General features: G+C 36.4%; 1 long non-coding RNA gene, 4 other non-coding genes and 1 pseudogene across 5 annotated transcripts; 3 read left to right on the forward strand and 3 right to left on the reverse strand.

The window, feature by feature from the left end:
- Positions 1–12,521: 12,521 nt before the first annotated feature.
- On the reverse strand, positions 12,522–12,603 carry trnas-gcu (transfer RNA serine (anticodon GCU)). The gene has a single exon. It is a non-coding gene; the product is annotated as a tRNA-Ser (tRNA).
- Positions 12,604–13,211: 608 nt separating this feature from the next.
- trnal-uag (transfer RNA leucine (anticodon UAG)) lies at positions 13,212–13,293 on the reverse strand. The gene has a single exon. It is a non-coding gene; the product is annotated as a tRNA-Leu (tRNA).
- A 3,474-nt stretch (positions 13,294–16,767) lies between these two features.
- Positions 16,768–16,849, reverse strand: trnal-uag (transfer RNA leucine (anticodon UAG)). Its single transcript has one exon. It is a non-coding gene; the product is annotated as a tRNA-Leu (tRNA).
- Positions 16,850–27,914: 11,065 nt separating this feature from the next.
- LOC131349631 (uncharacterized) lies at positions 27,915–34,677 on the forward strand. The gene is made up of 2 exons (XR_009204094.1): positions 27,915–28,053; positions 32,769–34,677. It is a non-coding gene; the product is annotated as an uncharacterized LOC131349631 (long non-coding RNA).
- A 31,180-nt stretch (positions 34,678–65,857) lies between these two features.
- Positions 65,858–65,929, forward strand: trnap-agg (transfer RNA proline (anticodon AGG)). Its single transcript has one exon. It is a non-coding gene; the product is annotated as a tRNA-Pro (tRNA).
- A 3,406-nt stretch (positions 65,930–69,335) lies between these two features.
- On the forward strand, positions 69,336–69,808 carry LOC131349634 (T cell receptor alpha variable 18-like; annotated as a pseudogene).
- The last annotated feature ends 2,281 nt before the right edge of the window (positions 69,809–72,089 follow it).

Raw genomic sequence — 72,089 nt, forward strand, 5'->3', positions numbered from 1 at the left:
CACACGCTTAACTTATTGTATGTTATGAACAATAATTAAATAATTTTGGTCTTTTATTTCTTACTATCAGCACCTTCAAAGTAGAATAGATATTTACTTCTCCTCCTAAACTGTGAACACACAGGTATATAAAGGGATTGTTTTGGATTTTTAGCAACTATGTCAATTTTGAGTACCAATATTTTATTACTTACCTTTGAAGAAAGGCTATATAAATTTAAAGATTAATTAATGATAGTAATTGTGAAAAAGCAATGACATGAAATTATTATTTAGATATAATTACACTAATCAGCTTTCCTATACTTACCTATTGGGCAAATGTATGTGTAAAGAGAGATTTTGTACGAATCTGGTTCTGTTGTTCTATGATCATTATTATAAAAAGTTTGCATTTACTTTTCATACAAATATCTTGATGTAGTGGCCAATGAGCCTATTTATCACATTTACAGATTAACAGCAAAATATCATAATTGTTTATAGTTTTCAAATAATGTAAACACCACAAAAACAAGTAAAGGCTTATAGTATTGTATAGATGATAAATCTTAAAATACAACACAGCTACATTAATGACTCTAGTTTTCTGTCACTGAAACTGTGTGAAGTGATGATCTGTACAAAGTTACACTACAACTGCATCACTTCCTGGGTGTGTCCTTCTAGAGACGTGTAAAGTTCAGCACATACAGCACTATTATACAGAATCCTCACAGAGCTGTGTTCAGAAATGGATCAACTATACAACTTACTGTACATAGTGAGATACATACCACTGATTCTCACTCTAGTTACAGGTCATTTATTTTTATCTGTTTATTCATTTTTGATGATATTATGATATTTAATCAGCTTTGTTAATGGTTTGCTTAACCTATTGCTGGCTATATATCGTCATATTGTGTAACTTGAGTGTGTATCTTGTTTTGTTTGTTTGTAATTGAAGAATTAAAAATATAATAATAATAATAATAATAATAATAATAATAATAATAATAATAATAATAATAATAATAATAATAATAATTGCTTTTCTCTCTAAACAACAGTTTGTTGATTTGGGAAAAATATTGTTGTTTTAAAAGATACTGTATTTCCCTAGTTTACTCAGTTACATGAGATAGAAAGTTTTTCAGAAAAGTCCACAGAGCCAATTCTGAATTTAATGAAAGCAGCTGAGGCTCTGGACAGAAGTTCAGAAATTACTATTTGTTGTTCTAATTTGTGAATTTAAAGAAAAAAATACTTGTTTGTTAAAGTTTTTCTCTTTTCTCCAGAAGATGGCGTAGTGAGTTATCTTATTGTGGCCCAAATACAAGGACCCTGCTCACATCCCCAAGAATGTAGACTTCTGTGATTATAAATACTTCTTTGCAAAATAATATCGACTCTATCTGTTGTTTAATCCTACATACACAGTACTAGGCCTATAGGTAGAGTAGGCCTATATGTACAATTTCATTACAAATGTGTGACCTACACTGATCAGGCATAACATTATGACCACCTGCATAATATTGTGTTGGTCCTCCTTTTTCTGCCAGAAAAGCCCATCATGCACTGTGTATTCTGACACCTTTCTATCAGAATCAGTATTAACTTCTTCAGCAACTTGAGTAACAGTAGCTCATCTGTTGGATCGGATCACACGGGCCAGCCTTCGCTCCCCACGTGCATCAATAAGCCTTGGCCACCTATGACACTGTTTACCACTCTTCCTTGCTTGGACCACTTTTGATAGATACTGACCACTGCAGACCGGGAACACCCCACAAGAGCTGCAGTTTTGGAAATGCTCTAATCCAGTCGTCCAGCCATCAAAATTTTCCTTGTTCAAAATGTTCACTTGGGGCCTAATATATGCAACCCACTAACAGGTGCCATGATGAGGAGATCATCAGTGTCATTCTTTTCACCGGTCATAATGTTATGACTGATTGGTGTAAATTGGTATTATATTTTTATTATTATTATTATATCATATTACAGCTGCATAGAATAAAATGGGATCTGGACAGATCCTCTTATCATAGGATAAGGTAAATACTCCACCCTTCCTTTATAAACACAGTTTCATGTTTAAATGACCAATCAGCAGATATGAGATCAAGTCAACTACTTTTACACAGCGGTTTTATTAAGAGTTTTTTAATGAGTTAAATGTCAATAAAGAATAATAGATAAGAGAAAGAAAAGAGCCTGGTTTGTTCCACACCTCATGAAATACCACCTCATGAAATGTAATTCTATTCAATAAACATGCTTTATCACAACAATCAAGTACCCTAATATCCAAATACCACTTATAAAATATATATATATTTAAAAAACAAAAATATTTACTCATTTTAATTATTACAACATTTTTATTAAGTAGAATTTTTTTCCTGCTGTCAGTTTTTGTTTGTTTACAATGTAAAGAGTTTCAGCACAGTTTCCCAAACAAGACTTAATGTAAAGCCAGGATGTTTCACTGTCATCAACACTGGAGACACTGTCATGTGATGCTGGGGGGTGGAGCTTCCTGAACATTTATCATGGTAATATATTAGAGTACAGAAAGAGCTTTTTCATTCAGCTAAAACCAGTCATCATGTTCACTGTTATATTCATGTGTCTGTGGCTTTCACTAGGTGAGTTAACACCTTTTGTTAGTTTAGATATTATGTATTGTTTATTAATTCTCTGGTGTTACAGAAAGCATGATTTCTGTGTGTAATTCTGGCTTGATTGTGTAAAACTTTAAGTTCTCTTCTCTATGACAGGTGACTCCATGGCAGATTCAATAAAGCCACTTTCCACTCAGAATGTTGTAGATGAAGGTGATGATGTTACTCTGTCCTGTGAATATGTAACAAGTTCTACAGGATTCTCCCTGCACTGGTACAGACAATATCCAAAATCTAAACCTGAGTTCCTTCTTTATATTTTCAAAACTGGAGATCTAAGTGAAAACCGTCCCCCAAGAATGAATGCTACACTTAAAGATAAGAAAGTGGATCTGATCATCTCCTCTGCTGCTGTATCAGACTCTGCACTATATTACTGTGCTCTGGCGCCCACAGTGACAGGAAATCCAGCTGCACTGTACAAAAACTCTGACACAGTTTTGTTATACTCAAGGCAGTTCTGCTGGTGACACTCCTTTATTCTTGAGTGCAATTTATAATTAAATTAGAAGTGCATTAAAGACAAGGCATGGCTCCACATTTATCACCTTGAACTGTATATATCATCTAACACCAATCACACAGACCAGCAACGAGGTAATGAGAAAATGAGACAGGAGGAGCCAGAAAGTCACGTGACACTTCCGCATGTCCTAATTAGCATATCACAACAATGACGGATTCTTATAGAAGAAAAAAGTCAGTGAAAAAGAGTCTTTGTTACATGACAGTTGTCTTCAAGCTACTTTGTTTCTGCTCACTCCCAATTTAAACTCACATGACACTGCATAATTGTTCATTTACTGAAAGCTTAATGCAGGCTAATTTATTCCAAATCAGAGTAACTGGTATGCATTGCATGCTCTGGTGTCTGCAAACACGGGTAGCTGCAAACGAGACCATATCACACCAATGTTACGCTCCCTGCACTGGCTGCCAGTCTGATATCGAATTGATTACAAAATTCTGTTATTTGTCTATAAAGCTCTTAACAACTTAGCTCCAAGATATCTCTCCGATTTACTCACCACTTACAATCCTGCTCGGTCACTTAGATCCCAAGATGGTCATCTTTTGTGAATACCATGGTCTCGCCTGTAACGCAGGGGAGACAGAGCCTTCGCAGTAGCTGGTCCTAAGCTGTGGAACAGCCTGCCATCACCCATTAGAACTGCTTCCACGTTAGCTGAATTCAAATCGATGTTAAAAACGCATCTCTTTTCTTCTGCTGTTAATTGTTTGTAATGTGTATGTGTTTTCCTGCTTTCATCCTTTTTATTTTTATTCCCTTTATTTTTGTACAGCACTTTGGCAAACTAAGGTTGAATTGAAATGTGCTTTAGAAATAAAATTGAATTGAAAATTGAATTAAATTGATGTATACAGATGTCGGCGCTTTGGTATTTAAATGCATGTGTTGTACTTCACAGAATGTCCACCAGGTGGCACATGGTACACCTCTGGCCTGAGCACATTATACAGTATAATCACTCAAAGTTTGCTATGTAGTCTTCATACTCTTGTTAAATACGCTTGTAATTTATCACGTTACATTAAAAAGTGTCCAGTAAATTTGTTAACTGCACATGTAATGTAGTGATTGTGAGAAAACATCCACAATAAATTCTGAAAGACATAAACACAGTTTCTAAAGAATATATTTTAATACTTTAATACATATATAATAATATTTACATTTTAAATGAATATGTATAAATTTACCCGTGACTGTGTGAGTGTAAAGCTGCGAAGTATTTTATGTGCTTTGTAAATACTTAATTGCGCTGGTGTTGTCCTGCCATTTGCACATAACTTGTTTTTGTTCAACTTTAAAGATGCCTGTGCAAAGATAAAAATTAAAATGGAAAACCTCTTCAGATTAAAGTCATTATAATGCAAAATTTAACTGGTAGTTATTCCAGAAAAAAAGTCAAACTAAATAAAATTGTGACAAAGTAGTAATATTTCGCAAATAAAGTTAACACTATGAGAATAACGTAAAAATCACGAGATTCGTAGCAATACGGGATTAAATTCGTGATATTTTGAGAATAATGGCCTATTTGTGTGTAGTGAAATTAAGGTATGAATAAAACGACTTATGCATATGCATAAAAGTGCATAAAAATGAAACTTGACTCATTGCATGCACATCCATCTGTTTTAATAATAAGGTAGGTATAACTTATCTGCTTCGAACATTACTCCAAACACGTTGATGTATATGGCCTTATAAATAAAACATTACAACTTAATCCCTACAGTATATTGCATGAGTTTAATACTGTTGCATGAAGTCAAACACATTAAATGACGTGCTTGGAAACGGAATTTCTCTCAGAAGCAGATTAAAACAAGCAACAAAGAAAGTAAACGTGTGGAATTCATATTTAACATTTTCAGCTGTGAGTTTTCAATGTCATAACTTCATGGTTAAAAAGTTTAAAAAGTTAGTATGAAAGGTTAAAGTATTGTAAGTTATTGTGTCTTTTGAGACACAGCCCTGACCTCTAACTCCAAAAGATATGTTTAAGAGGTGAAGTCAGATGCACTGATTCTCACTCTAGTTACAGGTAATTCATTTTAATCAGTTTACCAAAAGTTTTAATTCTTACAATCATATTTAATGAGTTAATTAGTTGCATTAATTAATAACCATGTTTTTTATTATTCATCCAGTCATTTCTTTATTTCTTAAGTCAATATTAATAAAACGTATAAACCAGTATAAATGAAGATTCTAAAACCACATCAAAGATCCTTCCTTTACCAACCTGTTATCAGAAAACCACAGACACAAACAATGTTTGTGGTAATTCTGTGGTATAAATCAATAAATAAAAAAGTAGTAAAGTATATATATATATATATATAATTACTTAAATGGTTTGAGGAAATCGATGGTCTTAAATGGTTTGAGTTGACAGAACACAAACTGATAAAGTTAGTCTTGATTAATTTGAGTTCAGTCAACTCAAACCATTTAAGGCAATCGGTTTCCTCAAACCATTTGTGTAGCTAAAAAGTTATTTGGACTTAATTACATCTGTTACCTGAACACAAACAGATTTAAAGACTAAGCAAAATCTAACTTTCCTTGGTTGCAGGAACCAAAAAAAAAAAAGTCAGCTTCTTGGGGTAGCTGATATGAAGGGCATAAAGCAGCCCAAAAAGCAGCATCAGAGCACTGACCCAGGATTTTGAAGACATCACCTTGTCATCTTCAAGGACAATCAAGACATACAAACAAAAAAACAAAGAGGCAAAACAAAATTAATACCAGTGGTTCCCATTAGAATGAACTAAACCTTATAATTACAACATAACAAGCCTCTGCAAATAGTGCAGATCATGTTCATGACTTTGGAGTATGAGCTTTACATATGACAATGATATAAACATACAGGAAACAATGCACATCAAATTTAGATATTATATTTAGATAATGTGTTTAATGTGTGTGTTGAACCATGTTAATATTTTAGTAAAGTCTAAATCAAAGTAATTTTTGAAGCTTGAAAATACAGATTGCCTTTAATTGGACAGACAAAAGGAGAGAAAAAGATTTAAACGTACCTTTAACAAAAATCTAATGGAATTACACGAGGATGAGTAAATGAATTATATAATCATCATTTGAGTAAACCTTTCCTTTAAGATTACTGAAATGATCAACTGTACAGCTACTCTAGCTGTATTTTTTTCGATGTCGACAAAAAGATCAAAATGTTTCAGAAAGTAGTCCTGATGAGCCTTACCGTGTGTGTCTTGAAAACATCTGACGAGTCTTCCTTCAAGTAAAGCGGCAGTCCAGCCAGGACAAGAGTTCCAATGACACTGATGTCATCCTGATCCTTAAAGACAAAACAAAAAATGACCATACTTTTAATTCCCAACTAAGCAACATTTTGAATTTATTAACATGATTAATGATGAGACAACATTCTAACACTGCAAACCTAGCTACAACATGTAACAGCACTAGTTATTACCTGGCACTTTCTTACTAATCCACATAACAGGCAAATTCCTTTAGGCAGTTTAATAACAGCACAAGCACATTTTAAGGATTAGTTCATCCACACACAAAAATTGTCATCATTCACTTACTTGCATGTTATTCTACACTACTTTGTGTAATTTATTTATTTTGTTTGTATAGACTACTGTTTTAGAATGCCTTCATGTTTTTGTCTTTTCTGGCAACTGAAAACATAATGTGACAATTTTTTTAACCTGTAGAGCCCTTGAGTATGTTCAATGGGAATTCCACTTACTTGTTCATGATAGTCTTTTAATATTTTAGCCATCTGGTTGCCAATGGTACCATCCTTCGATGCCTTAGCTCTAAAAAGTGTCAGGAGTTGTGGAGTGTGCTTGTCCAGGGAAATGTAAAAGGTTTGCTGCAAATTACAGGACTTGGTTACAGATGTATGTTATCTAGCTAGCGAACCTCGCTAATCATTTCATTTACACAATATCATATAGAGTGTAAAGCTTGCTGAACTCGGGTGAAGGTTTTAATAATTATTCCGTATAATATTTAGATAGATTTCGGATGATGGACTGGGACAGGAGGTTTTTGAGACTTTAATCAGTCACCATGTACGGTGAATTTACACAAGCTAATGCTAATGCTAGATAATGCAAACTAATGCTAATATTTGTCTGTTTATTCTCAGCTTAACTAGTTTACAAACTCACAGGTTCATTAACGTTTCGGCGTTAAAAAGGAAATTTTTGTATTTTTACGTCTCCCTTTTTAAAAAAAAAAAAAGAAATCAAAATCCTCTATTTCTGGGTGTGGGTGAAAAAAACACTGGTTTATCTACACTGTTAGCAAGCCTGGATAATTAACTTGGTAGCATCATTAAGATAAATATCGTAATGAGTAATGCAAACCTTTTAACCGGTAAACAAACCTTTCCTTTATTTTACTCAAGCTGTTTTTACTGTAAGGAACGTGACAGAATGTTAGATGTGTTATTATGAAACTGTGATGAGAAGAAGCACTTATGATGGGGCGGCGGGAGGAAATGTACAGTACATCATCTTTTTTGGAGAACAGGACATGTTTAGGCTTACATCCTGCTTCGTGTTAAGGTGTAAATTAAGTAGCCATCTAGAACACCATAAGTGAATTACAGAGATTTTTTTGTTTTTTACGTTTTTAACAGGATGCAGTTGGCGTACAGCTGGCCTCCGTGGCTCCGATTCGGTTCCTGAGGACTCCTTCTCATCGGGACTCCATCAAAGCAGAGCTCTCTGGGTCCTGTGTAAGCTTATGAATGCCTGTGTAACATGACAGCTGTTTAAATCTGAAAGACTTTGATAATAGAGAACTCCATTAGGACTCCATTATGTAAAGTTAATTTCTTTTTGTAACTTTTCTGCTCTCTGCAGGCCTACCACTACAAAAGAGTTATTGATCCAATAGAAATATATGTATATAACCATATATGAATACTTTATTTGAATTGAATAGACAAAACATTCTAAGTGAATCCAAATACAGATAGAAAAGTTAGGTGTGTGTTTGAAGAAGCCACATGTTCACTCACTCTGCAGTATTAAGTGCAGTTCTCATAAACAATAGTGGCAGGTTTGATGGTTTATTTACTTAATGACAGTGTAAAGATCACATGCTGGAAAATTTGGATATTGTAAACTCTTTTGACAAGCAGCTGATTTGTTTTATTTTTATTTATTTATTTGTTTGTTTGTTTGCTTGTTTGTTTGTTTATTTTACTGAGCATGAGATTTAATGTGTTCATCATGTGTGTCTTTGCAGGATCTTTAATATATTTTTGAGAATTACAGGATACCTGAAAGTATGTATAACTAAGAATAAGAACTCTGGAAAATAAAAACACAGTTTCCATCACACAATCAGGAAATAAATAAGCTCTACTGAAATAGTGCTCCATAATCAATTCTTGAGGTAGATGAGCTCCAACAGCTAAAGACCACATGGGGTTTCATTCCTGTTCACCAAGAACAGAAATCTAAGACTACAGTAACAACCCTGTAAATGACATAAATCATACTAAAATATTTTTTTAAAATCCATAGCAACCACATGGGACTCCATTACAGCTTCCTAGTGTCACCCTATCGAACAGATGAGACCTTGAAACAGCTACCAAACCATACCCCACCAGCCACCTGAGTTTCTTTAGCAACCAGCTAATTCAATTTTATTACCAACTGGAATCATTTTTAAACTTACTGCAAATATCACAGAAACTACTTGAAGCCTCATAATATTCACCAAGCTATACTGGAGCAACAGTACAGTTTCCAGCAAAGAAGCTACAATCCTGTAAACTTGACCTATACTGAAACCTCCACCTGATACTAAAGCAAGCTTGTTCTACAAGAATTGATTTTGATCTTCATGTCCACCGAGATTAATGATATATTTGGCCCAATGGCAAGAGCTGCTTGCTTGGTTCACACTTAACGTCTGCATTCCAAAAAGGTTCAAATCCCACAGGAGCCCTCGCTTTATTGTTAACTTGACTTTGTGTAACCCAGTTCCTTTTACTCGGACCCCAGTCCATATGAACTGGAAGGTCACAGAGAGTTACAGAGTACAGTGACCCTCCATTGGCACACAGCAAGCTGACCAGGATGACCTGGCTCGTTGGTCTAGGGGTATGATTCTTGCTTCGGGGGTGAGAGGTCCCGGGTTCAAATCCTGGTTTTACATGGAATAGAGTGGGTGGGACAAAACTAATGGAAACTTGCACTGCCGGCTTGGTTCTCGCTTGGAAGCTTGTTTCTCCAGAGGTCCAAGGAGGTTCAAATCCCACTGTAATTACCTCTGAAAATTAAAGCTCGAACCTGGAGCCTATCTCTGGAATACAGGGAGCGGGATGGAGAATGTCACGCTTTGTGGAGACATGAACCTCTGAAATATTAATATAATAGAGTACAGTAAGACCTCAGAATATTGTCATTTTACTAACACCATTCATCATGTTCACTGTTATATTCATGTGTCAAGTTGTAGATGAAGGTGATGATGTTACTCTGTCCTTCAGCAACAAAGACACTGGTTCAGTAAACAGCCTACAACGGTACAAACAACATCCAAAATCTAAACCTGAGTTCCTTTTTTTCATCACTCCATGTGGAGGTAAATCCCTATGCCACCACGTCTGTCTGCTAAAGTTGATGATAAAACTAAACAAGTGGATCTGATCATCTCCTCTGCTGCTTTTAATGTTTGATAATATACAATTAGAAGGTAATTTATTCATAATCACACTCTCTGGTATCACCCAGATGAGGATGGGTTCACATTTGAGTCTTCCTCATATCGTCTCACAGAGATTTTTCTTGCCGCTGTTGCCTCAGAGTTGCTCATTAGGGGTAAAGTTAATTTTCAACTTTGTAATTTCTATTCTGAATTTCTGTATTTCTGTAAAGCTGCTTTGAGACAATGTCCATTGTTAAAAGTGCTGTACAAATAAAAATGAAGTGAACTGAATTGAATTGAACTGAATTTAATTACCTTTTGGTTATAGACACAGCAAATTTACTTATGAGAGATTTTGTTTAAATCTGGATCAGTTTCCTATGATTTTCCACAGCAAATTATCATAATTATTTATAAATGTACAAATAATTTAAAAACCACACAAACAGATAAAGGCTTATAGTATTGTATAGATGATGAATCTTGAAATACAACACCAGCCATAATGACTCTAGATTTCTGTCACTGACACTGTGTGAAGTGATCTGTACAAAATAAGACTAAAACTGCATCACTTCCTGGGTGTGGCCTTCTAGAGACGTGTAAAGTTCAGCACATACAGCACTATTATACAGAATCCTCACAGAGCTGTGTTCAGAAATGGATCAACTATACAACTTACTGTACATAGTGAGATACATACCACTGATTCTCACTCTAGTTACAGGTCATTCATTTTCATCAGTTTATCAATAGATTTAACTATCACAATCATATTTAATCAGTTAATTAATTACATTAATTAATAACCATGTTTTTTTTGGCGACGCTACCCATGCACTTGGAGGGTTGTGGGGCTGTGGTCAAGGGAGGCCTGCCAGGTCTGGAAAGAGAGGCACTCTGGCAGGCGGTCGCAATGGTTGTACCACGCATGCTTCCATTACCAGACGTGAATCAAAATCCAAACCCAGGAAAGGTTTGAAAGGCTTAGGCTCTTGTTGACAAGGTTTGCTGATATGAACTTGCATCCCAGTCTGTTGCAATCAATTCAATTCAATTCAATTTTATTTGTATAGCGCTTTTAACAAAGAACATTGTCTCAAAGCAGCTTTACATGAGAAACCACATAAGAAAACAACAAACATATGAACAGACAAACAGACAAACAGTCCTAGATGTTATCCCAAGTGAGCAAGCCTGAGGTGACTGAGGCGACTGTGGCAAGGAAAACTCCCTTAGATGGTATGAGGAAGAAACCTTGAGAGGAACCAGACTCAAAAGGGAACCCATCCTCATTTGGGTGACAATTGTGTGATGCAGATACAGCATGTGTATAGTGTTATGTGAATCAATAAGGAGGTTGTTGTCCATGGCGCTGCTTGAATATCCCAATCCTCACAAGCAGAACCCGGCTGGAGCTGGTCCATCTCCGGATGCCACTGGAGCCGGCACAGTCTCTGTATGCCTCGGGATGGGTAGAAGAAAGGAAACAATGGAACAGCATTAGCGTAGCTGCTATTCATAATATTAGCAGTACTAGCTGAATGTGCATTTAATCAGATGTACTGGAGTGCAAGGTTATGGGAAGTGTTAGATGTATGCCTGGCTAAAGAGATAAGTCTTTAGTGTACATTTAAACTGGGAGACTGTGTCTGAGCCCCGAACACAGTCAGGAAGACTATTCCAGAGTTTTGGAGCTAAATACGAAAACGCTCTACCTCCTTTTGTGGACTTTGATATTCTGGGAACTATTAGAAGTCCAGAATTTTGTGATCTTAAAGAGCGTGGTGGATTGTAACGTGTTAGGAGACTGGATAGATAGGTGGGAGCTAAACCATTTAGAGCCTTGTATGTGAGTAGAGCTAGTTTATAGTCAATTCTAAACTTAACAGGTAGCCAGTGCAGGGATGATAATATTGGGGTTATATGATCATATTTTCTTGATCTGTTAAGAACTCTGGCGGCTGCATTCTGGACTAACTGTAGCTTGTTTATTGAAGATGCAGGACAACCACCTAGTAATGCATTACAGTAGTCCAGTCTGGAGGTCATGAATGCATGATCTAGCTTTTCTGCATCAGATACAGATAAAATGTTCCTAAGCTTGGCAATATTTCTAAGATGGAAGAAGGCTGTTTTTGTGATATTGTAAATATGGTTTTCAAAGGATAAGTTGCTGTCTAATATTACACCCAGGTCTTTCACTGTTGAGCTAGTAGTAACAGTGCATCCTTCTAGGTGCAAGCTGAATTGTGAGAGCTTCTGTGTACTAGTTTTTGGGCCAATAAGTAATATCTCCGTTTTGTCAGAGTTTAATAATAGGAAATTATCGGTCATCCAATCTCTAATATCTTTAACACACTCAGTTAATCTAGACCAATTAGATATTTCATCTGGTTTTGATGAGATATATAAAGGTGCACGATCCGGGCCGCTGTCTTCGGGACTGTGCACTGCATTGATCTGCATGGATCTCCAGTGGCAACCCGTCAGCCTTACAGCATCTGTGTCCAACCAACATGGAAATATAGCCCACGGTTGCGAAACACCTAGACCCAGGGCTAGCTTTTCTCGATCCCCTCTAGCACTCCGACGCATTGCGCATGCAAGAGTTGTGGTAAAGAGGAGGTTAAAGGGCACACAAGCGACGAGGATGGGATTCGAACCCACGCGTGCAGAGCACAATGGATTAGCAGTCCATCGCCTTAACCTCTCGGCCACCTCGTCAGGCGCAGTTGTGGCACCCACCACCAAATGTCCACAGAGACCGCAACAATTCCATAGAGGAGCGCCATAACCCAACACGTTTAAACAAGCCTGTTCCCAAAGCAACTGGAGCCCATCCCACGTACATTAGCAGTCTGTTTCCTTAACCTCTTGGCATCCTAGGTCACCCACATGACCTTACACCTCAGTGCACCTGGCACTTGCACTCCATTGCCCAAACCTCTTGGCCACCACTTCTTATGTCGATTTTTTATTCTTGGTAGAATTTGGTTGAAGTTTTGTTGGTAGCTCGTAACCATGGTAAGGGCACGACTGATGCGGCTCACACGCGGAAACCGTGTTTTGCGTTCCGTTCTGTGGTTGTTTGGACTTGCTGTTTGAAAAAGCAAGGTGTGAAACGGAGCAGCCGGCGTTGACACCAGTTGCCAAACCCTGGGAGCTATTTCAGCACCTGGGTCTGGGGGCTCCGGTACCGTGTGAGCTCATTTTTTTTTTGCAGCCAGCTAATGGCAACTCTTAAGCACATTTGCAGAAGGCACAGGAGCTACAACCCTTGTAAAGCCTTTGTGGTGCCAGAGCCCACAACCACTGCCTTGAATAGGCTCAGCTGGCAGCAGTGGGATTTGAACCCACACCTCCGAAGAGACTGGAGCCTAAATCCAGTGCCTTAGACCACTCGGCCACGCTACCCAATGGCTCAATACTTATAGACCTCTGTGGAGAGCACACTGACATACTGTCTGGGTGTGTGGTACACAGGCTGCACAGATGAGGACAGACAAACTGTGCAGAGGGTGAAAAACAGCTCAAAAAATCATCAGCTGCCCTCTGCCCTCCCTGGATGACATGTCCAGGTCCTGCTGCCTCAGCAAAATCAAGGCCATCACAGGAGACTCCTCACATCCTGCTCATCACTTGTTTGACCTGTTGCCATCTGGGTGGCACTTCAGGTCAACAAAGTCTCACACCACCAGACTTACAAACAGCTTCTTCCCCTGGGCCATTCAGACTGCAAACAATCACTGAACACACACACACACACACATTCCACCTAATAAAATGTGCAATTCTACTGTGCACTTTAATCTGTCTGTGAATTGAGTACAAGTTATAACTTAATATTGGCTTTGCACAAATTAGATTTCAAGCAAATATATAACTGAGAACATTTTTTTGCAGCTTTATGAATGTTCTGCTTATATTGCAGTAGCCCTTTAAAAAAGGGTACAAGTATGCATATGTATGAAAGGAGAGTCCATAACCTGAGGTACTGAGATATTGAGAAGGGTTCAGTATTTATATTAACATATTTTTACATATGTTTCTTTATTGACATGCACAGCCAATTATTACAACATTATTACAACAATACTAATTCTAACAAAGTCCTGAATATGTACAATATGGCTATATTTGTGGACACCTAACCATCACACCAGTATGTGGGCATTCTCCAAACTGCTGCACAATTGTATAGGATGTTTTTATATTCTTACAAAAACATGTTCCAGCTCAGTGAAGATGTTTATTACAAGTTTGGTGTGGAATAAAATGAGTTACCTGCACACAGCCCTGAACTCAAACCCACTCAACACTTTTGGGATGAATTAGAATTCTGACTGCACCCCAAGCCACACATGCCTGATGTTTTAGGGCTGTATGGACACATGGACATACAGTATCTCACAAAAGTGAGTACACCCCTCACAGTTTTGTAAATATTTTATTATATCTTTTCATGTGACAACACTGAAGAAACGACACTCTGCTACAATGTAAAGTAGTGAGTGTACAGCCTGTATAACAGTGTAAATTTGCTGTCCCCTCAAAATAACTCAACACACAGCCATTAATGTCTAAACCGTTGGCAACAAAAGTGAATACACCCGTAAGTGGAAATGTCCAAATTGGGCCCAAAGTGTCAATATTTTGTGTGGCCACCATTATTTTCCAGCATTGCCTTAACCCTCTTGGGCATGGAGTTCACCAGAGCTACAGGTTGCCATATATTTACAAAAATGTGAGGGGTGTACTCACTTTTGTGAGATACTGTATATTGCCACTTACTGAACAATCATCTAATTTTTAATATTATTAGTGTATATTTTGCAACAAGTTTGAAGTAATATCTAAATAAAGCTAGTCTAAGTAGATTGATTGATAATGTTAAATTGCCGCTAGGTGTGAATGGGTGAGCAAATGGCTGTGTGTGTGTGTGTGTGTGTGTGTGTGTGTGAAAGAGAGAGAGAGAGAGAAACAATTTTTTTTTTTCAATTATATTTCTGCACATATTTGGTAAGTTAAAAAACAATTTTTTTGGTGTTAAGGTTTTTCTCTTCAGTGAACACAAGATGGCGCAGTCACTTATCTTAATGTTGGCCTAGAACCAGAGCACCACACAACCTGCTCACATTCTCTGAGACATAGAGTATACTTGTTCTTCTATCATACATACTGCTGATATAATATCCTAACCCCTGCCCTGGTTACTCTTAGTGCCTAAGCTAATTTCAGAGATACCATTCTGATTAAACAACACAACTGTCCACTTAACACTAAACTGTCATAAGAATAAATAATCATCTAATGTCATTTCTTTGACACCTGCTGTGTCAGAAACATTAAAAAGTAGAAACTTATATGTGAATGTGCCTTTATTCTTCTTTCTCTTCTTCTGATGCTACTGTGAGTACAGGAAAGTTTTATTTTTCAGATTTAACTGTTAGAGCTGAGAAATAAGGGATTAATTCAACCTTAATTACCAAGGGAAAATACTCATTTCTTCCTCATTCTAAAATAAATCATATTCTCTTCCACTTAGTGTTTCTAACATTTATCTGCTGCTGGTGTTTACACAAACTTTCTCTAAATTACAGATATCACTGACATATGTAAAATAACATAAATACATTAATTTCCTACTTTCAGTATGAGTTTACTTAAATGTCCTCTGGACAGGTTCCCCATATGAGGCTGAATGTAAAGCCAGGATGTTTCAGTAAGAATCAACAATCTGACAACAACATTGGTGACACTGTCATGTGATGCTGTGGGGTGGAGCAATTTTGAAGCTTTATGGTGTTAACATATTAGATTACAGAAAGATCTCCACTATTTTCACTGAGCTAAGACCAGTCATCATGTTCACTGTTATATTCATGTATCTGTGGATTTCACTAGGTGAGTTAACATTGACTTTTTGTTATTACAGAAATATTAACTATATTATATTAAATATTAGTCTGTGTGGTGATGCAGTGTGAAAATGCAGAGTGTGGGTCTGACTTAAGTATTTCCTGTTGATTATTTAAAGTTTAAAAACATTATGTTCTCTTCTCTATGACAGGTGACTCCATGGCAGATTCAATAGAGCCAGATTTCCCTCATAAAGCTGTAGATGAAGGTGATGATGTTACTCTGTCCTGCAGCTACAAAAAAAGTAGTACTTCAGACGATCTGCACTGGTACAGACAATATCCAAAATCTACACCTGAGTTCCTTCTTATTGTTGACCAAAAAGGAAATCTAATTTCCAACAATGACCCAAGAATGTCTGCTAAAGTTGATGATAAAACTAAACAAGTGGATCTGATCATCTCCTCTGCTGCTGTATCAGACTCTGCTCTATACTACTGTGCTCTGAGGCCCACAGTGACAGGAAATCCAGCTGCACTGTACAAAGACTTTCACACAGTTTTGTTATATTGAAAGAAGTTTTGCCAATGATTTAGAGAAAGTTACATGTCCTTTTGGGGGATTCTCTCTTTCTCTCTACTGATCAGGATCATGGTTGATGTGGAGTCCGTCCCACACATGAGGTAGGAAACACACTGAATGGGATGTCAGTCCTTTGCAGAGCTCCATACACAAACCCTTTCACATACTTATTTACACATAGTGAATTTATTAGTAAATTTATTACTCTCATGTTTTTTGGAGGTGATGCAAAACTGCACACAAACTGACACTAACCTGAACTCATCATCAAACTGGAGATCCTGAAGCACCTGGGTCTGGGGGCTCCGGTACCGTGTGAGCTCATTTTTTTTTTGCAGCCAGCTAATGGCAACTCTTAAGCACATTTGCAGAAGGCACAGGAGCTACAACCCTTGTAAAGCCTTTGTGGTGCCAGAGCCCACAACCACTGCCTTGAATAGGCTCAGCTGGCAGCAGTGGGATTTGAACCCACACCTCCGAAGAGACTGGAGCCTAAATCCAGTGCCTTAGACCACTCGGCCACGCTACCCAATGGCTCAATACTTATAGACCTCTGTGGAGAGCACACTGACATACTGTCTGGGTGTGTGGTACACAGGCTGCACAGATGAGGACAGACAAACTGTGCAGAGGGTGAAAAACAGCTCAAAAAATCATCAGCTGCCCTCTGCCCTCCCTGGATGACATGTCCAGGTCCTGCTGCCTCAGCAAAATCAAGGCCATCACAGGAGACTCCTCACATCCTGCTCATCACTTGTTTGACCTGTTGCCATCTGGGTGGCACTTCAGGTCAACAAAGTCTCACACCACCAGACTTACAAACAGCTTCTTCCCCTGGGCCATTCAGACTGCAAACAATCACTGAACACACACACACACACACATTCCACCTAATAAAATGTGCAATTCTACTGTGCACTTTAATCTGTCTGTGAATTGAGTACAAGTTATAACTTAATATTGGCTTTGCACAAATTAGATTTCAAGCAAATATATAACTGAGAACATTTTTTTGCAGCTTTATGAATGTTCTGCTTATATTGCAGTAGCCCTTTAAAAAAGGGTACAAGTATGCATATGTATGAAAGGAGAGTCCATAACCTGAGGTACTGAGATATTGAGAAGGGTTCAGTATTTATATTAACATATTTTTACATATGTTTCTTTATTGACATGCACAGCCAATTATTACAACATTATTACAACAATACTAATTCTAACAAAGTCCTGAATATGTACAATATGGCTATATTTGTGGACACCTAACCATCACACCAGTATGTGGGCATTCTCCAAACTGCTGCACAATTGTATAGGATGTTTTTATATTCTTACAAAAACATGTTCCAGCTCAGTGAAGATGTTTATTACAAGTTTGGTGTGGAATAAAATGAGTTACCTGCACACAGCCCTGAACTCAAACCCACTCAACACTTTTGGGATGAATTAGAATTCTGACTGCACCCCAAGCCACACATGCCTGATGTTTTAGGGGCTGTATGGACACATGGACATACAGTATCTCACAAAAGTGAGTACACAATCACCTATTTTGTAAATATTTTATTATATCTTTTCATGTGACAACACTGAAGAAACGACACTCTGCTACAATGTAAAGTAGTGAGTGTACAGCCTGTATAACAGTGTAAATTTGCTGTCCCCTCAAAATAACTCAACACACAGCCATTAATGTCTAAACCGTTGGCAACAAAAGTGAATACACCCGTAAGTGGAAATGTCCAAATTGGGCCCAAAGTGTCAATATTTTGTGTGGCCACCATTATTTTCCAGCATTGCCTTAACCCTCTTGGGCATGGAGTTCACCAGAGCTACAGGTTGCCATATATTTACAAAAATGTGAGGGGTGTACTCACTTTTGTGAGATACTGTATATTGCCACTTACTGAACAATCATCTAATTTTTAATATTATTAGTGTATATTTTGCAACAAGTTTGAAGTAATATCTAAATAAAGCTAGTCTAAGTAGATTGATTGATAATGTTAAATTGCCGCTAGGTGTGAATGGGTGAGCAAATGGCTGTGTGTGTGTGTGTGTGTGTGTGTGTGTGTGTGAAAGAGAGAGAGAGAGAGAAACAATTTTTTTTTTTCAATTATATTTCTGCACATATTTGGTAAGTTAAAAAACAATTTTTTTGGTGTTAAGGTTTTTCTCTTCAGTGAACACAAGATGGCGCAGTCACTTATCTTAATGTTGGCCTAGAACCAGAGCACCACACAACCTGCTCACATTCTCTGAGACATAGAGTATACTTGTTCTTCTATCATACATACTGCTGATATAATATCCTAACCCCTGCCCTGGTTACTCTTAGTGCCTAAGCTAATTTCAGAGATACCATTCTGATTAAACAACACAACTGTCCACTTAACACTAAACTGTCATAAGAATAAATAATCATCTAATGTCATTTCTTTGACACCTGCTGTGTCAGAAACATTAAAAAGTAGAAACTTATATGTGAATGTGCCTTTATTCTTCTTTCTCTTCTTCTGATGCTACTGTGAGTACAGGAAAGTTTTATTTTTCAGATTTAACTGTTAGAGCTGAGAAATAAGGGATTAATTCAACCTTAATTACCAAGGGAAAATACTCATTTCTTCCTCATTCTAAAATAAATCATATTCTCTTCCACTTAGTGTTTCTAACATTTATCTGCTGCTGGTGTTTACACAAACTTTCTCTAAATTACAGATATCACTGACATATGTAAAATAACATAAATACATTAATTTCCTACTTTCAGTATGAGTTTACTTAAATGTCCTCTGGACAGGTTCCCCATATGAGGCTGAATGTAAAGCCAGGATGTTTCAGTAAGAATCAACAATCTGACAACAACATTGGTGACACTGTCATGTGATGCTGTGGGGTGGAGCAATTTTGAAGCTTTATGGTGTTAACATATTAGATTACAGAAAGATCTCCACTATTTTCACTGAGCTAAGACCAGTCATCATGTTCACTGTTATATTCATGTATCTGTGGATTTCACTAGGTGAGTTAACATTGACTTTTTGTTATTACAGAAATATTAACTATATTATATTAAATATTAGTCTGTGTGGTGATGCAGTGTGAAAATGCAGAGTGTGGGTCTGACTTAAGTATTTCCTGTTGATTATTTAAAGTTTAAAAACATTATGTTCTCTTCTCTATGACAGGTGACTCCATGGCAGATTCAATAGAGCCAGATTTCCCTCATAAAGCTGTAGATGAAGGTGATGATGTTACTCTGTCCTGCAGCTACAAAAAAAGTAGTACTTCAGACGATCTGCACTGGTACAGACAATATCCAAAATCTACACCTGAGTTCCTTCTTATTGTTGACCAAAAAGGAAATCTAATTTCCAACAATGACCCAAGAATGTCTGCTAAAGTTGATGATAAAACTAAACAAGTGGATCTGATCATCTCCTCTGCTGCTGTATCAGACTCTGCTCTATACTACTGTGCTCTGAGGCCCACAGTGACAGGAAATCCAGCTGCACTGTACAAAGACTTTCACACAGTTTTGTTATATTGAAAGAAGTTTTGCCAATGATTTAGAGAAAGTTACATGTCCTTTTGGGGGATTCTCTCTTTCTCTCTACTGATCAGGATCATGGTTGATGTGGAGTCCGTCCCACACATGAGGTAGGAAACACACTGAATGGGATGTCAGTCCTTTGCAGAGCTCCATACACAAACCCTTTCACATACTTATTTACACATAGTGAATTTATTAGTAAATTTATTACTCTCATGTTTTTTGGAGGTGATGCAAAACTGCACACAAACTGACACTAACCTGAACTCATCATCAAACTGGAGATCCTGAAGCTGTGATGCAGCAACACGACCTGCTGTGTCACTGTGCTATCACACTGTTAAAATCCTTCTGCTTAAAGTGTTTTCTTGTAGTGTGGTGTTGTGTCATTGTTATAATAAAGAAAGATTTCTATCCTCATGGTACAATTCCATATTGACTGATAACAAGTGCACTAAAGACAAGGCTCAGGTCAATCCTCATAGCAGAATTCCACAATGCCAGTGGACTCATGATCCTCTCTGTTCTGTCTGGAGTAATTACACTGCAGATGTCTTGTAAATGAAATTTAAATATAAGGTATATTTATATATTTATATATAATTTTATATTATATATTAAATTATTAATCCAGAGCATATGTGTGGCTCTCAGGGAAAACATGACAGATATCCCTTTGGCTTAATTCTGGGGTTTATTTTAAGTATTTTGACAGCCCAACTTTAACAAGCCATAAACATATTTCACCAAGCAATGTTTAAATCTTTTATTTACTTTATAATCTTGCATAGGCTGTTGTCACTGAACCTTTCATACTACAGAATTGTAATTGCATGTGATAAGTTTATTGGTGTAATAGGGGTGTGTTCACTACATGCTCATTCACAGATAATGTTCACACACTACACTATCTTTTACCTGCTGAAGTGTGTCTGACCTTTAAATCCCTTTTTTTCATGAAAATGTGTGTGTGTGTGTGTGTGTGACAGAGAGAGAGAGAGAGAGAGAGAGAGAGAGAGAGAGATTTTAAATTGCTAAATTAAAAAACTATTTATTAGTGTGTTAAGGTTTTTCTCTTCAGTGAACACAAGATGGCACAGTCACTTATCTTATTGTGGGTCTAGAACTAGAGCACCACACAACCTGCTCACATTCTTTGAGATGATGGAAGCTACTTTTCACAGTAAAACCTTTGTGACATAGAGTTTACTTGTTCTTCTATCATACATACTGCTGATATAATATCCTAACCCCTGCCCTGGTTACTCTTAGTGCCTAAGATAATTTCAGAGAAGAAATACTAAACTGTTATAAGAACAAATACAGTAAAAAGTTTTATTTGTCATATTTAACTATTGCAGCTGAGCATTAACTTAAGCTTCATTAAGCCTTAATAATCAACAATCAGTCATGTGATGCTGTGGGGTGGAGCAATTTTAAAGCTTTATGGTGATAACATATTAATCTAGCCATGGGGGTCACAGTCCAGTGACTTCTGTGCCGGTCCCAGATAAATAAAAAGGGTTGCATCAGGAAGGGCATCCGGCGTAAAACATTGCCAAATTTAATCATGAGAATCGTCAGATGTAATAAATGAGGATATGAAGCTAGTGGGTGCAATTGTTGAAGATGCAAAAGATAGGGATAGGTGGACAGAGATGATTCGCTGTGGCGACCCCTGAAGGGAAAGTTTCTAATCTTTACAAGTTTTTGGTTTCCACGGTTCTTGGGTATGAATTGTAAACTGATCAATCTGTCTGAATATCATAAAAACTTTGCTGAAGCACAAATCTTCTTTAAAACACAGCATGAATCATATCTTCAAGTATGCTGATGACAATACAGTGTTGAGTCTCATCAGCAAAATATTGAGTTTACATACAGAGAGAAGGTGGAGGAGTGCGAGGACAAGTGTAGAAGGATTAATCCATAGGGGAACTCTTAATTTCCTGCAGACATATATGAGAGAAAACATAAAAAAGAAATAAAAAGCATCCTGTGCAGCTGTACCATTGTTTAATATGAAAAGAGTATTCTGTCTCAGAGCACAAGACACTACAACAGATGAAACAGATGAGGTGAAAAACACAAAAAACTTCATCACCGGCTCTTTTACTTCAATCAAGGATCCTTACCAGAAAGTGTACAATAAATACAGTTTAAAATAATAAATAGTGCATCGAGCCACTAGCTTTGTTTGTTTATTGATTTAATGTTTTCAACTATCTAACTGAGTATTAAACTTTTACTCACCGTGTTTGTGCTTTCTTGGGAAATGTCCGTCATGTTCGGACACGTGCTTTTACGGTCATGTGACCTGAATATATTTGCATACATAATGGTGGTTGGGCGGGGTATTCAAATAAATGAGCTTGTTTCATGTTTGTGTTATTGTTTTATATTGAAATGTCTCAAAAAGACTTTTTATGTCCTGACACTTACATCTGACTATAAAAAATCAACAATTAACATATCATTTTTTTCAGTGGGAGTACATATATTACTTTAAAGGTCCTGCTCATGGCTTGAACCCCATTCTGCCATTCAACAAACCAGCAACCCTTAACTACTTGAACCACCACAGCTGACAGAGTCCTTTCAACATACAACAGACTTCTGTACAGGATCACAACACAAAGGAAAGAAACCAGTGTCAGAAGTGGGATTTGAACCCACACCTCCAGGGGAGACTGCAACCTAAATGGAGTTCAGTTCTGAGTGAATGAGCATTTATTAGGCTGCAGCTACAGGTCAGGGTTGAGTGTGTTTCTATGTGATCATATACTGTCTGATAGATTTAAATTTACGCTTCCAGCAGTATCCATAACCACAGGTAATGAGGTAATAAATAAAATAAGCTACAAATATAACAAAAATACAAAATACCTGAATTTAAGGGTACAAAATATAACAAAAAATATAACAAATATATAACAAAATATAAAAAAAACCTATAATAAAATAAATATAACAAAAAATACTAAACACAGAGATTTAAAGGTATATGAGATAAGTATTGTGGAAAAACATGATTCTGAAAGTACAGACATAATGAGGTGATGTACAAAAACTGGGTATGTGCAAAAACAGCATGTTTATGAGTCCTGTGCAAATTTATCTATCTATCTATCTATCTGTCTATCTATCTATCTATCTATCTATCTATCTATCTATCTATCTATCTATCTATCTATCTATCTATCTATCTATCTATCTATCTATCTATCTATCTATCTATCTATCTATCTATCTATCTATCTGCAGATGTTAAAGGACGCCAGCCTTCTAAGGAAGTCCAGGCGGCTCTGTCCTCTCCTGCACAGAGTGTCTGTGTTGGCAGTCCAGTTCATTTGATCATCCAGCTGTACTCCAAGGTATTTGTAGGTCTTGACAAACTCCACACAGTCACTGTTGATGGTCACAGGTTCCAGTTGAGGACTGGGCCTCCTGAAGTCCACCACCATCTCCATGGTCTTTGTTGTGTTGAGGTGCAGATGGTTACAGTCACACCATGCAACGAAGTCCTGTATCAGTTTTCTGTCCTCCTCCACCTCATAGCAAGGTTGGGGATTTTTCAGGGTGGATCTGGGGCTTGGTTCCACAAGGTTTAAAGCTGTAGTTTTTTTTTCATTCTAGGCTGTGCTAATGGTGTAGTAGATGAGTGAAATATTACATTGCAGAATGTAATAAATATGAATAAATATGAGTGGGCAGAGCTACATTTGGAGACATCTGAGACAGAAAATCAAATATTATTATGGTTAATGTAACTGTATGCTGTGAAATATTGGAGCTGAAATTAATGAATGGATTAAAGTGCAGATATTCAGTTTACTCTCACTTTACTAAACACACTCTAAGTTAAAACCAATGCACTAGAGATGTTAGAAGATGGTGTAGTGAGTTATCTTATTGTGGGCCAAATACTAGAACCCTGCTCACATGCCCAAATATGTAGACTTCTGTGATTATACATAATTCTTTGCAAAATAATATAGACTCTATCTGTTGTTCAATCCTACATACATAGTGCTAGACCTATATGTAGAATTTGCAGTTATTACATACAATTTCATTAAAAATGTTTGTCTTATATTTGTAATATATTTGTCTCCAGCAAGGACAAGCACATTACAGCTGCATTGAATAAAATGGGCTCTGGACAGATTCTCTCATCATAGGATAAGAAACTTTACCCTTTCTTTATAAACACAGTTTCATGTTTAAATGACCAATCAGCAGATATGAGATCAAGTCAACTAGTTTTACACAGCGGTTTTATTAAGCAATGAGTTAAATGACAATAAAGAATAATAGATAACAGAATGAAAAGAGCCTGGTTTGTTCCTCACATAATAAAATACCACCCCATGAAAATGTAATCCTATTTAATAAACATGCTTTCAAATACCTTATTGTCCAGACACCACTTATAAAATATAAACAATAATAAAATCAAATATTTACTCATTTTAATTATTAGTATTATTTTTTCCTGCTGTCAGTTTTTGATTGTTTATTATGTAAAGAGTTTCAGCACAGTTTCCCAAACAAGGCTTAATGTAAAGCCAGGATGTTTCTCTGTCATCAACACTGGAGACACTGTCATGTGATGCTGGGGGGTGGAGCTTCCTGAACATTTATCATGTTAATATATTAGAGTACAGAAAGAGCTTTTTCATTCAGCTAAAACCAGTCATCATGTTCACTGTTATATTCATGTGTCTGTGGCTTTCACTAGGTGAGTTAACACCTTTTGTTAGTTTAGATATTATGTATTGTTTATTAATTGTCTGGTGTTACAGAAAGCATGATTTCTGTGTGTAATTCTGGCTTGATTGTGTTAAACTTTATGTTCTCTTCTCTATGACAGGTGACTCCATGGCAGATTCAATAAAGCCACTTTTCACCCATGAAGTTGTAGATGAAGGTGATGATGTTACTCTGTCCTGTGAATATGAAACAAGTGCTACAGGATTCTCTCTGCACTGGTACAGACAATATCCAAAATCTAAACCTGAGTTCCTTCTTTATATTCACCAATATGGAGCTCTAAGTGATAACCGTCCCCCAAGAATGAATGCTACACTTAAAGATAAGAAAGTGGATCTGATCATCTCCTCTGCTGCTGTATCAGACTCTGCTCTATATTACTGTGCTCTGGCGCCCACAGTGACAGGAAATCCAGCTGCACTGTACAAAAACATTGACACTGTTTTCTTTCTCTCTCAAAATGTATATTTTTAATTTAGTTTATATTACTGGTAAATGTTGTATTATTTAGAGACAGCTCCTTTCTTGATGGGATGCCAGTCTTTCACAGTGCATCATGCACACACATTCACACTCTCCTTCACTCTTAGGGGCAATTTCTAATTAAATTAGAAGTGCACTAAAGACAAGCTATGGCTCCAGATATATAACATTGAACTATATATAGCATCTAGCATAATTCACTCAGACCAGTGATGAGGTAATGAGGAAATCTCCAGAACTAAGGAATGAGTTTGAGGCTTTGCAGGATATAAGAATTAGACCTCTCATGCTTTGTTGCTTCTATTGGGATGGAGTATATCTGTGTAATTTAACACTGCAGTGTTTTGTCAATTCATTTTATATTTTGTGTGTACTTTAATCTGTTTGTGTTAAAGCATTACACAGGAAACCTGCACTTCACATAGAATTATCTCTTCAGATGGTATAACCACTACAGACCAATTCCTGGTATTTTTACACAAGTGACTAGAACTGCCTTTATATATTAGTCCATCAGTTTTTTTTTTGTCTTGTGCACAGTGTTCAGTTTGAGTTAGAGAGACTCTAGCAAAAGTTTGGAAAAAGAAGAAAGTGTGAAGCAAAGACAGAATTATCTCTTAAATCTTCTGAATGGTTTAAAATATCCTGCTGTGATTTATGATCAGGCGTTTAAGCGAATTCATCTAAAGGGAATTTTGTGTGTTTAATCCCCTGATTGGACAGAAAGTATATCATGTGAATTGATAGATTTCTGAAACAACCAATACAGTTTAGTTATTGAGGTTTATCACTGTTTTCAACAACTCTTTAAAACAATAACATGCCCAAATACAAACTCAGCAACATTTCAGATAGAAATACATTTGGAATTATAAATCCATCACACTACCCAGTGCTGTAAATGCAATTTTATATGATCTAATATAAAATGATTAATACAGAACATCTGGATGACGTGGATGACCAGAAAAAAATAAACCATGTCAAGCATGTCATATAAACATACATACATACACTATATTGCCAAAAGTATTCACTCACCTGCCTTGACTCGCATATGAACTTAAGTGACATCCCTTTCCTAATCCATAGGGTTCAATATGACGTCGGTCCACCCTTTGCAGCTATAACAGCTTCAACTCTTCTGGGAAGGGTGTCCACAAGGTTTAGGAGTGTGTTTATGGGAATTTTTGACCATTCTTCCAGAAGCGCATTTGTGAGGTCACACACTGATGTTGGACGAGAAGGCCTGGCTCTCAGTCTCCGCTCTAATTCATCCCAAAGGTGTTCTATCGGGTTGAGGTCAGGACTCTGTGCAGGCCAGTCAAGTTCATCCACACCAGACTCTGTCATCCATGTCTTTATGGACCTTGCTTTGTGCACTGGTGCACAGTCATGTTGGAAGAGGAAGGGGCCAGCTCCAAACTGTTCCCACAAAGTTGGGAGCATGGAATTGTCCAAAATGTCTTGGTATGCTGAAGCATTCAGAGTTCCTTTCACTGGAACTAAGGGGCCAAGCCCAGCTCCTGAAAAACAACCCCACACCATAATCCCCATAATCCACCAAACGTTACACTTGGCACAATGCAGTCAGACAAGTACCGTTCTCCTGGCAACCGCCAAACCCAGACTCGTCCATCAGATTGCCAGATGGAGAAGCGCGATTCGTCACTCCAGAGAACGCGTCTCCACTGCTCTAGAGTCCAGTGGCGGTGTGCTTTACACCACTGCATCCGACGCTTTGCATTGCACTTGGTGATGTATGGCTTGGATGCAGCTGCTCGGCCATGGAAACCCATTCCATGAAGCTCTCTGCGCACTGTTCTTGAGCTAATCTGAAGGCCACATGAAGTTTGGAGGTCTGTAACGATTGACTCTGCAGAAAGTTGGCGACCTTTTCGCACTATGTGCCTCAGCATCTGCTGACCCCGCTCCGTCAGTTTACGTGGCCTACCACTTCGTGGCTGAGTTGCTGTCGTTCCCAAACACTTCCACGTTCTTATAATACAGCTGACAGTTGACTGTGGAATATTTAGGAGCGAGGAAATTTCACGACTGGATTTGTTGCACAGGTGGCATCCAGTTCCAGATCCATCACAGTTCCACACTGGAATTCACTGAGCTCCTGAGAGCGACCCATTCTTTCACAAATGTTTGTAAAACAGTCTGCATGCCTAGGTGCTTGATTTTATACACCTGTGGCCATGGAAGTGATTGGAACACCTGATTCTGATTATTTGGATGGGTGAGCGAATACTTTTGGCAATATAGTGTATCATATAACTGTTTTATGCAAAGTGCGATGACTCTGCAAGTAAGACAGACGCGTTAGGAACATCAACTTTTTCCACAGATGTGGTAGTCATTTACTAGGAAAAGTCTCGCTACACTCAGAGTTGCTAATGTTATCATCAAGCGCTAACCAAATTCTGTGTGTAGTTAAATGCTAACCTGGAAAATAGCATAATGTTAAAACACCTGGCTCAAATGCCACTGAATGTTGATTTATTCATTATAAAGGATTTTTTTTTGCTAGCACTTGATGCTAAGTCTAGCTACAGTTTAACTCTGGTTGTATGGAGCGACATGTTGACGTTCCTGATAGTTCTGTCTCATTTCCACCTTCACTGCACTTCTCTCTCGTACTAAACTGTTATGTGATAGCTAGCCAAATATCCACAGCCTTTAAATTATTCCTGGTGTGCAAATTTTTACAGAGATATTCGGTTATCTTGTCTAACCATAAGCATCTTGTGTGTGTGTGTGTGTGTGTGTGTGTGTGTGTGTGTGAAGGTGTTCGTATGGGTGGCAGGGGGAGTACTGCAATCAGTGTATCCCATACCCCGGCTGTGTGCATGGTACCTGTGAGGAACCGTGGCAGTGTCTCTGCGACACCAACTGGGGAGGACTGCTCTGTGACAAAGGTAGTCCAGTTTCCATGGAAACGTGCACGATATTACCATATACTTTAAAGTTATTAGCATATAACTAACGCTCACATGTTAACTGATATTAATATCAGTGGATCGTTGGAGCGGGGTGTGGATCGAGATGTGATCGTGTGTGTGTGCGTGTGTGTGTGTGTATGTGTGCGTGTGTGTGTGTGCGTGTGTGTGTGGTTTAGACCTAAACACGTGTGGCACCCGGCAGCTGTGTCTGAATGTAGTAACACAGGACCCAACAAGTATCTTTCTAGTACAGCTAGATCAGCATATCTCTCTGCCCTAATCGACGATAACAAAAACAATCCTAAATTTCTATTTAGTACTGTAGCAAAACTAACTAGGAGTAAAACCACTGTAAAAAAGCACACACCATCTATATGCAGCAGAACCTTGTGCAACACTAACGTCCTCCTGCTCAACTCTGACAAGACAGAGGTGCTTGTACTTGGAGCACATGCAGCTACAGATGTGGCATTTAAAAATGCGCGCTTTTTCTCACGGTATGCCGCGATTCCGCCCGCAGTGTGCCGCGAGATCCTGCGAGTCGGCGCTTTGGTATTTAAATGCATGTGTTGTACTTCACCGAATTTCCACCAGGTGGCACATGGTACAACTCTGGCCTGAGCACATTATACAGTATAATGCAGTTCTTATATATATATATTTTAATACTTTAATACATATATAATAATATTTACATTTTAAATGAATATGTATAAATTTACCCGTGACTGTGTGAGTGTAAAGCTGCGAAGTATTTTATGTGCTTTGTAAATACTTAATTGCGCTGGTGTTGTCCTGCCATTTGCACATAACTTGTTTTTGTTCAACTTGCCTGTGCAAAGATAAAAATTAAAATGGAAAACCTCTTCAGATTAAAGTCATTATATTGCAAAATTTAACTGGTAGTTATTCCAGAAAAAAAGTCAAACTAAATATAATTGTGACAAAGTAGTAATATTTCGCAAAGAAAGTTAACACTATGAGAATAACGTAAAAATCACGAGATTCGTAGCAATACGGGATTAAATTCGTGATATTTTGAGAATAATGTCATTATTTACATTAACGTGTTTAGAGTGATGAATAATATATTAGGCCTATTTGTGTATAGTGAAATTAAGGTATTAATAAAACGACTTAATGCATATGAGAATACGCATAAAAGTGAAACTTTACTCGTTACAGTTACTCTCATTGGTTGGTGATTATTGTTTCGCGCGCAGAGAGCAGCGGAAAAAAGAATGGTTTATTGATCTACCTAAATAAATATGATATTTTAAAAATGTCAAAGAGACCGTCAAACATATTTTTTAATTTTTTAAAATCCATGAGAAAAGCTGATGGTGTGCCTGATCAAAAGAGATCCTGAGAAGATGGAACTGCACACCTTTTATCAAGATAGTGGGAGACAGAAGCAAAGCGAGTTACACCGGTCAGTAACGGAGACAGAAACCTCCACTGATCAGATAAATGATACTGAGCACAGTCCTACTATATCGCATATGGTAGCAGCATGGACAACGCCAGGCCATTTTAAGGTGGCCTTTAGCCCCCCTAACATTTCTACTCAGCCCTCCTAAAATTCTGCCATTCTCCATAAACTCTACACCAGGAACGATTCTAGGATTTTCATTTAAGGGGGCTCAACCCCCAATGTGGGTATAATAGTAAAAATATAATAATTAATTAATTAAAATAAAGGTTTGACTAACAGGGTAGGATGGTGATCTCCCCAATCCCCTTTAAATTTTACATAAAAACAGACTTTGGCTCCTCCCCGTCTTTCAGCGCGTTCTTCAATCCTCAGACCACGGCGTCACAGAGCGAGGATCAGAGGACGTGTGTGTGTGGGTGTGGGTGTGTGTGGGTGTGTGTGTGATCAGGAAGACTCGTATTTGGCTTGTTCAGTACTCAAATGTTTACCATCCTACCCTGTTAGTCAAACCTTTATTTTAATTAATTAATTAATTTATTTTTACTATTTACCCTCATTGGGGGCTGAGACCCCCTTAAATGAAAATCCTAGAATCGCCCCTGGCAAAGAGTTAAATGGCTTCAACTTGGGGCATATATACATTCTAATGTAGCGGGCGTCAGAATTTAGGAACACATATCATCTGAAATATATGATCAATATGGAACAGAATAATACACGAGACCATTCAGCAACGGATTAATGTTTATAATTGCGCTACCCACCGGTTAGTGACGTCATGTTCCAGGAAAACTGAAGTTGTGTGGTTGGTGTCGGTCACAGCGGCGAGACACTGCTGGTTTTGTTCCGGAAATTATTCATTTACAAATTAAGCACTGTTTGGGGGGCGATATCCAGACTTGGACCAGGAGCGATTGCAATATTTGAAGGGATAATGGACCGGTCTTTCTTCGAGGAAGCTATCATAAAAGAAACCGCCGCCCAATGTAATCACTCAATAAAAACCTTAAAATAATAAAAATGTGGTCTGATTGCATTAAATAAAAAATAAACATTATGCAGACTCTTCAGCTTGCTCATCATTTTGGTTAGAAAGTATTAAACCGATTAAACTAACTAAAGACTAGATTGTGACATACAAAGGTGAGTTATTGTACAGTTTTATCCCCGAATTCGGCACCGTGTTCTGACAATCTAACTCATAAGAGTAAACCCTCCCCAACCCTAAAAGTCAGTGTGGGGGAGGATCTCTCAGATCGTCTGAACACCGCTCGAACCGGTTTTTACATGTAAATTACATTTAGCACCTCTTTGGGGAAGAAAGGCGAAGAGATCGCCTCAAAAACATCCTAAAACCTCCCCTAATTTAATCCACTAACAAACATCCTGCTGTCTATGTATATTAATGTATATTTAAGCTGTGAAACAATAAACAAACAATATTAAATCAGATAGTATATCAGAACTACTGTAGTAGGCGGAGGCTCCTGTAAAGCTTTTTTATATGCCATTTAATGTCAAAGAACTGCGCTACATAAACTCAGATGAATGTGGGAAGTAAGATTCAGAGCGCATGAGTTTACAGTACTGTACATAGCAGCGGGCTGCGGGAGGGAGATGCTGCAGTGATTATTAAACAGAGACCATGTTCAGATAGATAGATATATTTCATATTTAGAAGTGTTTTAGAGAATATATAAACGTGACATAAGATAATATATAAGTGCTACAGTAACGATCAAACGCGTATGATGTAAAAACTATTAATAACTGAGCCATAAAAATGTTAGAGCCATTTGACCAATCCATAAACAATTTTTTACATATTGCTATAATATTATAACAATGGCTTGAAATAGCTTTTAGGCACAATATGTTTTATCCATTACACTCAAAACGAGTGCGTAAGTAGAAGAAGGGCGCATTTGTAGAATCTTAAGATTTTTTTTAAACGTATCCTGATGGAGGCTCGCGCTCCGTGTTCAGCTGCCTGCAGGGCAACGCGCTCTTCACGCTTCCATCACACGCAATAAAACCTCACACCAAGTTAAATATGAATTCCACACGTTTACTTTCTTTGTTGCTTGTTTTAATCTGCTTCTGAGAGAAATTCCGTGGCCAAGCACATCATTTAATGTGTTTGACTTCATGCAACAGTATTAAACTCATGCAATATAGGGATTAAGTTGTAATGTTTTATTTATTTCACTTCATGATGCAGAAAAACTAGTTGCTATTTAGTGCTTTTGTTACCTCTAGGTTGGTGTAACAGCATGCCCAGATCCAGAACACCAGAGGGAGCCCTCACCCGAGTATTAACACACACAAACTCAATTCCGGGTCTGCTTGGGCATTTAAGCAGCACACACCCTTTATTACACGCAAAGTATCATTCCCTCGAGATGTACCAAGCCTTTGTTGAATTACTACCTTGATATTGCTATGAACCTTGCCTGTTATTATCTGACTACGAGTTTCTGTTTTGGTTTCTAGTGTTTGCTTTCCGGTTTTTGACTTGTGCCTCGCTTTATGGTTTCCGATTTCTGCATGTGGATTTATCAGTAAAGATCTGCACATGGATTCGAACATTCCGGTCTCAGACGAGTCCTTACAATAGGATTATTGTAATGTCTTACTGTCTGGATGTACCAGTAGGAGCATAAATTAGCTCCAGTTAGTCCAGAACGCAGCAGCTAGAGTCCTAACTAGAACCAGAAGATATGAACACATCACTCCTATCTTAGCCACACTACATTGGCACCCAGTCAGATTTCGCATTGATTATAAAATACTGTCACTGACCTATAAAGCACTAAATGTTCTCCCGCCACAGTACCTGAGCGATCTTTAGTCTTTTATGATCCGACACGCCTACTCTGTTCAAAGGGTGCAGGTTATTTGGTAGTACCTCAAGTAGAAACCACACAGTTATGGAACAGCCTTCCAATTAGTGTTCAGGATTCAGACACAGTCTCAATGTTTAAGTCTAGGCTGAAGATGCATTTGTTTAGTCAAGCTTTTAATGTATAGTTTTCTTAAGTTAAGGAGCAGATCTGGAAGGTCAGTCACTCAGGTTTGCTGACTGTGAAGTGGTTGGATGCTTTATGTCCCGGGAAGCCTTCATGTCTGTCACCTTCAGGCTCTCCCTTTTAGTTATGCTGTCATAGCTAGTCTTGCCGGAGTCTTTAAACATCACATGATCAGAAGCATACTTAATATCTTATTAATCTTAATATCTTAATATCCTATTTTCCAGCTTCCGGTGTGACCACTGCCTCTACCCCTGGTCAGAGTCTTGTCGCTTGGTGGTGCTCACTGATGCTGTGGATGGATCTGTGTGGACAGCCTGACCCAGGAGACAGCCATGGACAGAGCCACTTGGGGACTTTCACACCATCACAGATCTGCCATTACATCTGTCAGCTTGAGACAGCAAGGAATTAGTGTCTTTAATGACCTCAGAAACTACAGTGACCTAATAGTTCCCCATGAGCCATTTATTGCTGTTGTAAAAAGGACATTAATCAGCTACAGTTACATTATTTACTGTCCAGTGTCACCCAAATGAGGATGGGTTCCCTTCTGAGCCTAGTTCTTCTCAAGGTTTCTTCCTTATATCATCTCAGGGAGTTTTTTCCTTGCCACCGTCACCACAGGCTTGCTCATTTGGCATAAAATAAAATAGGGATAAAATAGTTTAATAATTTAATTTAATAATTTTTTATTTTTTAATTATATAAAAAATATATCTATCATTCAGTGGTGTGCTGTCAGGGCCAGCAAGGCCTTCTCTGCTGGCCTAAACAGCAGTGATCCGAATCACTGACTTGCATTTTAATATAATTAAAATATTTTTCCATGAATGTGTATTAAATTATTCTCCATAGTCTATTCTCTACATTTCATAGCTTTGCTCTTGGTTGCGCTGCTTCCAGTAGTGTATATTTATGATAAGAGTATTTATCCAATTATATTTCAGCCAGTAGCTGATATCATGTGTTGCCAGGGTGAAAGAAATCTGCCTTAAGGCCTTCAGAATCAATAGTGCAGGCGCCCGTAGCTTAAAATAAGTGGCAATGAAACTGTTACATCACTGGGGCCATCTAGCAGGCATACGATTACGTCAGCAATTTCCCGTCCTTTGATTGGATAATTGGAGTAGTCAGAGAGGCAGCGAACTGCACATAAACATTGTTTCTATATTCGCTGTGTCCCATTTCGGATGCTGCGTCCTCAGGAGATTGCTCTTTGCTGCATATGTCATCAAGAATGTCTTTTTTGAGAAATGTAACCGTAAAAAAATTGACTATTCCTTGTGAGGTGTGAAATACTGTAGCCTAATTTCTTTATTACTTTGCTATTTAACGGTTGATTATTATCTATTGCCATAGCATCCAGGGACGATTCTAGAATTTTCATTTAAGGGGGGCTCAGCCCCCAGTGAGGGTATAATAGAAATAAAATAAAATAAAAAAATAAAATAAAATAAAGGTTTGACTAACAGGTTAAGATGGTAAACTTATTGCAGCATTCCACTGTATTGCATAGATATGTATAACACAGTACTGAACAAGCCAAATACGAGTCTTCCTGATCACACACACACACTTGTCCTCTGATCCTTGCTTTGCGACGCAGCAGTCTGTGGATTGAAGAACGCGCTGAAAGACGGGGAGGAGCCGAAGTCTGCTGCCGTTTTCATATGAAATTTTGAGGGGACCGAGGCGATCACCAATTTGTGTACAATTTATAGAGAATTGTAGAGGGCTGAGTAGAAAATGGCCTAGCAACGCCCATGGTGGCGTCATAATGATGGTATAGAGGTGGATTAATTCAGGAAGGTCACCAGTGAAGGCCTAGGTCTGAAATGCACAGTCCACCACTGGTATCATTACATAACTTAATTCCACAATGGGTTCATTCATTAATCTTCAGTAAAGTCTTTATCCTGATCAGGGTCACGGTGGCTCCCTATCATGGACACACTAGGCACAAAGAGGGAACACACCATAGCAACGGAATCAAGCACATGGACACTAACACAAATCATGTGTAAGCATTTTTTTATGTTGGCTACTGGAACCAGTGCTACTTGATGAAAAGAAACCAACTTGTACTTAGTTAATGTTGACTATTTACATGAAATAAACGTAAAGTTAAATAAAGTTCCTGCAACTTAATACCTTTCATTTTTTTGTGTTCTTTGGGCACATACCCAAGAACACTACTTGATGATGTCTCCTTTCCAGCATTTTGGACTTGCAATAGTAGTCAACTGAAAAGTTTTGCACAGGCCCATAGAACAGGAAGACGTGCATTTGCATGGTACAGTACAATAGCATCAGTGCTTGACAACCCAGTAAAAAGCATTCTGGCTTGTTGGTTTGATGGAATGATTCATCCTTTTTGTGCAAGACGTCCTGGGTTCAAATCCTGTATGAGCCTATGCTTTCCCATTAACTCTTTGTTCTGCAAGACTTGGATTTTGCTTATCATGTTAACCAAGATTCATGATGTATTTGGCCCAATGCCAAGAGCTGCTTACTTGGTTCACACTTGGCTGCTGGGTTCTTGAGGGTTGCAGAAAGGTTAAAATCCTACAAGAGCCCTTGCTTTATTGTTAACTTGACTTTGTGTAACCTTTTGATCAGACCCAAGTCCATACAAACAGGATGGCCGTACAGTTGCAGAGTACAGTGAACATCCGTCTGCATACAGCAAGCGAGAGAAGGATGTCGTGGCTTGTTACTTAGGGTGTGAGAGGTCCTGGGTTCAAAACCCTGATTTTAAGTGGAATAGACTGGGGGGGGGGGAACTAATGAAAACTTATAGGGCTGGCTGCTTGTTTCTCAAGAGGTTCAAGATCCATGCTTTATTCAACCAAATAACCTCTGATATTAATTTGAATATATGATTGAATGCAGTTATTATACTACAGACACAAAATGCAAACAATTAGTAAAGAAGCTGTCATGCTAGCAAACAGCTAAATATTATCACTAAACATATCTAAATTTAGCCTCAACAAATTTAAACAAGCAATAAAATATATTATGAACATTCACTGCTTGTTGTTTAAACAAAGAATTTAGCATATATGATACCAGCGCTGACATGACTATGAGTAAGTAAAAGTGGGTGGAGCTAGATGTGGTAAGATACAGTTTAGAAAGTTTCACAGAGATCCTGCCATTTATACCTACTGCAAGAGAGACACAACAGTCATGTTACTCTTCTTTATTTTCATAGTTGTTAAAAACATTGGTAAGTCATTTATATTATACACAAACTTTTGATAAATGCTTTTATAAATATATATATATATATATATATATATATATATATATATATATATATATATATATATATATATATAAACATATAAACAATATATGTATTAACAATATGTATTAAATAATTTAAGATACTGAGTTTTAATGTAACACTAGTGACCTGAAGACTTCACTCTTCATTATTTAGCAGTTTATAAAATAGCACTTGATCCAGCACTGATATTAGCCAGTCAGCTTTCTCAGGCAGCTGTGTGCTCCTTCTGTCTGTTAGTGTTGGTGTTACATGTTATTTGTGATCAGTCAAGAGCTGACAGCACAAGTTAGCAAACTAATTAAAACACAAGCCCATGCTGAACAGAAAAGACTTCTCTGCTCTAAACCCTTTGAGCAGACAGAAAGATCTTCAGCCAAAAATATCTCACTAAATCACAAGTTCTCATAGCCAGCGGTAGCAGCATTTAGCTCACTGACTTTAGGTAGCTTAGAAAATGACAGTGTAAAGTTCACATGCCAGAAATACCCCATTTCATCATTTCAGGAATAATGATATTAAATGTTTATTATTCAATGAACAGTTATTTCTTTCTTTATTGTGCTTGAGATCTGATGTGTTCAACATATGTTTCTTTGCAGGTTTACTTTGGTCTTGAGTCTTGAACAATAAAGAATGTCTCCTAATTTGATTTCCCAGTGTGCTTTTGACATTAATTGAAATACTTCAGCACTTAATTGCTGTGGGTTTTGGGAATGTGTCTGTTCCCCATAGAAATCCTGCATCTGTGGAACCTGTAAAAGAAAGCAAGTCTGTTTAGGAAACTTCTAAGTGAGATTGTTCCCTAAGTTAATGATCCATTCAGTATTTCTTTCTAGCTAGCTTGAATTCCTCAAGGTATATGTTGCAACTGTCATTTGTAACCTGTCACATGTAACAGTAAAAGTTATATATTAAGTTATTTCAGGAGTTGTTTGTTCTCTGATGTAACCGTAACAATAGCTAGCTAGCAAGCTAACATTAGCTATGTCTGTTTATAATAGTAGCTTGCAGAGTCAAATGCTGCACTCATACAGTAGTTCAGAATTATCAGCTAACAAAAACACAAAACCTCTTGTTACCTATACAGCCTGAATACAAGTATAGCTTTTCTATTTAAATGAAGTAAAATACATACTTGGAAATGTACTTATTTTCAAAAGTTCAAGTATCAAAGGGTAAAGTATTGTGAGTTATTGTGTCCTTTGGAGACACAGCCCTGACTTCTAACTCCAAAAGATATGTTTAAGAGGTGAAGTCAGATGCAGTGGTTTGATCAGCAACAGTGGAATAGTTCTGTGTTGTATTAGTGACTCAGTTCACTGTCACTGATACTGTGAAGTGATGATCTGTGTAAAATTATGCTCCAACAGCATCACTTCCTGGGTGTGGCCTTCTAGATCCACTGCAACCCTGACCAGGATAAAGCAGTTATTGAAGATGAATGAATGTAGGTGTATATTGACAGGTGTGGGAGTGTGATCAGGATATAATTCAAGATATAACATAGTTTTCTAATGAACTGATATTAAAGAAAATAGTCTCACTGCTCTGCATTTATTGAGTGTATAACACATTCTGCTCATTCAGTCACTCAGAATAAACTGTTTAATGTAGTCACACTGAGCATCTTTAAGTAGATAAACATAACTATTAGATGAACACAAATTAAATCTATATGAGTTTCTGGTTGTCAGTGAAATATGGTTATAGTAAGAATGTTCTTTTAACTGAGAGAATTGTTGGAGAAAGTTTCTGTTCCTCTGCAGATCTTTTTCTGTCTAGATGATATTCTGTTTGAATCTCCAATCCACTTACTGATGTTTTTAGAATGTGACAGGGAACTGGATAACCTGGAGAAAACACACACAGGACTCAAGGAGAACACCACATAGAAATTATCCATGTGTACTTCACATCCCAACCTGTCAACACCGAGGTACATGTAGGTACACTGCATGGCCACAAGTATGTGGACATCTGACCAAGGAACCCACATGTGCTTGTTGAACATCCTATTGCAAAGTCATGGCCTCCTATTTCAGATATGGGGGTCAATTTAGGCATCTTTATATTTTTGGCCATATAGTGTATTCATGATTAACACCTACAGTCATGTCCATAAAGATTAGCTGATTACAGTGGTATTGATAAAAGTAAATCTAAATGTATATGAAAGCCACAGGGAGGAGGTAAGACACCTAAAGCAAATAAAACACTCAGTTTACCAAACACACACCAAGTGAAAACCAACCTTCATTCAAATCAGCAAATGTCATGCACACATACCAAACACCTCTCTCCTGTGAGGCTTAATGGCTTTCTGGCATCTTTGATAGTATGACCAAGACCAGCAGAAGATTTTCTTCTCACTTTAGTGAAATGCCTTAGAAAATGTTCTATGAAATAAACAACCAAATATGAGTGAAAATGAGATTAAAGTGTATACTTTCACCTTTAATTTAAGAGTTTTTCATTCAAATCGGGTGAACAGTGTAGGAAATACTACACCTTTTTTACTAAGCACAATGATAGTCCACCATAAAATCCCATCAGTTTGTCAGTTTTCTGCAGAGACAGGAGACTAAACCTCGCCTCTTCTATCATCACTACATTCACGGAATTCACATCCACATTCAGCATCCTGTGCAGTTTCTTTTACTTCAGCTGAGCCTTACCAGGAAAATGAATTTAAGAAATCACCCACTTTGTACATGTTTTATCAGAATTCATCAGTACAAATTGGGGCAAAGTGGTAAAGAAGTAGAGAAAACAAACAAACAAACAAAACCTTGTTGTGGTATAGTCATTCTCCTTTCTCCACAAGATGGCGTAGTCAGTTAGCTTATTGTGGGCAAAGGACTAGGTTCCTGCTCACATACCCCAGAGATGTTGATGTTGATTGATAAACTACTTTTATATCCTGGCTTTATTAAGCAGATGGCTATATTAATTATGTTCAAATGAGTCAAATGACAAGAGAAAGAAAAGAGGCTGGTTTGTTCATCACCTCAGTGAAATACCCTCCAAACTGTCCTATTTATAACAACAGGTTTATCACAACAAACAAACAAATAAGCACACAAACAATGCCCCAATGTACAGTATATATTTTAAATTTACAAACACAATATATAGTAATTTAATTATTAATTAATGTTTATAGAATAGATTGAATGTTTTCATTATTAAAAAATTCTATGCTGTCAGTATTTGTTTACTGTGTGCTTAGGACCGGTTCCTCCTTCGAGGCTGAATCAGTAACATTAGTGACACTGTCATGTGATGCTGTGGGGTGGAGCTTCATGAACCATCATGATGATCACATAGAGCAAAGAAAGAATATTTTCATTCAGCTAAAACTATTCATCATGTTCACTGTTATATTCATGTGTCTTTGGCTTTCACTAGGTGAGTTAACACTGACATTTTGTTATTGCAGAAATATTCATTGTTGAATTACTAAATAATTACTTTTTGTGGCGTTATGAAGCATCAGACTGTAGGTGTGATTTATGTAATTCTGACTTGATTGTGTAAAGTTTAAAAACATTATTATGTCTTCTCTATGACAGGTGACTCCATGGGAGATTCCATAAAGCCACTTTTCACTCATGAAGTTGTAGATGAAGGTGATAATGTTACTCTGTCCTGCAAATATGAAACAGTTGTTACAGGAAGCACAAACCTGCAATGGTACAGACAATATCCAAAATCTAAGTCTGAGTTCCTTCTTTACATCACTCCAAATGGAGATAAAAGTGAATCCATTCCACCACGTCTGTCTGCTGAAATTGATAAAAATAAAAACCAAGTGGATCTGATCATCTCCTCTGCTGCTGTATCAGACTCTGCACTATACTACTGTGCTCTGAGGCCCACAGTGACAGGAAATCCAGCTGTACTGTACAAAAACCTTCACACAGTTTTGTTATATTGAAAGCAGTTCTACTGATGATTTTGAATTTACGTGGCATTAGGGGAATTCTGTCTCTTTTTCAATTCATACAAAATTCATGAATTTGTTTTGACAAATGTTGGATTATTAGGAGACTAATATTATTATTTTTTTTTTTCCTGGTCAGAGATCTATAAGTTCTATCAGAGGATACAGCAAGCCATTGCACAGACAGTAACCTAGAGCGTTCAGCTAGGCTGGTTTTCATATATAGAGTCTCAAGGGGTCACTCAATCACTTTCATTTTCTGAAGCTCAGGAGTGAACCAGGGAGAGGTGCAGGAAGAGGGAACCAGACTTATACTGGTGGGAACATGTCCTTCTAAAGCTTGAGAAATGGCAAGGTTATAGCTGGACAGAGTCTCTGAAGGGTGGGGAAATTTAGCAGAGTCAAGAATAGAAAAAGCATAAATAGAGAAGAGAAACATATTGGGTCAATCACTTGTCCATGAGCTTATGGTCAGGGATACCCAGTTTAGCCCAAATGAATAGTTTAGGTCAAGTGTGTGATCATGAGAGTGGGTGGGTAAGTTTACATGTTGCATAAGGTTAAAGTTTTCCAGTATTGACATAAGTTCCTCGGTTTTAGCAGAATCCGTGTCTACATGGATACTGAAGTCATCAAGCTGTATTACTGGTGAAGATGTAGTGCAAGCAAGAGTAAGTAGTTCACTAAGGTGGTCATTAGATTAGAAACTGAAATAGTGATTTTAGTTTCTTCTTTTTTTAATTCAACTGATTTTTTATTTTATTTTACTTTAACCTATGGCCTTAAAGAAAGAAAGAGTGTCATATAAAATGTGGTAAATGGTAAATGCCTTTAATTTTTGTTTTATTCTATTGTTGAGGGCCAAAAGTTGAATGGAAATGATGTTATTACTTTATGTATTAAAGTTCAGTAACATAGTTTCATGGTTGTGAATGCATTTGTCAAGTATTTACACCCTCCCAACCCCATCCTGATCCTTCCACCCACAGTGGGTGTCCGCCTGCCTCCTGCCCCCACTGTCCTCTTTTTTGAAAATGGAAATATGGTCACCCTAGCCAACACCATATAAACCTGCTCACATTCTTTTCACATACTTTTCACAATAAACCCTCTGTGATATAGGCTCTGCCTGTTCTTCTATCATACTGTACATACTGCACAAATATTATCTTAACCTCTGCCCTGGTTAAAGAAACGAAATAAAAGAACATGAATTTTTAGAATTACATTTTTTATTTAACTTAAACATAATCACTGTTTATTTTATTTTGAACTGGTGCTTTGTTATTGTCTGGTGTTTAAAGGAGTGTACAAATAAATATAATATTCATCTCTTCCGATGTGTGAAGCTGATGTGTTGTGTTTTCAAGCACTTATTTTGAAAGAATAAGAAGAGAGGATCCAAGGCCAGTCAGGGTATGACTTTCATCCTCACTCTCTCTCTCATTCACACATTCACACAAAATCATGTGTATACCTATCAGCACTAATGTGTCTTAAATTAGTTTTGAGACATAAACTTTGTGAGATTTGTTGCTAGATGTGTTGCTTTCAAATAAATAATGTGCTAATGTAAATTTATGCCAGAAAGCAATGTTCAAAGACTCCATACTGTGTTCTGTGTTCATACTGTGTTCTGTGTTCATACTGTGTTCTGTGTTCATATTGTGTTCTGTGTTCATATTGTGTTCTGTGTTCATACTGTGTTCTGTGTTCATATTGTGTTCTGTGTTCATATTGTGTTCTGTGTTCATATTGTGTTCTGTGTTCATACTGTGTTCTGTGTTCATACTGTGTTCTGTGTTCATACTGTGTTCTGTGTTCATACTGTGTTCTGTGTTCATATTGTGTTCTGTGTTCATATTGTGTTCTGTGTTCATACTGTGTTCTGTGTTCATACTGTGTTCTGTGTTCATACTGTGTTCTGTATTCATACTGTGTTCTGTGTTCATACTGTGTTCTGTGTTCATACTGTGTTCTGTGTTCATACTGTGTTCTGTGTTCATACTGTGGTCTGCGTTCATACTGTGTTCTGTGTTCATACTGTGTTCTGTGTTCATACTGTGCTCTGTGTTCATACTGTGTTCTGTGTTCATACTGTGTTCTGTGTTCATACTGTGTTCTGTGTTCATATTGTGTTCTGTGTTCATACTGTGTTCTGTGTTCATACTGTGTTCTGTGTTCATACTGTGTTCTGTGTTCATACTGTGTTCTGTGTTCATATTGTGTTCTGTGTTCATACTGTGTTCTGTGTTCATACTGTGTTCTGTGTTCATACTGTGTTGTGTTCATATTGTGTTCTGTGTTCATACTGTGTTCTGTGTTCATACTGTGTTCTGTGTTCATACTGTGTTCTGTGTTCATACTGTGCTCTGTGTTCATACTGTGTTCTGTGTTCATACTGTGTTCTGTGTTCATACTGTGCTCTGTGTTCATACTGTGTTCTGTGTTCATACTGTGTTCTGTGTTCATACTGTGTTCTGTGTTCATGCTGTGTTCTGTGTTCATACTGTGCTCTGTGTTCATACTGTGTTCTGTGTTCATACTGTGTTCTGTGTTCATACTGTGTTCTGTGTTCATACTGTGTTGTGTTCATATTGTGTTCTGTGTTCATACTGTGTTCTGTGTTCATACTGTGTTCTGTGTTCATACTGTGTTCTGTGTTCATACTGTGCTCTGTGTTCATACTGTGTTCTGTGTTCATACTGTGTTCTGTGTTCATATTGTGTTCTGTGTTCATACTGTGTTCTGTGTTCATACTGTGTTCTGTGTTCATACTGTGTTCTGTGTTCATACTGTGTTGTGTTCATATTGTGTTCTGTGTTCATACTGTGTTCTGTGTTCATATTGTGTTCTGTGTTCATACTGTGCTCTGTGTTCATACTGTGTTCTGTGTTCACACTGTGTTCTGTGTTCATATTGTGTTCTGTGTTCATACTGTGTTCTGTGTTCATACTGTGCTCTGTGTTCATACTGTGTTCTGTGTTCATATTGTGTTCTGTGTTCATATTGTGTTCTGTGTTCATATTGTGTTCTGTGTTCATACTGTGTTCTGTGTTCATACTGTGTTCTGTGTTCATATTGTGTTCTGTGTTCATATTGTGTTCTGTGTTCATACTGTGTTCTGTGTTCATATTGTGTTCTGTGTTCATACTGTGTTCTGTGTTCATACTGTGTTCTGTGTTCATACTGTGCTCTGTGTTCATACTGTGTTCTGTGTTCATATTGTGTTCTGTGTTCATACTGTGCTCTGTGTTCATACTGTGTTCTGTGTTCATACTGTGTTCTGTGTTCATATTGTGTTCTGTGTTCATACTGTGTTGTGTTCATATTGTGTTCTGTGTTCATACTGTGTTCTGTGTTCATACTGTGTTCTGTGTTCATACTGTGTTCTGTGTTCATACTGTGCTCTGTGTTCATACTGTGTTCTGTGTTCATACTGTGTTCTGTGTTCATACTGTGCTCTGTGTTCATACTGTGTTCTGTGTTCATACTGTGTTCTGTGTTCATACTGTGTTCTGTGTTCATGCTGTGTTCTGTGTTCATACTGTGCTCTGTGTTCATACTGTGTTCTGTGTTCATACTGTGTTCTGTGTTCATACTGTGTTCCGTGTTCATACTGTGTTGTGTTCATATTGTGTTCTGTGTTCATACTGTGTTCTGTGTTCATACTGTGTTCTGTGTTCATACTGTGTTCTGTGTTCATACTGTGCTCTGTGTTCATACTGTGTTCTGTGTTCATACTGTGTTCTGTGTTCATATTGTGTTCTGTGTTCATACTGTGTTCTGTGTTCATACTGTGTTCTGTGTTCATACTGTGTTCTGTGTTCATACTGTGTTGTGTTCATATTGTGTTCTGTGTTCATACTGTGTTCTGTGTTCATATTGTGTTCTGTGTTCATACTGTGCTCTGTGTTCATACTGTGTTCTGTGTTCACACTGTGTTCTGTGTTCATATTGTGTTCTGTGTTCATACTGTGTTCTGTGTTCATACTGTGCTCTGTGTTCATACTGTGTTCTGTGTTCATATTGTGTTCTGTGTTCATATTGTGTTCTGTGTTCATATTGTGTTCTGTGTTCATACTGTGTTCTGTGTTCATACTGTGTTCTGTGTTCATATTGTGTTCTGTGTTCATATTGTGTTCTGTGTTCATACTGTGTTCTGTGTTCATATTGTGTTCTGTGTTCATACTGTGTTCTGTGTTCATACTGTGTTCTGTGTTCATACTGTGCTCTGTGTTCATACTGTGTTCTGTGTTCATATTGTGTTCTGTGTTCATACTGTGCTCTGTGTTCATACTGTGTTCTGTGTTCATACTGTGTTCTGTGTTCATATTGTGTTCTGTGTTCATACTGTGTTCTGTGTTCATACTGTGTTCTGTGTTCATACTGTGCTCTGTGTTCATACTGTGTTGTGTTCATACTGTGTTCTGTGTTCATACTGTGTTCTGTGTTCATATTGTGTTCTGTGTTCATACTGTGTTCTGTGTTCATACTGTGCTCTGTGTTCATACTGTGTTCTGTGTTCATATTGTGTTCTGTGTTCATACTGTGTTCTGTGTTCATACTGTGCTCTGTGTTCATGCTGTGTTCTGTGTTCATACTGTGTTCTGTGTTCATACTGTGTTCTGTGTTCTGTGTTCTGTGTAAACAATTCCTTACTTTGGATAAAATCAGCTGTCAAATAAAATAAAACTACAATTTACCAATGCATGAGTTAAGTTCATATATAGTTAAGTTAATATAAGTAGTATATGTACTAAATGTGTGATGGCTGAGAAAATCCATCAGATATTACTGTGACTAAACAAAAAACACCCAAATATTATGATAAAGACCCATATTAACAAATCTAGCAGTAAATGCAGTCAGTCTGCCTAAAGATGTCTAAAGCCTGGTTAGTTATGCTGCATTTCTCATTCAATAAATGTCATACTTTGATCAGTTTAATGATGTCTGTGATGGACCTGTACTGCCAGAGAGAAGAGCTTACACACTCTGTACAGATGGCAGTAGATAAAGTTTTAAACAGAAGACGGGAAATTTAGCCAACAAACATAATTCCCAGGCTGTAACACAAACATGTTAATATGACTAATTACAATATGTATTTACATGTGTATCATTACATAACTGAATTCCACAATGGGTTCATTCATTAATCTTCAGTAAAGACTTTATCCTGATCAGGGTCACGGTGGCTCCAGAATCTATCATGGACACTTTTTCTCCTTTTTCTCCATAAATTGAACACAAATTCGTGATTGCCTCAGTCTCCTTTAAATTTTATATGAATTCTGTTTAGGAAACTTCTAAGTGAGATTTTTGTTTTTACCCCAAGACACAGACTGTTATTTTCAGTTTTTGTTGCTAGATAACTTGTAGTCTTCAAGCATATATTGCAACATTATAATTGCCTTTTAACATCTCATATGTAAGAGTAATGTATCAAGTTATTCTATGAGTTGTTCTCTAATTAAACTGTGAGAATAGCTAGCTAGCAAGCTAACATTAGCTATGTGTGTTTATAACAGTAGCTTGAAGAGTTAAATGCTGCACTTATACAGTAGTTCAGAATGATCAGCTAACAAAACACCTGTACCTATACAGCCTGAAAACAAGTATAGCTTTTCTATTAAAATTTCTATTCAAAATAAAGTAGAAAAATACTTCATTTCATGCTTGGAAATGAACTTTGTTTCAAAAGTTAGTACCAAAGGTTAAAGTATTGTGAGTTATTGTGTCTTTTTGGTGTTAGAGTCATGAGACACAGCCCTGACCTCTAACTCCAAAAGATATGTTTAAGAGGTGAAGTCAGATGCAGTGGGTTGATCAGCAACAGTGGAATAGTTCTGTGTTGTATTAGTGACTCAGTTCACTGTCACTGATACTGTGAAGTGATGATCTGTGTAAAATTATGCTCCAACTGCATCACTTCCTGGGTGTGTCCTTCTAGAGACGTGTAAAGTTCAGCACATACAGCACTATTATACAGAATCCTCACAGAGCTGTGTTCAGAAATGGATCAACTATACAACTTACTGTACATAGTGAGATACATACCACTGATTCTCACTCTAGCTACAGGTTATATATTTTTATCAGTTAATTAATGGTATTAACTAATAGAATTAATTAATTTAGTTTTATGTCAATGTATTGAGTATTACACAAATACCATTTTTTAAATGTTTTGATATCTATATAATGTCTTTACTGATATACTGCATTAGACTGCTGTATCATCCAGGGTGTATTCCTGCATCATCTCTAGTGTTGCTGGGAGAAGCTCCAGATCCACCTGTCCAGGATGAAGTAGTTACTGAAGATGAATGAATGAATGTAGGTGTATATAGACAGTAGTGAATCCGTGACCAGGATAAAGCAGATAATACAATTAAACTCTGACTGAATAACCATTCATTAGGTTGCCGCTGCAGGAGACTAAGCAGCTGCTTATATTATTTAAAAGGTAGATTGTGTGTATGTGAAGGTTGGATTTGGGGCTTGGTTCCATTGCAGTTTTATTCCACTGAAATTGTTTATTAGGTGTGTGAGGTAAAGCAGAGTTGTCAAGAATATGAATAAATATGATCATTATTTCTAAAGCTGAACAATAACTAAACACTCAGGATAACAATGTTATTATATGTACTTGGTTTTCTTCACAGTTTCTCATATTGCTAAACCATTTAGTTTCAAGTTACAAACCAGAAGAGGAAGTATTTTAAAAAGTTGCTTAATAATAAATTGTCATTTTTAGTGTATTTGTAGAAAAGGCTGTTGACAACAATTCATCCACCCAGAATACACTGTTTAATGTAATCACAATCATCTTTAAGTAACCAAACATAACTATAAAATAAATACATATCAGTTTCTGATTGCCAGTGAAATGTAGTTAGAGTGAGAATGTTCTTTTAGCTGATTGTTTATAACAGACGTGTTCTTGAACATTAATGAGGAAAGGCTCAGGTGCACAGTTTATTCTCCTCTTGATCAATAGTTGAAGAAAATTGTTGGAGGAAAAGTTTCTGTTCCTCTGCAGCTCTTTTTCTCTATAGACAATATTCTGTTTGTGAGACCTGTATGATTGTAATTAACACCAGTGCAATCATAGCTCCAGTTTTGTTCTTTGGTCACTACACTTAATTAACCCTACTGAATAAAATCAGATGGAAAAATATTTGAAGTGAACTGGAACAGCGATTTAGTCCAGGAACTCTATGGAACTCTGCATGGGAAGGCTATACAAAGAAATGCACAAAATACTAAATATATACATTATATAATATTAATTATAGTTCGGAAGATATTGATTTCATTAATTTCAATTACCTTAAAAACCTTGTCTGTTAAAGTCTTTCTTATTTCTCCACAAGATGGTGTAGTGAGTTATCTTATTGTGGGTCAGGTGCTAGGACTCTGCTCACATCCTCCAAAGATGTAGACTCTGTTATAAATACTTCTTTGCAGAATAATATGAACTCTAATAAACATGCTTTATCACAACAAACAAATAAATGCCACAATGTCAAGACACCACATATAGAAAAAGCTAATTTTAATTATTAGTAAATTTGATATAAAATTGAATATTTACAATAATAGAATAATTAGTTTATTATGTAAACAGTTTCAGTAGAGTTTCCCAAACAAGGCTGAATGTGAAGGCAGAATGTTTCAGTAAGGATCAACAATCTGTCAGTAACACTGGAGACACTGTCATGTGGGGTGGAGCTTCATGAACCTTTATGATGTTAATATATTAGACTACAGAAAGAGCTCAGAAATTTTTCATTCAGCTAAAATCATTCATCATGTTCACTGTTATTTTCATGTGTCTGTGGCTTTCACTAGGTGAGTTAACATTGACCTTTTTGTTAGTTTAGATATTATCTGTTATTTATTAATTGCGTGGTGTTAGAAAGCATGGTTTCTGTATGTAATTCTGACTTGATTGTGTAAAGGTTACAAATATTATGTTCTCTTCTCTATGACAGGTGACTCCATGGCAGATTCAATAAAGTCACTTTTCACTCAGAAAGCTGTAGATGAAGGTCATGATGTTTCTCTGTCCTGCAAATATGAATCAAACTACCCCCAAAACTACCTGCACTGGTACAGACAATATCCAAAATCTAAACCTGAGTTCCTTCTTTATGTTAACCAAAATGGAGATTTAAGTGGAAATATTCCCCCAAGAATGAATGCTACACTAAAAAATAAGGATGTGGATCTGATCATCTCCTCTGCTGCTGTATCAGACTCTGCTCTATACTACTGTGCTCTGAGGCCCACAGTGACAGGAAATCCAGCTGCACTGTACAAAAACTGTGGCACAGTTTTGTTATACTCAAGGCAGTGTTCTGCTGGCGATTTAGAAAAATCACACATTCACACTCTCCTAGAGCCAATTTGTAAATAAATTAGAATTGCACAAAAGATAATGCATGGCTCCACATATATCCCATTGAACTATATGTAGTATCTAAGATCATTCACTCAGAGCAGCAATATGGACTGAGTTTTAGGCTTTGCAGCATATAATAATTAGACCTCATTCTTTGTCACTTCGGTTGGGACGGGGTTTATCTTTATAATTTACCACTGCAATGTGTGTAATTTGTTGCTTCATTTTATATGGTGTGTGTACTTTAATTTGTTTGTGTTAAAGCATTACACAGGGAACCTGCTCTCCACATAGCATTATCTCTGCAGATAGAATATCCATGAACAAACCAATTCCTGTGATTTTTAAACAAGTGACCAGGACTACCTTATTCATTAGTGCATCATTAGTTTACATCTCTTTTGCAGTGTTCAGTGTGAGAAAGTTAAAATTTGGGTCCCAACTTTGAATTCACTTTTAACACTGAACACTGTTCCAAACACAAAGACCACAGATTATTAGGTATGCTTTTGTCATGAAATGGAGTGCAAGCAGAGACTCTAGCAAAAGCTTGAGAAAAGAAAAAAAAAGAAAGTGTGAAACAAAGACAGAATTGTCTCTTAAATGTTTTGGATGCTATAAAATTAATAAAAGGGCTAATATATTCTTATCCTTTATACCCTTTTATTTAGGAATAAATATTTTGTTAATGATAAAATGATAAAATAGCACGTCTGATGCAGTGGGTTGTGAAGTAACAGAGTTTTTTGTTCTGTGTTACTGACTCAGTTCACTGTCACTGATACTGTGAAGTGATGATCTGTATAAAGTTATGCTCCAACAGCATCACTTCCTGGGTGTGGCCTTCTAGAGACGTGTAAAGTTCAGCACATACAGCACTATTATACAGAATCCTCACAGAGCTGTGTTCAGAAATGGATCAACTATACAACTTACTGTACATAGTGAGATACATACCACTGATTCTCACTCTAGTTACAGGTCATTTTTTTCATCTGTTATAATAATTATTACAATGATATTTAATCAGTTAATAAATTATATTGATTAATTACCATATTTGTATTAATCTAGTCATTTTTTAAATTTTTTATTATATGATTTGCATAAAATACTTCACTGATATATTTTTTATGTTCTTCTTACACCAGGTAGTTTTGCAGATAAAATTGGACCAAAGGATGAAGATGCCAACATTGTCAGGAAAGAAACAGAGACTGTTACTCTGAAATGTTCATATGAGACAAGCAATGATTACATTTTGCTTTACTGGTACAAACAATATCCTAACAGCGCACCACAGTTTTTACTGTATAAAGGCGCAAGGTCAAGTACTGGCCAGAGCACTCCTGATGATCGTCGATTAGAGTCGAAAACCAGCAGAGACTCTACTGAACTTACTATCAGAGGTCTAAAGCTCTCAGATTCTGCACTCTATCTTTGTGCTCTTCAAGTAGCAGCACAGTGATACAGAGTCACTGAAAGGCTTTACAAAAACATAACAATGGAATATCTAAATTTATAAAGCCACAGAAGCCCCTTTACCAACATATCAGTTAACCACAGACAAACAACATTTGTGGTAACACATGCAGCTGGTGGGGAAAAAATGAAAAGAGATTAAAATAACACCTACACAAGAATCATAGTATATTCACAAACATCATGCTATTTTAATGACAATAACAGAATCGTTTTATCAGATGTTACTGGGGCATAGTATGGGCAATTAAAAAATGTACATTTTCCTTTGCTTCAAACTATAGTCTTAAATACCTCATGTTAAGTGTATATTTGTTTGTTTGCTGCATGTTTACTACTATATTATGTCTACTATTAGTCTAATTGTCATATTCTGTTCATCTTTATTATGGCACTATTATGTCACATGTCTATTTTGTCTATTTTACATGCTGCTGCTGTAACAAGTTCCCTTTAGGAGATTAATAAAGTGTCATATTATCATGACCTAACACTGTGCCTGACTGTGTGCCCTGACCATGTCACTGTGTCTGGAACCATCACTATACCCTGACCTGACACTGAGCCTGGATCTGTCACTGGATTTTAGACCTCTAGCTTTCTTAGGTTTTGCATGTAGAGAGTCTCAAAAACACACAAAGAATGTACTTAGATTTAATGTTTGATTGATAAATGAAAAGGTGGCTGGTTTAATGTGATGAATACTCACTGGATGTGAACATTTCCCTGCTCAGAGGTACACTCCACTGGACTGGACAAGGCTGGATTTTCAGACACTGAAACATGTAAATGACCCTGTAACTACTGTCAGGCTGTTTATAGGTAAGAAATCATGAACATATTTAATAAATGAAGTGATCAATAATCATAAACAATTGAATTTTCATTAGGTCCATTTCATTAGGTGGTCATGGGTTTGAAAGTTCAGAGGCTGGCTCAATCTGAACTTTCACACCCATGACTACTGGCATTGCTAGCACCTTCATCTACCAGTTTGACTACAGGAACACATTTCCACTGTAATTATCTATGACATTATTACAGTCTATAATGGGGGACTCTTCTAAAGTTAATTAAAATGGAAAGAAGGCTAAACTTAACCTTTAAGATTATCTCTAATGTTAGCTCACCATGTTAATTAGATGATGTTTATTCAGTTGCTTCTGCTAACATTATGAATAATAGCATATCATATTTTCTTATGCTAAAGCAGTTTTCAAGAGTAATGTCCTGTTAGCTTTTCATGCTAAGTATAACTGAAACCATTGTTTAGCTAATGTTAGCTAGTTACCATGAGGAGACAATTATACTAGCTGAGATGATAATGCTGACTAGCCAGAGAAGGTTAATGTTGGTCTACCAAAACGTTAAAACTTAGAAATTTCGTAAATGGAACATTAGCTTGTATTCTTGTTTACAAATGTACTTGAAACTTTGATGCCTTTAAAGCCAGTAGAAAAATTGGGCTTTATACAAGCAACCAAAAAGATTGTATGTAAGACTTCCAGTTAGCATTTTCCAGTTATTTTTGCTAGCTAGCTTGTATTCCTCAAGGCATATATTACAACTGTTATTTAATATCTCATTTGTAACGGTAAATGTTATGTATTCATTTATTTCAGGATTTGTTTGTTCTCTGATATAACTGTGAGAATATAGCTTGCAAGCTAACATTAGCTATGTCTGTTTATAACAATAGCTTGCAGAATCAAATGCTGCACTCATATATTAATTTAAAATGATCAAACTTGTTACCTATACAGCCTGAATACAAGTATAGCTTTTCTATTCCAATTTCTGAGTTAATGATCATTTATTAGGACAGTAAGCAGCTGTTTATATTATTTATAAGGTATAGTTGGTGTGATCATGCAATGTGTCTCATAGCAAACAAAAACCTAGTAAATCCTAGCAAACCTATTCACAAAAACCTGCATTATGACCAAAGCCTCTGATGCTAATTAATGAAGCTAGTGAACATGTAACACCAGCCATACAACATCATCCATGATTGTTCATTAAGTTTGACAAAAGTGGATCTGTTCATCTCCTCTGCAGCAGTGACAGACTCTAAACTGTACTACTCTGGTGCACACAGTGACAGGAAACCCAACTAGACTGTAGACAATGTACTACACATGATTCATTCATTCTGTGGAAATGCTTTCTTTATATTATGTTGGTAGATGCAGCTCAGGCTCTTTTGGTGAAAGCAGGAAAAAGAGCAGAGAGAGAAGAGGGACAGAGTGATAGCAAAGCTAACAGAGAAAAAGATTCTCCTTTCCATTTTCTTACTCATTAATGTGTTAGTCCTGTGCATTTTGTATAGTACATGACCAACAAAAACTACATACTGTTCTAATGAACTGATGTTAAACAAAATAGCCTCACAGCTCTACATTTATTGAGTGTATACACTGACCAGGCATAACATTATGACCATTGACATAACACTGATGATCTCTTAGTGACCTGTTAGTGGGTGGGATATATTAGGCAGCAAGTGAACATTTTGTCCTTAAAGTTGATGTGTTAGAAGCAGGAAAAATGGACATGTGTAAGGATTTGAGTGAGTTTGAGAAGGGCCAAATTTTGATGGCTAGATGACTGGACCAGAGCGTCTCCAAAACTGCAGCTCTTGTGGGGTGTTTAATGACTGTTTAATGAAGTCACACAGGACATCTTTAAGCAGCAAAACATAACTATTAGATAAATACAAAATGAATTTATATGAGTTTCTGGTTGTCAGTGAAATGTGGTTATAGTGAGAATGTTCTTTTAACTGAGAAAATTGTAGGAGAAAGTTTCTGTTCCTTAACAATTTTTTTGTCTAGATGATATTCTGTTTGTGTCTCCAATCCACTTACTGTCATGTTTTTAGAAGGTGATAGGAAACTGGATAACCTGGAGAAAACACACACAGCACTCAAGAAACTAACTTGTGCTAGTGGGTCCTTTCTTCACAAGAAGGCAAAGTCAGTTAGTTTATCATGGGCTAAGTACAATACTAGTACTAGTTCCTACTCACATACCCCAGAGATGTAGATTTATTTGATTATGAATAACACAATGATATAGGCTATACCCTTTCTTCAATCATACACACATAGTACTTTCAGATATCATGCATTGCATAAAAATAGATTGTATATGATTTTATTGCAGTCTTAAGCAACTAAAGAAAGCTTTGTCTTCAGTTTCAGTAAACTCCACTCCTTCCAGTTTTGGCTTCAGTATTTCTTTAAATAAGTGTGACCTAATATATTTTACTCCAGCAGGGACAAGCACATTACAGCTACAATAAATAAAAGCAACTTTGTACATGTTCTCTTGTTATGGGGGTGTTTGTCATGGGATAATGAAAATACCCAACTCTTTACATGACAACCAGCAGTTATAAGATCAGATAAAAGCCCTTTTATATACACAGTTTGGTAGCCTACTATTGTTTTTGGCCGAATTTACTTAATAACTTCATTATTTCCTGGATTTTGTATTACCATAGTCTCTAAATGTATGTAAATGCAGGAAATAGGATTCAAATCAAAAACATTTTTCCCCATTTTGTAAGACAACACACACACACACACACTTCTCAAACCAAAGTTACACCCTTGATGCAAAAACATTTCTACAGATTTATAGAAATAGTATACAGTATAGAACAGTTGTCATGAATATGCATAAATACAAGTAGGTGGAGCTAGAGGTGGAGATGTACATCAAATAGTAACACTGACATTCATTTCTAAAGCTAGAGGTTTGAACTAAACACTCAGGAAAACAATGTTGTTCCTCTTCGTGGTGTTTTTCACTCTTGCTGATGTTGGTAAGTCATATACACTGCACACAAAATATTATTTTTTCTAATTTATAAGACATAATTTTCCATGTGAAATGTGTCATTTATGATTAAAATAATCACAATATTGTTGTAACGTTTTTATAGCAGAGGCTGCTGACAATAACATTAAACCAGATCAAACCAATGTATTTTCAATGGAAGGCAGCAACATCTCACTGTCCTGCACATATACTGGATCAGTTTACAGTCTCCACTGGTATCGACAAAAACCTGGATCAAGACCCGAGTTTCTGCTGCTGATTGATGAAAGCACTGAAACTGTCACTGAGGCTCAACCACCTCATCCACGATTGTCCATAAAACTTAAAAAAGAGCAAGATAAAACGAATAAGAAAGTGGATCTGATCATCTCCTCTGCTGCTGTATCAGACTCTGCTCTATACTACTGTGCTCTGCAGCCCACAGTGACAGGAAATCCAGCTGCACTGTACAAAAACTTTCACACAGTTTTGTTATATTAAAAGCAGCTCTTCCAATGGTTTAGAGAAAGTTACATGTCCTTTTGGGGGATTCTATCTTTTTCTCTATTGGTCAGGGTCATAGTAGATACAGAGTATGTCCCAGACATGAGGTGGGAAAACACCCTGAATGGGATGTCAGTCCTTTGCACTCCACAAACCCTTTCACACACTCATTCACACTAAAGTGCAATTTCTCCTAGCATACTTTCCTACTGTCATGTTTTTTTGGAAGTGATGCAAAACTGCACACAAACTGACACTAACCTAAACTCCTGTTAAAATCCTTCCGCTTAAAGTGTTTTCTTGCGGTATGGTGTAATTTTTATAATAAAGAAAGATTTCTACCCTCATGGTACAATTCCATATTGACTGATAACAAGTGCACTAAAGACAAGGCTCAGGTCAATCCTCATAGCAGAATTCCACAATGCCAGTGGACTCATGATCCTCTCTGTTCTGTCTGGAGTAATTACACTGCAGATGAAGGGCATTTTATTGTCTAAGTGTTGTAACTTCTTCATATATAATAGTCAAACTAATCAGTTATAGCCCAATGTTCAACAAGTTCAACCTCAACAGAAGGAGATCATCTTCAAAACTAAGGATTATCGTATTATCAGCAAACCATAATAAATTGTGTGTGTGTGTGTGTGTGTTTAATCCCCTGATAGGAAAGGAAGTATGTCATGTGAACATAAAGTATTTCTCAATGGCCAGTTCAGTTTAGTGGTTGAGATTTACAACTGTTTTCAACATCTGTTCCCTTTTAGTTTTCTATTATTATTTCTTTTCGTGCTTTATATTAAATAACGTAACCTGGTGTTGTAAGTACAATTTAAATGTAAGTTCTAATATATAATTACTAATCCACAGTATGAATATATATGTATGGCTGTATGAACTGTTTGCAGGTTTTTATTTTGTCCAAGTTAAAGTTTTTCTCTTCAGTGAACACAAGATGGCGCAGTCACTTATCTTATTGTGGGTTAAGTTCTAGAGACACTACCACACAACCTGCTCACATTCTCTGAGATGATGGAAGCTACTTTTCACAGGAAAACCTTTGTGACAGAGTATACTTGTTCTTCTATCATACATACTGCTGATATAATATCCTAACCCCTGCCCTGGTTACTCTTAGTGCCTAAGATAATTTCAGAGATATCATTCTGATTAAACAACACAACTGTCCACTTAACACTAAGTTAAGACACCTTCTGTGTCAGAAACACTGAAAACTGGAAACTTATCTGTAAATCTGCCTTTACTCTTCTTTCTCTTCTTCTGATGCTATTGTGAGTTTAAACCTTAATTATCAAGTAAAAAAAATTATTCCTTATTCTCAATTAAACCTGATTCTCTTCCACTTAGTGTTTCTAACATTAATCTGCCTGCTGGTGTTTATACAATAATTCTCTAATTTAGAGACATCACTAACATATATAATTAAAATACTGACAATGAAAGTATTAGATTAGATTTTTACTAGATTAAATTGATCATTTTTACATGAATACATTAATTTCCTCCTTTCAGTATGAGTTTACTTAAATGTCCTCTGGACAGGTTCCCCATATGAGGCTGAATGTAAATCCAGGATGTTTCAGTAACAATCAACAATCTGACAACAACATTGGTGACACTGTCATGTGATGCTGTGGGGTGGAGCAATTTTGAAGCCTTATGGTGTTAACATATTAGATTACAGAAAGATCTCCACTATTTTCACTGAGCTAAGACCAGTCATCATGTTCACTGTTATATTCATGTATCTGTGGCTTTCACTAGGTGAGTTAACATTGACTTTTTGTTATTACAGAAATATTAACTATATTATATTAAATATTAGTCTGTGTGGTGATGCAGTGTGAAAATGCAGAGTGTGGGTCTGACTTAAGTATTTCCTGTTGATTATTTAAAGGTTAAAAACATTATGATCTCTTCTCTATGACAGGTGACTCCATGGCAGATTCAATAGAGCCAGATTTCCCTCATAAAGCTGTAGATGAAGGTGATGATGTTACTCTGTCCTGCACATACAAAAAAAGTGGTGGGACAGACAACCTGTACTGGTACAGACAATATCCAAAATCTAAACCTGAGTTCCTTCTTCAGATTGTTCAAAGAGAAACTACAACTTCCAACACTCAACTAAGAATGTCTGCTGAATTTGATGATAAACAAGTGTATCTGAACATCTCCTCTGCTGCTGTATCAGACTCTGCTCTATACTACTGTGCTCTGAGGCCCACAGTGACAGGAAATCCAGCTGAACCGTACAAAAACTTTCACACAGTTTTGCTACATGCCCTTTTGGGGAAGTCTCTCTTTCTTTCTCAAGATTTATAAAGAGTTTATATTATTATAATATTTGATTATTAGTAGACAGTTCATTCATTCATTCATTCATTCATTCTTCTTCTATTCTTCTATAACTATTCTATTTTGGCCAGGAAACCAGAAGTTACATTAGACAGAAAGTTAAACAGAAAGGTACTCAGAGGGTCCAATTGGGACCATTTCTGAACTTCAGTGAAGCAGCTGAGGCTCTGTACAAGTTCAGGAGTTGAATAAAGTAATGTTCTGAAAATTATTATTGTCATAATTTGTGAAAAAAACAAACAATCAAACAAAACCCAGAAAAAAACCCAAAACTTTTTCCCAGCAGGCTTTTTTATGTGCAAATTGGGATATAGTTTTATGATTGAGTAAAAAATAAATAAATAACTAAGTTCAAACAGAAAAGACCTTGGTGTGTTAAAGTCTCTTTCCTTTCACCACAAGATGGTGGAGGCTGTTATCTTATTGTTGGACAAGTACTAGGATTCTGCTTACATCCCCCAGAGATGCTGACATTATGATTATGAATACTTTACACAATTATAAAGACTACAGCTATTCTTCAGCCTTACATAGATAATACTTTTATATATAAAAAAGTCTAGAACCAATCAGAATGTTTTAATAATCTCTGCTTGTACAATCAAGCTAATTAGTGTCATTTTCAACACATCATCAAGCCTTGGAAGGAGTTTGCTTGAATCCAGAAAGGAAACTGTACTTGTAGTAGGGCTATACATGCAATTTCTGTAAAAATGAAATGTACATGTTCACTTGCAATGGGATGTTTGTCATGAGATAATATAAATACTACACTCTTTATTTGCACACAGTTTCATGCTTAAATGAAAAATAATGATATAAAAATCCATCAATACAGATGATATTGATAAAAAATGATAGATTAGAGAAAGAAAAGAGGCTGGTTTGTTCCTCACCACAGTAAAATACTCCTCAACTGTTTGTAATCCTATTTAATAAACAGGTCATTAGGTCTACACACACCTAAATTTCCATTTCCCATCCTGCATTGTACCAGACTCCACTTCCCACAATGCACACTCACTTCCACATTCATTAGTTCATTTATTTTATTGAATTATTTTTCATGCTATCAGTTTGTGTTTGTTTACCATGTGCTCAGGAAAATTTATCCATGTGGTGCTGAATGTAAAGCCAGAAAGCTTCAGTAAGAATCAACAATCTGTCAGTAACATTAGTGACACTGTCATGTGATGCTGGGGGGTGGAGCTTCATGAATGTTTATAATGTTAATATATCAGACTGCAGAAATTTTATTTTCATTTATAAGCTCATCCATCATGTTCACTGTTATATTCATGTGTCTGTGGCTTTCACTCGGTGAGTTAACATTGATTTTTGTAGATTCAGAAATTGTTTTTAATTAGATTACTTAGTCTTATTAGTTATGTAGTATATCTGCGTAATTTAACACTGCTACAACTGCATCACTTCCTGGGTGTGGCCTTCTAGAGACGTGTAAAGTTCAGCACATACAGCACTATTATACAGAATCCTCACAGAGCTGTGTTCAGAAATGGATCAACTATTCAACTTACTGTACATAGTGAGATACATACCACTGATTCTCACTCTAGTTACAGGTAATTTTGAATCAGATATTAATTATTACAATGATATTTAATCAGTTAAACAATTAAATAATAATAAGCATGTTTGTATTAATCTAGTAATTTCTTGATTCCTTAAGTCAATATTGGAATTACAAAAAATACTTCACTGACATGTTTCTTTATATTTTTGTCACACCAGGTAGCTTTGCAGATAAAATTTGGCCAACAGATGCAAACATTGTCAGGAAAGAAGCAGAGACTGTTATTCTGAAATGTTCATATGAGGCAAGCAGTGAAGACATTTATCTTTACTGGTACAAACAATATCCTAACAGCGCACCACAGTATTTACTGTTTAAAGGTGCAAGGTCAAATGAACGTTATGGGAGCACTCCTGATGATCGTCGACTAGAGACAAAAACAAGCAGAGACTCTACTGAACTTACTATCAGAGGTCTAAAGCTCTCAGATTCTGCACTCTATCATTGTGCTCTTAGAGTAGCAGCACAGTGATACAGAGTCACTGAAAGGCTTTACAAAAACATCAACATGGTATATTAAGTTTCTAAAACCACAGAAGATGAAAGAGACTCACTTTACCAACTTATCAGTTAACCACAGAGACAAACAACATTTGTGAAAACATTTGCAGCTGGAGCTAATAGCCTAAAAAGAAACATGAGGGATTAACACAACTATACTTTAATTCATGAATCTACATCTACATTCATTTATTAAATGTTTATTCTGCATGTTCATTTAAACAGATGTGAGTTTGATCATACAGATAAAAACAATAATAATAAAACATTAGTGACAAGTTTTGATTGCACATAAGGGTAATATCTATAAACTTAAACATAATTATTTGATGGAGGGATGATGACTCTAGCCTTTTGAGCTTGTCCTCTGTTTTCTTATTTGTACTGTGATTTAAATGTTCCAACTTAAGGTGGACTGCTGACACTAAATTTCCCCTAAGTCTGAATGAGTGTGTGAATGTGTCTGTGCATTTTGTCCTGCATTAGACTGCTGTATCATCCAGGGTGTATTCCTGCATCATCCCTAGTGTTGCTGGGAGAAGCTCCAGATTCACCTGCCCAGGACAAAGCATGAATGAATGAATGAAGGTGTGTATATATAATGTATATAGACAGTTGTGGAAGTGTGACCAGGATAAAGTAGGTACTAAAAATAAACTCTGATTGAATGACCATTCATTAGGTTGCAGCTGCAGCTTATGGATCTGGGGCTTGGTTTTACTGTAGTTTTAGCATACTAAGATTTGTTAATTGTCTAGTAGATGAGAAAGAGTTGCTGTGTGAGGTAAAGCAGAGTTGTCATGAATATGAATAAATTTGATGTTTATTTCAAAAGATAAACACAAACTAACTAAACACTCAGGATAACAATGTTATTATGCCCACTTGGTTTTCTTCACTATTGCTGATTGCAAGTTACAAACCAAAAAAACAAGTATTTTAATTAAGTTGCTTAATAATAAATTGTTGTCAATAAATTCAAATAAATTGGTGTATTTATAGTAAAGGCTGTTGACAACAATTCATCCACCCAGAATACACTGTTTAATGTAATCACAATCATCTTTAAGTAACCAAACATAACTATAAAATAAATACATATCAGTTTCTGATTGCCAGTGAAATGTAGTTAGAGTGAGAATGTTCTTTTAGCTGATTGTTTATAACAGACGTGTTCTTGAACATTAATGAGGAAAGGCTCAGGTGCACAGTTTATTCTCCTCTTGATCAATAGATGAAGAAAATTGTTGGAGGAAAAGTTTCTGTTCCTCTGCAGCTCTTTTTCTCTATAGACAATATTCTGTTTGTGAGACCTGTATGATTGTAATTAACACCAGTGCAATCATAGCTCCAGTTTTGTTCTTTGGTCACTACACTTAATTAACCCTACTGAATAAAATCAGATGGAAAAATATTTGAAGTGAACTGGAACAGCGATTTAGTCCAGGAACTCTATGGAACTCTGTATGGGAAGGCTATACAAAGAAATGCAAAAAATACTAAATATATACATTATATAATATTAATTATAGTTCAGAAGTTTATTTATTAATGTCATTAATAAATAAATTACCTTCAATTATCTTAAAAAACAAGTCTTTCTTATTTCTCCACAAGATGGTGTAGTGAGTTATCTTATTGTGGGTCAGGTGCTAGGACTCTGCTCACATCCTCCAAAGATGTAGACTCTGTTATAAATACTTCTTTGCAGAATAATATGAACTCTAATAAACATGCTTTATCACAACAAACAAATAAATGCCACAAGTCAAGACACTACTTATAAAATATAAAAACTAAAATATTTACTAATTTTAATTGTTAGTAAATTTGTATAAAATTGAATAAATACAAAAATAGAATAATTTAAATACATTACATTTTCTTCTCCATGACAGGTGACTCCATGGCAGATTCAATAAAGCCACTTTTCCCTCATAAAGTTGTAGATGAAGGTGATGATGTTAATCTGATAAAATCGGTCCGTAGGATGAAGATGATAACATTGTCAGTAAGGAAACAGACACTTTCTTATGAGTCAAGCAGTTGTTGTGTTTGGCTTTAATTGTACAAACAATATCCTAACATTTTATTTCGGGGGCCCCTCTGTGCCACCAATATGACTAATTATAACTAATTATTGTCATTTTGTATAATAACCATTGTCCATTGACAGATATCAAAAAAAAAATAGATGTCATTTCATGTACTCTTGGGGGCCCCCTGGTGGCTACGGGGCCCTAAGCAGCCGCTTAGTTCGCTTATGCCTTGGGCATAACCACTTCCTGACTCAGTATCTGACAGTCAATATTACTAATGTAATGTTGTATAATATTTAGGAATGATCATAAAATTATCAAAACTTCCGCGGATTTCTGCAGGACTTGAAGAGCTGGACACTGGGTGAGATCGCCTGTGCTGCGGGTCTGTCAGTGTGTGTGTGTGTGTGTGTGTGTCTAAATAGTGCCCTTTGCACAAACCCATTTGTTTTGGGTTTTCTGTTTGTTAATGTATTAGTTATCACAGTATGCATTTGGGGCTGCTATTTTATTTTATTTCATTTTTAAATGGACGGGTTTTAAGCTGTAGCTGGGCTGGAAATCTTAGGTCCTCACAATCTTAGGAAATCACTGGTTACTATGGTTACCGCGTCCTGCGGGGAGAAAGAGCTCCTTCTGACAACACTCAGCCCCTCACGGTAGGACGATCTTTATCCTTTAATGTCACACTGATTTTACAATAAATATACAATAAACAATAAATATACAATATAATATAACATAATATACAATACAATGTAATATTTACCCCAGTAGTAGGACACCTTTAAGAACCCTGGCTACTGTTTAAAACTTAAACATGCTAAGTCTTGTGATTGGGCAGCTTGATAGCTAGTGTAAATAATAAATTATAGATTAATGTTATCTACTGAGAGAGCTTGTCTGTTTGTTGTAATTATTACACAATTGTTTGGGTCAGTTGATGTGAATATAATATTTAGTTAGCCTGCTAGCAAACTTGCCTACTGGTGCTAATGCTAAACTCCTGAACCAAGCTGATGAGCTCGGCTAACGAGAATTTATTTCCACATTATAATATTTACCCCATCAAACAGATCACTTTTCCCAACCCTGAGTACTGGTTTCACACTAAATCATGATTAGACTAGTGATTATCCAGTTAGCGCCCCAAAGGACTTGGTTACAGATGTATGTTATCTAGCTAGCGAACCTCGCTAATCATTTCATTTACACAATATCATATAGAGTGTAAAGCTTGCTGAACTCGGGTGAAGGTTTTAATAATTATTCCGTATAATATTTAGATAGATTTCGGATGATGGACTGGGACAGGAGGTTTTTGAGACTTTAATCAGTCACCATGTACGGTGAATTACCCCAAGCTAATGCTAATGCGAGATAATGCTAACTAATGCTAATATTTGTCTGTTTATTCTCAGCTTAACTAGTTTACAAACTCACAGGTTCATTAACGTTTCGGCGTTAAAAAAGAAATTTTTGTATTTTTACGTCTCCCTTTTTTTAAAATATCAAAATCCTCTATTTCTGGGTGTGGGTGAAAAAAACACTGGTTTATCTACACTGTTAGCAAGCCTGGATAATTAACTTGGTAGCATCATTAAGATAAATATCGTAATGAGTAATGCAAACCTTTTAACCGGTAAACAAACCTTTCCTTTATTTTACTCAAGCTGTTTTTACTGTAAGGAACGTGACAGAATGTTAGATGTGTTATTATGAAACTGCGATGAGAAGAAGCACTTATGATGGGGCGGCGGGAGGAAATGTACAGTACATCATCTTTTTTGGAGAACAGGACATGTTTAGGCTTACATCCTGCTTCGTGTTAAGGTGTAAATTAAGTAGCCATCTAGAACACCATAAGTGAATTACAGAGATTTTTTTGTTTTTTACGTTTTAACAGGATGCAGTTGGCGTACAGCTGGCCTCCGTGGCTCCGATTCGGTTCCGTGAAACATTCGTTCATTTTGAATGAATCCGTAATATGACTCGGGAGAGATTCGTTCATTTCGTATTGACCGCGCATGCGCAAGATCCTATCTGGTTCTGTGATTCATTCAAGTTAATTTATGATAAAGGCACATGGTTACTTTTTGTTTATTCAGTACACTGTTACTCTGAAATGTTCATATAAGTGATGCAGAGATAACATTCTGCTTTATTGGTACAAACAATATCCTATAATTATATATCCTGTAATTTATTTTCCATTCATACATTTATTTATTCTTTCATGTGTTTATTATTCCTGTGTGTATAAATGTATGTTACTTTACCAAATGTGAACTAAGATCCAGAACAAAATGTGAGCACTCCAGACCATAATTCCATTGTATAGTTACAAGAAGTTAAAATGGATGAATAAGGAAAGTGTTAGTCAAATTTGCTTTCCTTTTATTGATCATAATGAAATTCATCAAGATTGAGTGAAAATGAAATGAAAATGGAAATTGTGTATTAACATTTGTATTTTCAGTTAAATGGATGTACAATGTCTGCCAAATTTTAAATGGATCAGCAAAAATCCATTCACAGTTGCATTTCCCAGGTCTTAAGTGTTACGACCCTGACCTGTGGAAACAGCACTTACTCTTCACTTAAGCACTTAAGAAGCCCTTTCTCTCCAAAAAAACATGGCAGCATCTTAACAAATTTGGGAACAATATTTTTTTGGACTGATGGTTAATCATTATTCATAGTTTCATGTTTGGTGAAGGTCAAACAGAGTTTATCACAACAAACACCTCATACCAAGTGTCATGTTGGTGGAGGGGTGAGGATTCGGTTGTTTTGCAGCCACAGGCTCTAGAAAACTTTTAATCATTTGGACATTGATGATCTCCACTTTATATTAGAATATTCTTGAGACAAATGTAAGACTGTCCATGAGCTTATATTGGGGTGAAACTGGGTCATATTAAAGGACAATAATCACAAGCACACCAGCAAATTTGTCTCTTTAAGGATGCTGAAGACTTGTTTTTGTCTAGGTTAATGTCAGAAATACAGATAAAAAAGAAAAAGACGGGTTATTCTTGTGTTCTGATATGCTGAAATGCTGTAATGATTCCAAATGAATCTGTGAATTGAAACTGTGAACTATTCCCAGCGTGGTGAGCAATACTTTTGTTTTAAATATATTGATGGTTCTTGATGTAAATAATGTATATGTCTATTTAAATTCAGCTCCTGCAGATGGCAGTACATGACATGAAAATACTCTAGAACTGAACCTGATTGGACCTGGACACAACAGAACCATGTGGAGTGTTAAAGTAGCCATGAACATTAAACCTGAACAAAGCTTCAGCACAGATACATGGTGTGTGGAGTGCAGTCCGACTGAAACACTTGAATTACTGCAGAATCTTGAGCTTAATACAAGATGCTTATGTATTTGTGCACATGCTCTCAAACACCACCTTGTTAGGGGTTTTATATTATTATAATTTTATGGGGAATTTTTTTAAAATCCTATCAATCACTACAGTACCTCTGGTGTTTTGTTTAGACTTTAAGGGTGTACTATAAATCTGCTGAAGAATTTAATTTCACAATAAGAATTGTTTGTAATTGCAACAATATATTTTGTAGATTAGAAAAGGTTTAAGTTCATAGAAATAGGAAATACAGGAACTAAATATATGAATCTTTTGCTCATTAAATTCTTTTAGAACATGTGTGTGTATTTTACATAATGTGGCACATCCTGCACTCTGATTGGTTAAAACAGAGGGAAGCTACAGTTGAGGCTTTGTACACAAGAAATGCTTAGATGCTTCACTGAAGACAGAGTAGAAGGAAACTTGACATTTACAATAACATAAAAAGGAAACTTTCAGAAGAACAGAGGAAATTAAAACATGATGGTTTTCTGTATGTTTCTGTTTTTTACCATGTTCATAGGTAAGCTTATATTTTATTTATCCCCATATATCATGTTTAAATGTTTTATAACTAGTAAAGAAATGTTTCCATGTGTGAGTGTTTTAGATTGTAAGCATGTACTGTATGTATACTGTATAATATAAAATGATAATATTCTGAAATAAATGTCCTCTTCAGGTGAGAGCACACAGGACAGCATTACTCCAACATCTTCTGCTGTCTATGGTAAAGAGGAGCAAGCAGTTACACTCTCCTGTGATTATAAATACACTGTTTCTATGAACAATCTACAGTGGTATCGACAATATTCCAATGCAGCACCAGAATTCCTCGTTCTGTTGACGGAATCGGGAGGGAATCAGACAGGTGATACTCCTCATCCTCATTTGTCTGCTAAAGTTCATAAGAGTCTGAAGCGTGTGGATTTGGAGATCTCGCCTGCTTCAGTATCAGACTCTGCACTGTACTACTGCGCCTTGCAGCCCACAGTGACAGGAAAGTCAACTTCACTGTCCAAAAACCTACAGAGACCTCAAACATGAAAGTGTTAAAGAATCACAATAAGAAGAAAAGACTGGAAGCTATGCATAACATCAGCATTCTGATTATTGATCCAATAGAAATGTATGTATATAACCATATATGAATACTTTATTTGAATTGAATAGACAAAACATTCTAAGTGAATCCAAATACAGATAGAAAAGTTAGGTGTGTGTTTGAAGAAGCCACATGTTCACTCCCTCTGCAGTATTAAGTGCAGTTCTCATAAACAATAGTGGCAGGTTTGATGGTTTATTTACTTAATGACAGTGTAAAGATCACATGCTGGAATTTGATTCTGTTCTAGGAATAAAAATGTGCATATTGTAAACTCTTTTGACAAGCAGCTGATCTGATTTATTTTTATTTATTTGTTTGTTTGTTTGTTTATTTTACTGAGCATGCTATTTAATGTGTTCATCATGTGTGTCTTTGCAGGGTGTTTAATATATTTTTGAGAATTACAGGATACCTGAAAGTATGTATAACTAAGAATAAGAATTGTGGAAAATAAAAACACAGTTTCCATCACACAATCAGGAAATAAATAAGCTCTACTGAAATAGTGCTCCATAATCAATTCTTGAGGTAGATGAGCTACAACAGCTAAAGACCACATCAGGTTTCATTCCTGTTCACCAAGAACAGAAATCTAAGACTACAGTAACAACCCTGTAAATGACATAATTTGGCCCAATGGCAAGAGCTGCTTACTTGGTTCACACTTAGCATCTGGATTCCAAAAAGGTTTGAATCCCACAGGAGCCCTTGCTTTATTGTTAACTTGACTTTGTGTAACCGAGTTCCTTTTACTCGGACCCCAGTCCATATGAGCAAGAAGGTCATACAGTTACAGAGTACAGTGAACCTTCATTGGTGCACTTCAAGGTAACAGGGATGACCTGGCTCGTTGGTCTAGGGGTATGATTCTCGCTTAGGGTGCGGGAGGTCCCGGGTTCAAATCCCGGACGAGCCCTGGTTTTAAATGGAATAGAGTGGTTGGGATAAAACTAATGGAAACTTGCACTGCCGGCTTGGTTCTCGCTTGGAAGCTTGTTTCTCCAGAGGTCCAAGAAGGTTCAAATCCCACTGTAATTACCTCTGAAAATTAAAGCTCCAACCTGGAGCCTATCTCTGGAATACAGGGAGCGGGATGGAGAATGTCACACTTTGTGGAGACATGAACCTCTGAAATATTAATATAATAGAGTACAGAAAGACCTCAGAATATTGTCATTTTACTAACACCATTCATCATGTTCACTGTTATATTCATGTGTCTGTGGCTTTCATTAGGTAAGTTATCATTGATCTTTTCAGAAAGGAGGGTAAAAGGTAAATCCCTATGCCACCACGTCTGTCTGCTAAAGTTGATGATAAAACTAAACAAGTGGATCTGATCATCTCCTCGGCTGCTTTTAATGTTTGATAATATACAATTAGAAGGTAATTTATTCATAATCACACTCTCTGGTATCACCCAGATGAGGATGGGTTCACATTTGAGTCTTCCTCATATCGTCTCACAGAGTTTTTTCTTGCCGCTGTTGCCTCAGAGTTGCTCATTAGGGGTAAAGTTAATTTTCAACTTTGTAATTTCTATTCTGAATTTCTGTATTTCTGTAAAGCTGCATTGAGACAATGTCCATTGTTAAAAGTGATATGAATGAAAATGAAGTGAACTGAATTTAATTACCTTTTGGGAACAGACACAGCAAATTTACTTATGAGAGATTGGATCCAGTTTACTCATGGATCCAGTTTCCTATGATTTTTATCATAGGAAATTATCATAATTATTTATAAATGTACAAATAATTAAAAAAACACACAAACAGATAAAGGCTTATAGTATGGTATAGATGATGAATCTTAAAATACAACACAGCCATATTAATGACTCTACACTACAGCAGCATCACTTCCTGGGTGTGTCCTTCTAGAGAGGTGTAAAGTTCAGCACATACAGCACTATTATACAGAATCCTCACAGAGCTGTGTTCAGAAATGGATCAACTATACAACTTACTGTACATAGTGAGATACATACCACTGATTCTCACTGTAGTTACAGGTAATTTTCAATCAGTTATTAATTATTACAATGATATTTAATCAGTTAAATAATTGCATTAATTAATAAGCATGTTTGTATTAATCTAGTAATTTCTTGATTCCTTAAGTCAATATTGGAATTACAAAAAATACTTCACTGACACGTTTCTTTATATTTTTGTCACACCAGGTAGCTTTGCAGATAAAATTGAGCCAACAGATGCAAACATTGTCAGGAAAGAAGCAGAGACTGTTAGTCTGAAATGTTCATATGAGGCAAGCAGTGAATACATTTTGCTTTACTGGTACAAACAATATCCTAACAGCGCACCACAGTTTTTACTGTATAAAGGTGCAAGGTCAAATCAACGTTATGGGAGCACTCCTGATGATCATCGACTAGAGTCGAAAACAAGCAGAGACTCTACTGAACTTACTATCAGAGGTCTAAAGCTCTCAGATTCTGCACTCTATCATTGTGCTCTAAGAGTAGCAGCACAGTGATACAGAGTCACTGAAAGGCTTTACAAAAACATCAACATGGTATATTAAGTTTCTAAAACCACAGAAGATGAAAGAGACTCACTTTACCAACTTATCAGTTAACCACAGACACAAACAACATTTGTGAAAACATTTGCAGCTGGAGCTAAATTTCCCCTAAGTCTGAATGAGTGTGTGAATGTGTCTGTGCATTTTGTCCTGCATTAGACTGCTGTATCATCCAGGGTGTATTCCTGCATCATCCCTAGTGTTGCTGGGAGAAGCTCCAGATTCACCTGCCCAGGACAAAGCATGAATGAATGAATGAAGGTGTGTATATATAATGTATATAGACAGTTGTGGAAGTGTGACCAGGATAAAGTAGTTACTAAAAATAAACTCTGATTGAATGACCATTCATTAGGTTGCAGCTGCAGCTTATGGATCTGGGGCTTGGTTTTACTGTAGTTTTAGCATACTAAGATTTGCTAATTGTCTAGTAGATGAGAAAGAGTTGCTGTGTGAGGTAAAGCAGAGTTGTCATGAATATGAATAAATATGATGTTTATTTCAAAAGATAAACACAAACTAACTAAACACTCAGGATAACAATGTTATTATGCCCACTTGGTTTTCTTCACTATTGCTGATATTGCTAAGTCCTTTAGTTTGCAAGTTACAAACCAAAAGAACAAGTATTTTAAAAAGTTGCTTAATAATAAATTGTTGTCAATAAATTCAAATAAATTGGTGTATTTATAGTAAAGGCTGTTGACAACAATTCATCCACCCAGAATACACTGTTTAATGTAATCACAATCATCTTTAAGTAACCAAACATAACTATAAAATAAATACATATCAGTTTCTGATTGCCAGTGAAATGTAGTTAGAGTGAGAATGTTCTTTTAGCTGATTGTTTATAACAGACGTGTTCTTGAACATTAATGAGGAAAGGCTCAGGTGCACAGTTTATTCTCCTCTTGATCAATAGATGAAGAAAATTGTTGGAGGAAAAGTTTCTGTTCCTCTGCAGCTCTTTTTCTCTATAGACAATATTCTGTTTGTGAGACCTGTATGATTGTAATTAACACCAGTGCAATCATAGCTCCAGTTTTGTTCTTTGGTCACTACACTTAATTAACCCTACTGAATAAAATCAGATGGAAAAATATTTGAAGTGAACTGGAACAGCGATTTAGTACAGGAACTCTATGGAACTCTGTATGGGAAGGCTATACAAAGAAATGCACAAAATACTAAATATATACACTATATAATATTAATTATAGTTCAGAAGTTTATTTATTAATGTCATTAATAAATAAATTACCTTCAATTACCTTAAAAACCTTGTCTCTTAAAGTCTTTCTTATTTCTCCACAAGATGGTGTAGTGAGTTATCTTATTGTGGGTCAGGTGCTAGGACTCTGCTCACATCCTCCAAAGATGTAGACTCTGTTATAAATACTTCTTTGCAGAATAATATGAACTCTAATAAACATGCTTTATCACAACAAACAAATAAATGCCACAAGTCAAGACACTACTTATAAAATATAAAAACTAAAATATTTACTCATTTTAATTGTTAGTAAATTTGTATAAAATTGAATAAATACAATAATAGAATAATTTCTTTGTTTACTATGTAAACAGTTTCAGTAGAGTTTCCCAAACAAGGCAGAATGTTTCAGTAAAGATCAACAATCTGTCAGTAACACTGGAGACACTGTCATGTGATGCTGGGGGGTGGAGCTTCGTGAACATTTATCATGTTAATATTTCAGAGTACAAAAAGAGTTCAGAAGCTTTTAGCTTTCATTCAGCTAAAATCATTCATCATGTTCACTGTTATATTCATGTGTCTGTGGCTTTCACTAGGTGAGTTAACATTGACCTTTTGTTAGTTTATATATTATGTGTTGTTTATTAATTGTGTGCTGTTAGAAATCATGATTTCTGTATGTAATTCTGGCTTGATTGTGTAAAGGTTAAATACATTACATTTTCTTCTCTATGACAGGTGACTCCATGGCAGATTCAATAAAGCCACTTTTCCCTCATAAAGTTGTAGATGAAGTTGATGATGTTACTCTGTCCTGCAGCTACAAAGACTTCAGTGGTACTATAGAGAATCTGCAGTGGTACAGACAATATCCAAAATCTAAACCTGAGTTCCTTCTTTATATTTATCAAAATGGAGATCTAAGTCCCAACACTCCCCCAAGAATGTCTGCTAAAGTTCATGATGATAAACAAGTGGATCTCCTCTGCTGCTGTATCAGACTCTGCTCTATACTACTGTGCTTTATGATTACACTTTACACTTTATCTGTTGTAAATACAACTTGCACATACCTCTCTATGCACACTCTGACATAGCCTTATTTATTGTTGTACAATATAAAAAATATAAAATATAAAAAATAATAAAATAAAATATTTACTCATTTTAATTATTAGTATCATTTTTTCCTGCTGTCAGTTTTTGTTTGTTTACAATGTAAAGAGTTTCAGCACAGTTTCCCAAACAAGGCTTAATGTAAAGCCAGGATGTTTCACTGTCATCAACACTGGAGACACTGTCATGTGATGCTGGGGGGTGGAGCTTCCTGAACATTTATCATGGTAATATATTAGAGTACAGAAAGAGCTTTTTCATTCAGCTAAAACCAGTCATCATGTTCACTGTTATATTCATGTGTCTGTGGCTTTCACTAGGTGAGTTAACACCTTTTGTTAGTTTAGATATTATGTATTGTTTATTAATTGTCTGGTGTTATAGAAAACAGGATTTCTGTGTGTAATTCTGGCTTGATTGTGTTAAACTTTATGTTCTCTTCTCTATGACAGGTGACTCCATGGCAGATTCAATAAAGCCACTTTTCACCCATGAAGTTGTAGATGAAGGTGATGATGTTACTCTGTCCTGTGAATATGAAACAAGTGCTACAGGATTCTCTCTGCACTGGTACAGACAATATACAAAATCTAAACCTGAGTTCCTTCTTTATATTCACCAATATGGAGATCTAAGTGCTAACATTCCCCGAAGAATGAATGCTACACTTAAAGATAAGAAAGTGGATCTGATCATCTCCTCTGCTGCTGTATCAGATTCTGCACTATATTACTGTGCTCTGGTGCCCACAGTGACAGGAAATCCAGCTGCACTGTACAAAAACATTCACACAGTTTTCTTTCTCTCTCAAAATGTATATTTTTAATTTAGTTTATATTACTGGTAAATGTTGTATTATTTAGAGACAGCTCCTTTCTTGATGGGATGCCAGTCTTTCACAGTGCATCATGCACACACATTCACACTCTCCTTCACTCTTAGGAGCAATTTCTAATTAAATTAGAAGTGCACTAAAGACAAGCTATGGCTCCACATATATAACATTGAACTATATATAGCATCTAGGATAATTCACTCAGACCAGTGATGAGGTAATGAGGAAATCTCCAGAACTAAGGAATGAGTTTGAGGCTTTGCAGGATATAAGAATTAGACCTCTCATGCTTTGTTGCTTCTATTGGGATGGAGTATATCTGTGTAATTTAACACTGCAGTGTTTTGTCGATTCATTTTATATGTTGTGTGTACTTTAATCTGTTTGTGTTAAAGCATCACACAGGAAACCTGCACTTCACATAGAATTATCTCTTCAGATGGTATAACCACTACAGACCAATTCCTGGTATTTTTACACAAGTGACTAGAACTGCCTTATATATTAGTCCAGCATTTTTTTTTTCTCTTGTGCACAGTGTCCAGTTTGAGTTCAGTTCAATTCAATTCAGTTTTAACTCTGAACACTGTTACAAACCCAGAGACCACAGATATTAGGTATGCTCTTGTCATGTAATGTTTCTGAAACAACCAATACAGTTTAGTTATTGAGGTTTATCACTGTTTTCAACAACTCTTTAAAACAATAACATGCCCAAATACAAACTCAGCAACATTTAACATAGAAATACATTGGGAGTTATAAATCCATCACACTACCCAGTGCTGTAAATGCAATTTAAATATATGATCTAATATAAAATTATTAATAGAGAAGATCTGGATGACGTGGATGACCAGAAAAAAATGAACCATGTCAAGCATGTCATATAAACATACATACATATATAAATATGTATTGGGATGTAGTTTCTTTACAGTTTATATGATTCATTGTAACAAATGTTTATTCATCTATTCAGACAGTCATTATGCATGTACACACAACTGCATGTTACTTTGCTGCATTTAAGCTAAGACAATGTCCTGATAATATTTGACCTGATTATAATACTAGTACTCATGCTTTACTGACAACATATTTTCATCCGCTAACATTTTTAAGCTGCAGTTGCAGGACAGTAAGCAGCTGCTTATATTGTTTATGAGGTAGAGAGGGTTTGTATGCACTTATCATGTATGTATACATGATTACACCTACATAACTATAACTGCTGTTGGTCGTGTCAGGAATCACTGGGACAGTTCCACTGGAGAGGTGCTGACAGGTGGATCGGCAGAGCCTGCTTTTCTGTTTGTTTTCCTTTGCACTTTGTGTCACACCCTTCCTATTGTTTCG

This window comes from Hemibagrus wyckioides, unplaced genomic scaffold, assembly GCF_019097595.1.
Source record: "Hemibagrus wyckioides isolate EC202008001 unplaced genomic scaffold, SWU_Hwy_1.0 Contig1, whole genome shotgun sequence".
Classification (NCBI taxonomy): Eukaryota; Metazoa; Chordata; class Actinopteri; order Siluriformes; family Bagridae; genus Hemibagrus; species Hemibagrus wyckioides.